Below are 72,089 nucleotides of genomic sequence, written 5' to 3'. Positions count from 1 at the left end.
GAAGCAGAGCAGAGCAGGAAGCATGCCAGAGAGGAAGGGACAGGGACCATATACACTACCCAAGGTCATGTCTCCAAGATCTACACAGACACACCCAGAAGTGTGTTTCTTAATCCCTTGGAAGGATCCCAAGCAAATGAAGTGGAAAAAATTAAAATTAATATTAACATCCCACCCTTTGTCAACTTGATATCCAAGCATATCTCCTTATGCTTAATGTCCAAATACAATAACAACTTTGTAATTCCACCTAACATGACACACTATTCTACATATCCATAAACTAAAATTATAACTAAGAATAAGATTTCATGGATGGTTTATCTATCTCTGCTTCTTATCTATTTTATTATTTTCCTTCACACAAACAGGTAAAAAATTGTTCTAACTAAAATACCTCAATTAGGGGCTGGAGATTTAGCCCAGTGGTTCTACTGCCTGCCTCGCAAGTGCAAGGACCCGAGTTCAATCCCTGGTACCAAAAAATAATAATAATAAAATAAAATACCTCAATTATCCTGATAGCTTTAATACATAAAATCATTTGCATCATATTGTTTAGATTTTTAGCCATATAAAACATATCATATTTTATTGCTATTTGAAAATTTCATACTCAATCTTTTTTAATATTCATTGATAAATTCATGAATTTGTAATATATTCATTTTACTTCTGTATAATATGTTAATTTATTCAATCATCTGTCCATTTTTTTGTTTTATGTAATTTTTTCTTAATATTTAATACTTTGAAAGAGCTCTCAGTAGAGTTTATGGGATTTGAGTAAGATTATTCTAAATCATATGGCTGTGTGTTACTAGTTCCAATTTTAGGCTTTTATATTACTTTCCTACATATTTGCTGACTGTTTTAAAAATATTATGCTGAGATTTATTAGATATTCAATGGGAAAAAGTATATTTCAGATCATAGAATTATTCTCCTTGAAATGATTTCAAAGTCAAATATTCAATACTCTCATTTAACAGTTGAGAAAATTCATGTCCAGAGAGGTGAAGTGACTTGGTAGAGATTACACAGCTGTTCAGCAAGTGTTCCAACTGAATAGTTTAATTTTTAAAATGTAACAGAAGGTTAGCACAAATTTATTCCCAGCAGAGTACAATTTTGTGAGGGACAGTCATCTTGGAAAGAATCCAATGGGCCTGTTTACAGAAACTATCAGTAGAAAGATAGTTTAATATAATTTTACTTTCAATATGACAGCATACACCATGCATGCAGAAACCTCTGTTAAACAAGAAACATTGCAGCATGTAGAGATTCACTGGAGGAAAATACAGTTTATAATTATGTCTTTCTCAGCTATTCTACAAGTATTTTGCTTTTGAACTTTATAAAACCAGGATAATATATAAACTATCTGTAAGATTTGATTTTTGTACACTAATTGAATACTTATATATATTTATATATATTTATACATATATAAGTTTTCAAAGATTAAAATGACAACATTTTTACCTGGATGTTAAAGTAGATCATTGTGGATGGGGAAGGAAGAGAAGGAAAGGGAATGGAAAAAGAAATTAAGATGTGTTATGCACCTGCCAACTTCACATAAGGAATGTAAACATTAAGTACTCCAGATGTACTAAAAAAATTTTTTTTAAAGTAGTATTGGAAAAAACTCTAGAATTTTCCTTAAAAACAAACAAATAAACAAAGCTCTGGTTATCCAAGCTTAATTATTTGGAGAATACAAAGTACAAACTCTTAGCCAAGAAACCAAGAGGATTTAACACTTATTCTCCTTTGGGACAAACCTTGGCAACAGGTAAGCATGGCTTTTGTTCTACGCTTTCTACAAATTGGAGTGATCCAGTGTCTTACAAGGAGTAGACTTGATGTCCTCTAAATACGGCCAAATTGTAAATAAACTGGTAGTTTTCCCATTTTTACAATCCTTTGTCTTATTTTTTGTTGCTGGAAAGTAAGAACTAGTGCCTGGATACAGGCCTGACCAAACCTTTCCAGTAGCAGTATATGTTGTCAAAGATTTGAAAAAAGTAACCTGTTATTCCATGAGGGACTATAAAATAAAACAATACCTCTCCATGGGAGTTGGCAACATATATAAATAGATTATATGTGCTACCTTGGGATAAGACTCTATTTATACTCCATGTGTGCACATGTGAAAAATACCTATATAGTGGTAGATTCATTAAACCACTGAGAATAAAGTTAAAATTGAAAAACAAAAGTCCACCCATGCACTCTAAATTCCTTTATATCAGCAGTTCAAGTAAAATCTGTCTTGTCATTTTTAACAAAAGTACAGTAAATTTTCTTTTTCACTAATCCCCAGCACTCATGTACACAAACTCATAATTAAAAATCAACTAAAGTAACATGTTCTCTTCTTTATGGTATTAGCTATGTCATGATGACTCTATTCTTGCCATAATCTTACCTTAATGCATTCTTTAGTTTCTTCAATATATATCCTTTCTAAATGGATTCAACCAAATTTCAAAAAAGCTCTACAGCTCGAACCACTAATTCCCTCATGAGAACTGTCTATGTTGCTGTTGGTCTTAATTCCCTCAAATTGTCCATGTTGCTATGGTCTTAATGTATCACCAAACATTACAGTTTCATTCTCACATTAGTCATGCCCATGTTTACATTTAACAATAGCCTGCCAATTTGGGGGATTCTTCTAGATTTTCTTCTGCAAACTCACCTTTGATAGTTTACTTTTGTCTAGATTATAGTTTTTTCATTTAATTGTCTTATCTCATATGGACAAGTTACACCAAAGACCTATTGAAATTACAAGTGCAAATGAAACTATATGTCATCAGCTATACAGGAGAAAAAGAAAAATTAAAAATATTTTAATAATATGGATTTTCTACTCTTCCAATCAAAGTATCTGTGCCCTAGAATAAAATATTAATTTTTAAAACCAGCAAAACTTTTAATCATAAACCAAATACTGTTTGTGCTGAGAGGTGAAGAAAGATTAAAATTTGCAAAGGCTATGGAAAGAAGCAATCACTAATGGTGTAAGATTTACTAGAAGATAGTTTAGAATATGAGTCTATAGGTTAATTAATGTTTTCTAAAGAGTAATTTTAATATATGCAATTATTCTCATTTTAAAATAGATTAGAATTTGACACCACAGAAGATTAAATTAAATTAGCACCTAGGCAAGCCTTATAGATTTTTTGTTTTTTTGGTACCAGGTATTGAACTCGGGACCTTGTCCTTGCAAGGCAGGTGGTAGAACCACTGAGCTAAATCCCCAGCCTGAGAATTTTTAACTAAATTGTTTATATCCCCTAGTGTTGATATATTTATCTCCAGACTCTGCAAATTAATCACTCCCCACTTCTTGCTACTCCACCCACAGACAAATGAACATCTAAAGGTACACATCAGACTCAGAGTTGCAGTAAAACACTTTTTAAGTATAACTGTATTGACTCAGGTCTTGTGGTTTATTTTTATTTTGTTGATTTTCAACCTGGAGTGAGTTTGTCACCCTGAAGGCATTTGATAATATCTGGAGATATTTCTCATTGTCAAAATAGGGTAAGGTGTTAAGGGCAAATAACAGGGAGAAAGGACATGAACAAAATATATTATATGCATAGAATCCTCCCAAAGGTGAAACTAGGAAGGAGGGTGGGGCCGGGAGATGAGATTGAATATTACTGAAGTATGTTACCTTCATATATGAAGTATGATTGAAAAATACATTTGAATTTTTAAAATTTATTACTAAAAGTGACATATTTGCATTAATTCCCCCTTATCATACTCAATCTTACTTCAAACACACATATCCCATTGTCCATTGCATTTTTGGAAGCAGTTCTTCATATGTAAGATGGCAATAAAACATACAATTTTATAAAATGTCTGGAAAGGTTAAATTAGATTATGGTATAAAGTGCCTGGCAAACATAAAGAAACCATTCTACATATGAAAAAGGTCAATAATATCACCATCAATTTCATCATAATTATTGTAGTGATTATAATCCCTGGTTACAGACACAAAATTTCATATGATTTTTAAGAAGAAAAATGAGATTACTTAATCAAACAGGATTCATTTTGTTATACTACTTTTTCTGCATCCTGTTCATTGCAACATAATTTTGTTAAAGAAGTAACAGCTATTGCAATAATGAAAATAGATAAAACTTGGTCTTATTTACAACCACTGGAAAACTGCAGAAGCCACCAATTTAGATTTAAGCACTTTATATAAAATCTGAATTGTCCACAGATAATCTTTTCCCAAAGTACTCCTGAGGTTTGTTTAGATCAAGTGAGTGTTTCTCTCTCAGGTGGAATATTTAACCTGAAAGGCCTCTGGCTGTTGAAAATTCTAGATGTGATGAGGACAATGGAATTCTTCAAGAGAAATATTTAAGGTCAAATGACTCATTGGATTTAAATTAAACAATATATTTATCACACTAAGTGTGAATCTAGTACTGTCTGGTTGGCCCTGTTTAACTTCTTTAAAGACAATCTCTTGCTGAGAAAACTTTCTCCATTCACTTGCAATTACTCCCCATTATCCACTCTTTTTTCTCTTACTCTGTTTATTCTCCACTCTTGCTTTTGTTTACAACTTCTCCTAATGTCACATACATTTTTGATCTCTTTGGATTCAGATATTTCCTTTCCTCTACATTGTCCTAATAACAGGTTGATCGTTCAGAAGCAACACCAAAACTAATTAAAAATATTGGTACTATCCTCTGTCCTTGAACACAGCCATTAATAGGCATGTGGAGCCTTATGCATAGATTCTGAACATTAAATTAATTTGTAGGAGAGTTATATTTGCTTTCTTTCAGATGATACTGAAAATGTATAACTTACCAAATTGCCACTTCAGCATCCCATACAAACATTATGAAAAATAAAGAAATAACTTGCCACATAAAGAATTTAAAATATGTAACATGATAAAATAAAACATTTTCATTTCCATACAAAATAAAATGTTTATATTTATTAGATGTTGTCCAAAAGCAAAGCAATCATTATCCCAATAGTAGTAATAATACCAAAAAATCATAATTTGCTCATGTAGCTCATATAAGCTCTCTTGATATATACATAAACATGAGTTAGCTTTTAAAATTTTATAAAGCAGATTAGAATTAAAAAGTAATAAGAATAATATTGAAATTCATATTATTCACATTCAGTCCAATGAACTTTACCAAACAATTGTTACAAATGGCAGAAGGCTGCATCCTTGAGCCCCTTGAAAATGGATAAAGGAACAGGTCGAAGGTTGAACAGTCCCTTTGGATAATCTTGGTAGCAGTAGATCTTCAGATTTTAATCTTGTCATTCAAAAACAAATACAATAAAGAGATAAACCACTGCAAAAATTACAGTAGCATCTCACTTCACGAGGACCATCTTCTCATACTGTTGCGTTGATGAGAAAAGACTTGCTTGGCACAGGGCTCAGGAATTAGAGAGCAGCACTAGTCCATCTTCCTGCTTATGAATATACACATAGTGGAAGTATCTAGCCATCAAAACTGATGCCTTGGAAATTTACATCAGCCCAGATAATACCTAAACGTATTACGCTACTCTCTGCTTCTGGGAATACAGCTGTCTCTATAATGGATACTTCCTCTAGCCCTGGTCCTGGTTCTGACTTATTCTAATGCACTGTTTCACCAAAGATGCTTACAGAGATGCCTCACAGTAAAAACATGAGTTATGTATAAACACAACTTTAGTATCTCATTAGTTGCTCCTTCAATATAAAAAATATCCCCGATATGGAAAGTAATCATGATGCAAAATATGATATAAAATGGCTTTTAAAAATTAACTATATTCACTGCACTTATATACCATTTATTAAATGAATGACACAGGGGTTAGAAATCTGAAAGATCATTGTAATGTCACATAATTACAACAGAATTTATGTTCTGCAAAGAAAATTTGTTTTTCAACTATTAATATATTTAATTTGAATTAAATTTGTTTAGAGTAGAAATGATGCATTTTAAATAAATTATTCTGGATATTAGATTTCTTTATCTATGTATGTTTTTATTTACCTGAGTAATTTAATTATTTGATTCAGTTGTCCAATAATATTTATAACAGCTTCAGTAATGTGGATGTAGATAAAGAATTGGAAAATGATGGCTACCTGAGCAAGAAAAATCAACCTACTATATGTTTCCAAAGATGTGAAAGACTATATGTTATATAAAGAAAATTGAAATGAATAAATTTTTCATAAGCAAGAGAAGTAACATGTTTTATTTAACCAAAACGGCATTAACTATAACTGTGTAAAAACATAAAACATCCTCTTAAAAGGTTTCTCTGCAATTGATATTCATGGGGTTTTTTTCTTGTATTATATTTTGTATTTCAAAATAAAATGAATCACATCACTCACAGTGAAATTCAGCTAAAATTAATGAGATGTACCTTCTTTGAGGTTGAAACTGTTCGTTGCTGCATTGAATTACACACAGTGTTTGTACTGTTTGCTTGCAATATTAAAATCTTAACTGTCTTTGGCTCTCCCAGGGTTCTTGTGATTCATTATGGAATCTTCTGTCTTTTAGCTTCTGTAATCTAAAGAAAAATAATTCAAATGTATTAGACAGATTTCATTTTAGTAATTAAGGAAAACTGTAATATATAAATAATAAGCGCATCTTCAAAAGACTATCACAAAGACTACCTAATTTCATCAAAAGAATTTGAGACAAAAGTTTGCAGTTTCAAAAACAAAATATATTTCTTTTAATTTTGTTAAAATGCAATTGTATGTGGCATTAATCTTATACTATATATATAAATTTAATGAAAATTTTAATTATAATTTTAATGAAATAAAATTATTTAGGGAAAATTTTATTGAAAAATATCATATCTCTAGTCCAGTACTGTCACAGAAAGATCATGCAAATTAGACATTTAATTTTACATTTTCTGTGGGTTTTTTGAACTTAAATATATATGTATAAAAAATGTAATGCTTTAAGTAATTAATTTTCTAGTATGTTTTCCATTTCAAAATATAACATCTTTATAGTATATCCTTATAATATGAAACATAATAAAGAAATATATTTTTATGATAAATCTTCATGATAAAATATTTCCAAGACTTTTAGTAATATGTTGTCAAAGTGTAATATGTGTTTTACCATTATAGCACTTCTCAATTTTTACTACCCATAAATGCTTAATAGTCACATGTGGCCAATAATTACTGCTTTGGACACTGGAACTATAGACTGTAAGGTAAAACAGTGAAATCTGATACTATTTTGAGAATGTCTCTCATCACACTATTATCCTAAGCATGTCTTATTCCGGTAATCCCCAAAGTTTTTGGTACTGGGAACTAGTTTCATGAAAGACAATTTTACCATGGACCATTATGGGGTGGGGGTTGGTTTCAGAATTACTGAAGCACATTACTTTCACTGTGTACTTTATTTCTTGTATTATTACTCCATAATATATCATGAAATAATTATACACCTCCCAAAAATACAGAATCAGTGGGAGTCCAAGGCTTAGTTTCTTGTAATTAGAAGAGATGGAAGATATTAATCCTTGAAATATGTTGCATATGTCCTGTCTGCTTAGCTATAATCTTCCTTTGGTTGCTGTAACTGTAGAAAACTCTGCTTCACAAAGATAGGATGTTAGAAATGGAAGCAGGCTTTTTAATTGCTTTGGGGGCAATCACAGGATATTCTACCTTAATTTTAAACCAGAATGTATAGAGATTTGAACTTGGCTTAAACATACTTTTAAAGCTACTGTCATTTGTGATTTCAACCAGTTAATCTTCTGTTAGCACAGACAGAATCATTTCATGTATCTTATGCACAAATTGGTCACAAATCCATTTCTTCTCTGTTCAGGATTCTTTTGTGGTTGGGAAGTAATGCTTCAACTCTCTTGAAAGCTGAGATAAGTGACCATGCATGAGATGGAAAAAAACAAAGCCCTGGTTCACTCTCTTGCATCTTCTTTGCTAATATTTTAAAGATGTCAAAAATTCCAATATTTGCTTGTCACCTGTATAATTCCAGTTTGGCTTTGAATGCAACCACTTTATCTGCTCTCCTGAAAAACAGTAGTTCTCCTCTGAAGTAACATACTGAGTTCATTGAGCAACTTGAATGTGTAACATAAGTTTTGTAACTTATTCTATGTCTCTGAGATGTGCTGCCAGTGATGACAGATTTTCTAAAAAAATAAAATCTCTGCAGTGGCTCTTATAACTTCAAAACTTGGCCAGTGATCTACTGTTAGAAAGCTAGCTCACTTCTGTATATAGAAGACATATGTACTCTGCATCACTCTCACAGAGCTGTGCAAACTGACTTCATTAAAGTCGTGTACTTTAATGTGGTTGATAATTTTTATCACATCCTGAAAAATGTTGTTAAGTTCAGGTGACATTTTTCTGCTAGCTAGCATTCTTTTATGGAGGTTCACATTCAGAAGTAACCCCTTTGATCTGAACAATGAAACCAGAAAGTCATCCAGTCATGGTTGCTGTTAGATCTATATTGACATAAATTGACCAGTTTTCTTTTCCTGATATGTATTCAAAGACTTGAATAGCTTTGGAGCTGTGATGTTAGTTGGCAACAAAGGTGCACAAAACATGTCCTCATGCACATACTCCTGAAGATATTGTACCAAAACAAGCATTGTGGCCTGATGACATCAGTAGAATTATCAGTCTGGATTACATATTATGAAATTTCATTAACCCTCTATAACTATTGTTTCTTAATATCTTCTGCTATTTCATCAATCCATCTAGTTATGATCATAGCTAAAAGAGTAACACATGTCGCCTTTGGAACTACAACCTCTCTTAAAAGTTCACAACAAATGTCATTAAGGAGCAGGTAGGACCAACTCTTCACCCATAATAAAAGGTTTCTTAGCTTTAGCAATGCAGTTGGCCACTAAGGACAATGGTTCCATGCAGATGCATTTAATAAAGTGGTGGCCTTCAATAACTGTTTCTGTTCTCTGGCCACAGTTTATTTTTTCCTTTGAAGAATTCCAAAGTCTTGCTTTTTTAAGCCAGGGCACTTAGTCTCCATGTGGCAAGGAAGTTTTGAAGATTTAATGGCTTCACTGGATAGTCAGTCACCACATATACAAAGTAGACCTGTAGAATGTGAATCACCTATTACAATGAACTTGTAATTAAAGTAGCAATGTTGGTATTTTCGTTTCAATGCAGGTGTCTTTTTGTTGGAAGTCTTAGAGTCTTCTGCTGTATCATCATTGAGTCTTTCCCCCTTTTCAAAGAAGCCCTCTAGTGATGTTTGTTTTTCACTCATTTTGGCTATTATTAGCTTGTAGGCTTACCAAAACTATGATGGGAACAAGTGCACAGTGTAGGGAAGAGGCATGGATGAAAGTAGTAAATAAAATAATGGTAGGACATGTATGAATGAAAACAAGTGTTGGATTCTGACTTAAAATCTGCCACCAGATGTGGCTTAAATGTCGCTTGCCCTCATTGATAATGTTTTGATATGAATATGAAACAATTGATTTGTTATGGTTTCTGTCAGTCAAACGACTCTGTTAATATTAATCTGTATTTCCAGCTGCTCCCCAGTGGTAGCAACACTACCTTAGCTCTATCTCAGATTATCAGGCATTAGGTCCTCATAAAGTGTGTAAGCCAGATCTCTCACATGCAAAATTCATGGTAGAGTTTATGTTCCTGTAGGAATCAAATGCTGCTGCTGATCTGACAGAGGCAGCCCTCAGCCAGGAATACGAACAATGGATAGTAGGAGCAAATACACAGGAAGCTTCACTGGGTAGCTTGCTGCCCACCTGCTGCTGTTGGACCTGATTCCTAAGATGCCATGGAGTAGTACAGGTCTATGGTCTGGGGCTGGGGATCCCTGTCTTAAGGCAAAAGCTTAGTTTATTGAATGGAGATTATCTTACATTAGCATTTAACATTATAAGTATTTCAGGTATGTCATGTGAATTTTGATGTTTCTCTTTTCATTTTTTTTAGTATATTTTTCAGTATATTGACTTCATATATATTGTTATATAACTTTATTGTTTAATTTCTTATAATTTGTGTATATTTAGTTATTTTTGTCATTTGTTTTTAATTTAATTCCACTGGAGTTAAGGAATATATCTGTTTTCATTGTTTCAGTGTTTTTTATTTTTATTAAATTTGAATCATTTTAATATTATATTATCAATTTATCTAACACTTTAATATGATCTTAATCCTACCCAAAGTATTTTAATAAAAATCCTGAATTTTTCATTTATAGCAGTTTGACTTTGGCTGCTTTTATATCTTTTCTTTCTTATCATGTACTTGCTTTTTTATTTTTTGAACTCTTGAAATTATTCATAATTTTTTTTATGTCCTTGTCTTCTAATTTTACCATTGGGGTCTTTTGTTGTTATGATTGATTTTTTTTCCCTGCTTTTGACCCTAGTTTTCTGCTTCTTGCAAAGTCTGGAAATATTAGAATAATAGGTATGTTGAATAAGTTTGTGGATTAATTTTTTTCTTTTTGAACTATTTTAATTTGCTTTTGGCTTTGCTCCAGATAGCAATTAACTTGTTTAGAGTTAGTCTGATTCCATTTTTTAAAAAGAAACTTCTAACATGATTAGTGTGGGCCTTGAATAGCAGTAAATCTATGGCTAATTTGCTCTCTTTCCTAAGGACTTTGTGAGTTTGTATATGTTTCATAGTTTATTTCTTAACAAATTTCCACAAATTAATAGGCTTAAAATAATAAGAATTTATTGTCTTCCAGTTTTGAAGATTGTAAACAAAATATTAGATGTTATATGGGTCGTGCTCTCTCTCCTAGCTTCTGGTGGTTGATGACAATCCAATCCTTTCAATTCTTTGACTTGCAGCTGCATAATTCCAGTCTCATTCTTAATCATCACCTGGCTGATTTCCCCCTGTGTATTTCTGTCTTTACATGGCTTTTTCCTCTGTGTGTGTCTGGTTTTTGTTCCTTTTCTTGGTTTTGTAAGAACACCATGCCAATTTGGATTAAGGGCACTCTGGATTCTAGCGTGATCTCTTCTAAATTTATAGCTCAAGTACATCTACAAAGTTCCAATTTTCCAAAATGGTCACATTGACAGGTATGGGAAGTTAGGGCCTCTGCATATTTTTGAAGGATATTATTCATTCTATATTATAGTTGTTCCATTATAGTAGGAAGTTTTTGCAGTATAATTGGTAAGATATGAGCAAATTTTGGGCATCTATGAGGTATCCATATTGTTCTAACTATTCCTTTTTGAAATTCTTTGCCTGACACTGGTAATTTTCTCAAACATTTGCATAGACCAATACCCAGCTAAATACTTAAGAAGATCCCTCTACAAATTACTAGAGTGTTCTCTGTGCAGCTTATTCCTCTTTGAACATATGTCACAAGTTCTAGCTGTTTTGGCTTCTAAAAACTTAACCCTTGCCTTTGTAACTCAATAAGAATGTGAAATTCTATCTGCATTCTCATTTTGTGAGATTCAGCCTAGAGTAATTTTCCCAATTATGTAGGCTTGAGCACTTGAAGATATCAATTATATTTTCATTCTATCAGAGATCACTTTCATTTTCTTACAACTGACAATTTCATAAAACTCTGAATTCATTTGGAGGTAAGTGATTCTAACTCTTTAGTGTGGTAGGGTATCCCTGGTGTTCTTCCAGAACCATAGTGAGAATTTTTAATTGCCCTATTTTTACTGAATTTATGCATATCTTTAAGTCATCTGGAAACATCATAAGTAAATATTTTCTGTGCCTTATTATATGACTTTCTTTTATATTCCCTGTAATTATATTTTCAGAAAATATTTCTTCTTAGGCAACTAAATTCCTATTACATGTAATATATGTTATCCTTTGGAGAAATGTTTTAATAACTATTTACACAAATATTAGAATCCAATATTAACATGTGGTGACATTTATTAACTAATCTCAACAAATTTCTTGATCCTGGACTAATATTTAACCTAATAAAATTAAGTAGAAAGTTCCATATCCACCAACATTAAAATGCAGATAACCCCTTATCATTAGGAGATAAAGTAATAAATTTCCTGTTATATGACAATATAACCATAATATTGGCAAATGAATTCAATAGTGTGATTGTCATGTTGAATGGGTGAACAACTGTAATAAAAATAGTGTGTTGAGATAAATCAATGGTGCTAAAATGACCATCTATAAGTATACAGTGATACTGCTGCTATCTACCACATGAATATGCTTGTACTTCCTAACCTGGAAAAAATGTTTGGATCTCATATAAGCATTTGTTGAAATATTTTCTTTTATACTTGTTAAGTACATGGGAATTCCTCTGCAGGACTGGTCATGTCATGACGGCTTAAGGCTGCAGCCATTAACATTGCTACCCCCAGACTAAGCAGTCCCAGGTAGCCTTTAACAGTTCCAGAGTGTTTTCTGGCTAAGTTGACAATCTTATCAAAAGTGATATTTCTATTTTTTTGAAAGTTTCCCATTTTTGTCTTGTGGGTTCTTTGAACGCTTTGATGATCAGGGCACAGGCAGAAGATATCAACTCAATCTCAATCTGAATTTCTGGCTGAAATGGTCAGTTTCAATATAAACCTCAGACTCTTCAGATGTTGCCTTGACAATTTCATGACATGCCTGCTTTGAAGACAGCCAGCCCATTTGGGGCACCATAGTAGATATGCTACTGATCTGACCACCGGTACATTTCAGTTATGTAACTTTGAAATTGCTGGGGTAGAATTTTGGGGATTTGCTATGACTTGTGTTGGATGAAACTGGATTAATGGGGACCAAAGAAAGTTTCATCTTGACATCTTCAAAACTGAAGACCAAGAGTTAAAACTGGTATTCTTCTAAAACTGATTTGACCTTGTAAGTCACTGTGAGAAATGCAGAGGAAAGAATTATTTCCTAAGTAAAATACAGATGTTTGATAGGATACTGACTTTTACTTCACATTACAATGCTAATAAACTTTGATATTTTATTCTCCATATTTCTAAATGAAACAAAAATTGTGCACTGTATTGGCAGAACAATTGAACAATATAGATCTGTTAAAGCAAAAGAAAACTAACATAATATTATAAACAAATTGTGCTGCTCTTTATTGTAAGAATGCCTTGTGGTTTGATCTTGTTTAGAATAGCAATATTCAATAATTTTCACATTGTTTTTAAAGATATCACTTATTTTACTGTTACAATAGAGTGTCAACAGTCAAAGAAATAACAATAAATATGTGCAGATATTGCCATTATAGCCTTTTAAAAAGCAATAAATTTTAGATGACAAAAAGTTGAAAGAATTTTCAGAAATAAAAGTACCATTTTTTGAATTATTTTTTAAAATATACACAACCGAGGCTGGGGATTTAGCTCAGTGGTTCTGCCGCCTGCCTCACAGCATCCCAAGTTTGATCCTGGTACCAAAAAAAAAAAAAAAAAAAAAAAAAAAAAATATATATATATATATATATATATACACACACACACACACACACACATCTGTTTTTATATAAGCAAGATATAAAAGAAGAAATAGATTTCAATGTTCATATTATTGCATAATTAAGCTATATCATTCTCACAGCTTCTTTAGCAATAAGAAAGGTCATTTAATTATTAATTCACTTAAAATTTATGAAAACAGTGAATCATATCCTGGCTTGTTATCTGCTATTAACTGGACATGTACATAAATTTTCTCTTTCCATGTAAAAATTGAATTCCAGAAAGAGATTTATTGGCTCAATCATTTTTCAGAGAGTTTGTCTTCAAATATTGTGCTCAGTATGTAAGATTTGTTAATTTTGTTATTTTTCTGATATTCTCCAAATTTTAAACAACGAAATTTACTGATGTATGTTATTTTACCACTTCCAATGCTGTTTTCCAAAACCTACTTTTAAAAATTCACAGGTCTTTAAATCTGGTGAATTGAGATGGCATTTTTCTTGTTGTAGGCTTATCTTGTTAATTCTAGCTGTTCTGCTTGTTATTTTTAGTTACTCAACCTACTTGCACTGATAATTTATAATAGAATTATCAGAAATATTTTCCCTATATTTCATATTTAAAATTTTCATCATTCTTGTTCTAATATATTGAATTAATATACTCATTTCATGTATTCACATTTCTTATACCATTTAGTGAATAGCTATTATTATACATGAGTGTTATAGATTCCACATAACAGAACTAAGGTCTAATAATATAAGGTCAGGATAATGGTTAGAACATAATTGTGATTACTGTATAATAGTAACCATCTTGTCTTGAAACAGTCATGATTTCTTTCTCCTTCTCCAGGTACCTCTGATAGGCAGGCTGACTAGATATTGATTGAAGGGTCAGCTAATCCAATTAATTCCACCCTTATTTTTCCTTGCTCTCTTTCCTGATGTTCATTTAATGTACTGACATTATTTTCCAGGTCTGTTGCCTAGTACTTTGCCCACGTGTTTTAATTCACCTCTACACCCTGCCTTGCACTCCCCAATCACAAACATGATTTCATATCAGTGAAGTTTCAAAGTCTTTGACTCTGCAGAATGGACCTGACTTGTTGGCTCAGAAACCATTGGAAGGACTTTCAGAGTGTGATGAATCTACTATGCCACCAAGTAGGCTCTTCTTTTGAATGCTAGTGCTTCCCTTCATAATAAAAGTAGGAAGCTTCAATTTTTTCAATAATTAAGCATGCATTTCAAGAAATAGTAGATAATGAACTGTGGATAAGAGGAGAGCCTGATTACTATGGGCAATGTTTCCAAGTGGTCTGGCAAACCATTTCTCATTAGTTAGATAAATTAAATAAAAAATATTTGGTAATGAATTAGATTCATGTGATGGAGGGATGAGTATCCATTTCTACACTCTGTGCACAGTAAGTATGAGAGGAAGGTGATAGAGACAACAATCAATCAGAAAGAAAAAAGCTTTGGTGTGGAGAATAAAAATAACATGATTTTTATAAATTTTAATTCTGATTTAAAAGTAATATGCAAATGGTGAAGGTGAAAATGTTTAGACTTTATAGATGTGATCCAATTGAGTGTCTTAAATGAGGAATTTATCCTAGATTGTCTGGGTAAGCCCAAACTAATAAGAAGAGTCCTTATGAGAGATACACAGTAGAAGATGTGAAAAGGAATCCAAGAGATTAGAGTGAAGGATGGAAGAGATAGTGAAACAGAGAATGTGGTAGAAACTGAAAAAGAAAGATTCTCAGAAGCCTCAGAAGAAACACAGCCTCAACAAACCTTAATTTTGAGGTGATTGTTTCACATCTGTGAGGATAAATTAGGACTGCTTTAAGCTACTAAGTTTGTAATTAATGTACAGTTATAGGAAACAAATACATTACTCCAAATCACGATATTTATCCCTATATCACATCATCATCATTTGCTTGCATGTCTGTGACTTCATTCAATCTGAACTACTGCCTCTGAGAATCCTCCCACATTCACCATTTTCTGGAAATGAAGCAGAATTTATATTACATGGTAGTCCCAAATTTGCCTCTCAATAAATTGAGAACTGATTTTTTTAGGTTTATTTGATAAGATCATCTAAGTATTATTGATAAATTAAGTAAAAGTAAATATAAGAGCAAGAATTTCAAGGGAAAATGTAAATAAGGTAGAATATAACAGTAATAAATTTGGAGTGATTAGAGCAATAATAGCAGATCTGATATAATTATATAAATAATTTTCTCCATAGAAGTCTTTATTTGCTACTTCTGTGATTTCATGCCTTCAGGTGTTTCTGAGAAAAGGGGTATTAAGGGCCAGGGATTTAGCTCAGTGGTTCTGCCACCTGCCTCGCAAGCACAAGGTCCCGAGTTCAATCCCTGATAATTTCTCATTTTTGTCTATGATGGAGATTTCTTCAATTTATCTATTAAATAACTAATCAAACAGTTTATTTTTGGGAAAAGGAGGGCAGAAGTTTTAGTGAACTGATGAAGTCTTTTCTCCTGCTAAAAATGTATTTGACTGATTTAACTGATAAAGGGGTAATTAATTACATTTGTCAACATTTTTCCTTTCCTTTTAGAAAACCTAATCTAACAGACTTTCATTTACATAGCACTTTGGCATCCTGAATGAGAAGTATCATTTAACTATAACTAAAAGAATATTATCTTCTATATCTCAATTCAATTTTATTTTATATACTTGAGTAAATTATGACTTTATGGAGCAAACATGTATTCAGGTCGGCTTTGAAATAAGCAGTTATGAAGACAACCAAGATGTTTAAAGGACCAAATTTAGAAAATTCTTTCTAAATCTGAAAGTGGAGAGACAGAAATAGAGGCAATAAGAGAAAGTAAGATGGAAACACAGTAAGAGATAGAGATATAAAAAATGGAGCTAGAGGTAGACAAGAAGTCAGAGAACGACAGAATCAGGCACATGTTGAATTTTTAACTTTTTTAATGGCTGTACATTTTAATCATTCATTATGTCCACAGAAAATTGGTTCCAGGACCCTCTGTGGTATCAAAATCTGACTAATGCTCAAGTCCCTGATATTAATTGGTACAGTATTTGCATGTAACTTACATATGCTGACATATACTTTATTTTCCTTCTATACGTAAATGTTTGTAGTGCATAATTTAAATCAGCTGTAGATTAGTTGTAATATCTAATCCAATATGAATGTTATGAGATAGTTGTTATATTGTATTCTTTAGGGAATATTGACCAGAAGAGTCTCCATGTTGAGCACAGATGTAATATTTTTTAATATAGGACTCACAGTTGAAACTGCAAATACATAGTTGATTTTTATTTTAAGAAAAATAAAAGATTTGTAGATTTTTGAATTTATTTTACATCAAGAATGTAGTATTGATTGAATAGTAAAATATACTTTTTTATTAGTAAGACACAGACTATATTTGGCATTATAGGAAATAATGAATAAAGTCATCAGAATCGTTCTCTTAATGATGGATTATTGCTATTTCCCTAAAAAAAGTCAGTATCATAGACAGGTAAGAACACAATGTATACTTATATCATAAGTTTTTTCTGGATTCCTATTAGAAAAATAAATAATTTTAAAAGGTGACCTCTTACAAAATGGACTATTATTGTATTTGCCTCAGAGAGGGGTGATGGGAACAGAATCATTAAAGGAAAACATGAAACATTTGACCTGACACTGCAAGGAATGAATCTCCTTTACTTTAATGACTATGGTGCCACATTCACATTCTTTTTCTTTAAATTATTTGTGTCTTTGTGCAAGAACTTTTACTTTTATTATTAATAGAAAAATTATTCTGTGAAATAGCAGAAATTCTGAGCAAAGACTGCAAAATTTAGATCTAGGTCGTCTGAGAAGAAAGGAACATTTCTTAAATGAGTTACTTTAATCTTTCTGTAAAAATTCCCCTCAGAGATGATGCAGATTTGAGCTATACTTCATGCATTTCATGCGTAACATCCTTATATTCCAAGGGGATCTCTCAGACATCATATTAGCAACAAATTGAATTTCCTTCTCCACTCCCATGGTTCCTATTTGTTTAAGAGACATGGAGGAAGACAAGTTTTATTGGCATTTTGTGTAAATCTTATTGTGAAGACTATTCTGTCTATCCTGACTTGCTTCTAAAATTTGTCAAAAATTAATTGTCCAGATTTACATGAGTCCACTTCTGAATTCTCTATTTTGTTCATTGTATCTGTTTGTTTTCTTCTACTTAACTGCCACACAATTTTATTTATTGTAGTTTTATAATAAAACTACATATGCTCTCTATTCCTTAGGCCTTTTTTTTTTTTTTTCAGTACTTTGAATCAAACTCGGGACCTTGCACTTGCCTGGCAGGCATGATGCCACTGAGGTAAATCCTTGAACCTCAAAAAAAAAAAAAGCCCTTTAGGCCTTCTTTAATTTATCGCAATAGTATCTGTTAGTGTATACTTTTTTTTTTTACAACTTTTGTTAGTCTTGTCCCTAGTTTGTATCATTGATGCTGTTATAAATTGATTCATTTTATTTTTTTTGTATTAAATTTTTTATTGGTATATTGTAGGTATACAACACAATTACATTTCTCATTGGGAATTGTACCTTTATATAATGCACCTTGGTTCTTATTTTTTCCCCATTCCTAGCCCTCCCTTCAAGCCCTCCACCCTTCCCTATTTACAAAGATTTTATTTCCATTTTTTCCATTTCTCCTTTCCCTTCTTTCCTTTCCCCTGCCCCTCCCACTACCCGTACCCCTTTGGACCTTTTCTTCCTATTTTGCATTATCGATTTTTCATTCTTATCATTGGTACATTTTAGGTATACAATATAATGACATTCATCATTGGAAATTTGCACCTTTACATAGTCTCTCTTGGTTCTTATTTTTCACCCTTGCCCAGCCCTCCCTTCAACCCCTCCAGTCCTCCCTATTTACAAAGATTTGGTTCCTATTTTTCCATTTTCTCATATTAATCCCATTCCCTTCTATCCTTTCCCCTAGCCCTCACACTTCCTTCCCCTTTGCCCCTTTTCTTCCTATTTCACATTACCTATTATACATTTAGTCCTTATTTACACTTTCAGTTTCTCACACCAGAGAAACTATTCGGTATTTACACATGTGTGTCCTACTTATTTCACTTAAGAGTATTGCCTCAATGTGCATCCACTTAGCTATAAATGTCTCTAATTTCTCATTTTTTATGGCTGAGTAGTACTCCATTTTATGAAAACACCACATTTTCTTTATCCAGTCTCCAGTTGATGGGCATTTGGGCTGTTTCCAAGTTTTAGCTATTACAAACTGTGCTGCTATGAATATGGGTGCACATATATCACTGTGGTATGATTCTTTTAATTCTTTGGGGAAGATCCCCAGCAGTGGAATAGTGGGGTCAAATGGGACTTCCAGTCCTAGTTATTTGAGGTATCTCCATACTGATTTCCACAATGGTTGCAACAGTCTACACTCCCACCAGCAGTGGAGCAGGGTTCCTCTTTCCCCACAGCCCTGCCAGCATTTCTTATTGGTTGATTTAATGATAGCAGCCATTTTTTCTGGAATGAAGTGGAATCTCAGTGTTGTTTTCATTTGCATCTCTCGAATGACCAGTGATGTTGAACATTTTTTCATGTATTTATTTGCTATTTCTACTTCTTTGTCTGAGAAATGTCTGTTCATTTCAGATGCCCATTTTCGGATTGGGTCTTTAATTTTGGAGGTCTGATCTTTTTAAGTTCTTTATAGATTTGAGATAGTAGACCTTTGTCTGAGGAAGAGCAGGTGAAGATTTTTTTCTCACATTGTGGGTTGTCTCTTCACACTGCTGGTGGTTTCTCTTGCTGTGCAGAAGCTTTTTAATAAGAAGAGATCCCACTTGTTGATTGTTTGTGCTAGTTCACAGGCAACTGAGGTTTTGTTCACAAAATCTTTTCCTACACCGATGTCTTCAAGGGTTCTACCTAACCTCTGTTCCAACTGGTTCAGTGTTTCTATTTTAATATTTAGATCTTTAACCCATTTTGATTTTAGTTTAGTGCATGGTGAGAGATATAGGTCTAGTTTTAATCTTTGGGAAGTTGAAGCCCAATTTTTCCAGCACCATTTATTAAAGAGGCTATCTTTCCTCCAGTGAGGGTGTTTGGCTCCTTTGTCGAAGATGAGATGGCTGAGTGCATCTGGCATTGTTTCTGCATCTTCTAATCTGTTCCACTGGTCCTCAGGTCTGTTTCTTTGCCAGTACCATGCTGTTTTTATCACAGTAGCTTTGTAGTAGAGTTGCAGGTTGGGGATTGTGATACCCCCGGCCATGTCTCGGTTACCTAGAATTGCTTTTACTATTCTGGGTCTCTTCTTGCTCCAAATGAATTTTTGGATTGTTTTCTCAAGGTCTATGAAGTATGCTGCTGGGATCTCAATTAGAATTGCATTAAATCTATATAGCAGTTTTGGAAGTATGACCATTTCCACTATATCAATCCTTCCTACCCAGGAGCAGGGGATGTCTGTCCATTTTCTGATATCATCTTCAATCTCTCTTTTCAGAGTACCGTAGTTTTCAGAGAAGAGGTCTTTGATTTCTTTGGTTAGGATGATTCCTAGGTATTTCAATTTTTTGGATGCTATTGTGAAAGGAATTATTTGCCCTATTTGTCTCTCAGTGAGCCTGTCATTCATGTAGAGGAAAGCTATTGATTTTTGTGTGTTGACCTTGTAACCAGCTACTTGACTGAATTTGGTTATTAAGTCTAGAAGCCTTTTGGTGGAGTTCTTGGGGACTTCTATATAGAGTATCGTGTCATCTGCAAATAATGACAATTTGACTTCTTCATTACCTATCTTTATTCCTTTTATTTCTTTCTCTTGTCTAATTGCTGTGGCTAATGTTTCCAGAATTATATTGAACAAGAGTGGTGATAGTGGACATCCTTGTCTTGTTCCTGATTTTAGTGTGAAGGATTTCAGTTTTTGACCATTTAGTATGATATTAGCTGTTGGTTTTTCATAGATGGCTTCTATCAGTTTGAGGTAGAGACCATCTATTCCAATTTTTTGTAGGGTTTTTATCATAAATGCATGTTGGATTTTGTCAAATGCTTTTTCTGTGTCTATGGAGATAATCATATGGTTTTTGTCCTTGGCTCTATTGATATAGTGTATTACATTAATTGATTTTCGTATATTGAACCATCCCTGCATCCCTGGGATGAATCCCACTTGATCAGGGTGTATGATCTTCTTGATGATCTTCTGCATTCTGTTTCTCATTATTTTATTAAGGATCTTTGCATCTATGTTCATTAGTGAGATTGGCCTATAGTTCTCTTTTTCAGTTGGGTCTTTCTCTGCTTTGGGGATCAAGGTGATGCTTGCTTCCAGGAATGAATTTGGGAGTATTGCTTCCCTTTCAATTTCATTGAAGAGTTTCAACAGTAGTGGCAGCAGTTCCTCTCTAAATGTCTTGTAGAATTCAGCAGTGAAGCCATCAGGGCCTGGGATTTTCTTAGTTGATAAGTTTTTAATTACATTTTCAATTTCATTGCTTGACATTGGGTTGTTCAGAATTTTTAGGTCTTCTTTGTTCAACTTTGGTAATTCATATGTATCTAGGAATCTATCCATTTCTTCTGTGTTGTCCAACTTATTGGCGTATAGGTTCTGGAAGTAGGTATTGATGATCCTCTGGATTTCTGCTGGGTCTGTTGTCATTTCACCCTTTTCATTCCTAATTGCATGGTGTTGGGCCTTTTCTTTCCTTTTGCTGACAAGGTTGGCTAAAGGTTTGTCAATTTTGTTGATTCTTTTGAAGAACCAACTCTTGACTTCATTGATTTTTTGTATCATTCTCTTAGTCTCCATTGCATTGATTTCTCCTCTGATCTTTATAATTTCCTCCCTTGTATGAGTTTTGGGGTTGTCCTGCTCTTCTTTTTCTAGGAGCTTGAAGTTCAGCATCAGGTTGTTTAATTGGGCTCGTTCTGTTTTCCTAATATGCATATTCACTGCTATGAATTTCCCTCCTAAGACTGCTTTCATTGTGTCCCGTAGATTCTGATATGTTGTATTGTCATTGTCATTTAATTGAAGGAACTGTCTGATTTCTCCTTTAATTTCTTCTGTGACCCATTGGTTTTTCAGAAGTGTGTTGCTCAATTTCCATGTGTTTATGAAATTTTTTGAGTTTCTTTTGCTATGGTTCTCCAATTTCATCACACTATGGTCTGATAATATACAGGGGATAACTTCAATTCCTTTGCACTTACTTAAACATGTCCTATGTGTGAGTATGTGGTCTATTTTGGAGAATGACCCATGTGCAGCTGAGAAGAATGTGTATTCTGATTTTGTGGGGTGGAAGACTCTGTATACATCTGTTAAGTTCATTTGTTCAAGAGTTCGATTGAGTTCTAGTATTTCATTACTTATTTTTAGTCCAGTTGATCTATCTATTTGTGACAGTGGGGTGTTGAGGTCCCCCACTACAGTTGTATTAGTGCATATATGACTTTTCATGTCCATTAGTATTTGTTTTATATAGTTGGGTGCACTAGTGTTTGGTGCATAGATATTTATGATTGTCATCTCTTCCTCTTGGATTCTTCCCTTTACAAGGATGTAGTGTCCTTCTTCATCTCTCTTAATCAGTGTTGGTTTGAAATCTACTTGATCTGCAAAGAGGATAGCTACTCCTGCTTTTGGGGGGGTTCCTGTCGCATGCAGTATTTTTTTCCATCCTTTAACTTTCAGTCTATGAGTTTCCTTTTGAATGAAGTGTGTTTCTTGTATGCAGTGTATTGTTGGATTTTGCTTCTTGACCCATTGTGCCAGTCTATTTCTTTTGATTGGTGAATTGAGACCATTAACATTGGTGGTTATAACTGAAATATTTTGACTTGTCATTGCCATGACTTTTTCTTTTTGTTGGGTTCTCCCCCTTTACATTTAATTTCTTGTCATGCCAGATGGGTTCATTCTGTTTTGCTTCCTGGGGTTGTGATCCTCAATGTCTGTTCCTAGGATATTGTGTAAAATTCTTTGTAGTGCTGGTTTGGTATTCATGAAGTTCCTAAGGTGCTCTTTGTCATGAAAGTATCTTATTTCTCCACCCATATTGAAAGATAGTTTTGCAGGGTACATCAATCTGGGTTGGAGGTTGTTTTCTTTTAGGGCTTGGAATATGTCACTCCAAGCTGTTCTTGCCTTGATGGTTTGTGTTGAGAAGTCTGCTGTGATTCTGATGGGCTTTCCTTTGTATGTGATTTGTGTCTTTTCTCTGACTGCTTGGAGAATTTTGTTCTTCTGTTGTGTTTCTGGAATCTTAACAATTATATGCCTATGTGTAGATTTTTTTTGATCAAAGCTATTTGGAGTCCTATATGCCTCACTTATCTGTATGTCAAGCTCTTTTCCCCTGCTTGGGAAGTTTTCTGCCATTATTTCTGTGAAGAGATTTTTTTATGTCATCTGCACTCTCTCCTGTTTCTTCATTGAGCCCAATCAGTCTTATGTTATTCTTTTTTGCATCATCTAGCAGCTACTGGATTGCTTTCTCATGTTCCCTTTTAATTTTGAAGCAATTTTTCTTTTCCTGGTCACTAATTGCAATCTTATCTTCTATGTCTAAATTCTGTCCTCACATTGGCTCATTGTGCTGTGTAAACTTTCAGTGGAGTTTTTCATGTCCTGGAAATGTATTTGCATCTGTTTTATGGATTCCATTTGTTTCTTATGTTGGGATTCCATCATGTTCCTCAGCTCCTCTCTAGATTTATTAATCATGTCTTGCACTAGGGACACAATTTCTCCTATTATCTGAGAAATTATTTCTGATTTCATTTTTCCCAGATCCCCTTTTGTTGCCAGTTCACTGGGTCCGGGTGGTTGAGTATCAGAGTGTTCCATCTCATTTCCCTTTGGGGTTGCTGTAGGTGATCTGGAAGTCTGGTTTTGAGACTTATTTTCGTGTTTTCTCATGTCGACTGGGGAAGGGGGCTGTTAGCACCTGCACAGATTACCTCCTCTGAGCTGGGTGAGGTGGGACAGGGGCCAGGAGCAGCGGTAGGGATGGTGACCCAAAACCCCTTTCCTGTGGGCTGGGAGCAGCCATAGGGATGGTGGCCGGGAAACCCCTTCCTCTGGACCAGGAGCCGTGAGATGGTGGCTCAGAAGCCCCTCCCTCTGGGCCGGCAGTGGTGGGAGGGATGGCGGCCTGGAAGCCCCTTCCTCTGGGCCAGGAGCAGCGGGACAGAAGGTGGCCCAAAAGCCCTTTCCTCTGGGCTGGAAGCAGCGGGAGGGATGGTGACCAGGAAGCCCCTTCCTCTGGACCAGGAGCAGTGGGACGACAGCTCAGAAGCCCCTACCTCTGGGCCAGGAACAGTGGGACTCAGTACCTTGGTCTGGTGTAGTGTGGAATCAGGTGGCTGCCTGTCTGCAGCAGGGTGATTCGGTGTCTTCCGCGGGACTCAGGACCTCGGTAGGGCATGGGCAGACCTGCCTATCTGGAGCGGGGTGATCAGGAGCCTTCCGCGCGACTCAGGACCTCAGTAGGGCGTGCACAGACCTGCCTGTCTGCAGCGGGCTGATTCGGGTGTTCCGCGCGACTGGGGACCTCGGTAGGGTGTGCGATTCGTTTTATTTCAATTATCAATTAGTTGTTCCTAGTATATAGGAATATAACTGATGTGAATTCAGGGACCTTTACTGACTAAGGATCATAAGGAGTTTAGGGATTTATTAATTCATTAATTTTATTAACTATTGTTTATGTTCAATCATAATTTATATAATTCCATTTATCTATGAATAAAGCCAGTATTACTTCTTTGTTTTCAATATAAATTCATTTTCTTTCTTATTTAAAACTAAATCTACAACTAACAATATACTTAATAATAAAGATCAAAGTATTTCCATCTAAAATAAGAAAATGATGATTGTGACTCTCACTATTTTAATATCATATTAGAGGGTCTGTTAATAATTTTAAGAAGTTCTATTGTATCACTATTATCCTGAGATTTTTTTTAATTAATATTTACCTTTGAAAGGTTTTTTGGAATTTATATGATCATGCAATATATTTGGAAAATTTGTTAATATGGTGAAAAACAATAATTTACATTTAATTTATTAGATATAATGATTGAATATGATGTATTGTTCTTATTATGTCACTTGATGTTATTAACTAACATTTTGTTTTGATCTTTTGATGCTACATTGGTATATAGATATATAAATTTCTTTTAATGAATTTGTCTAAATAAAAAAAGAAACAGCTTTATTTCTTGAGATTTTATTAATATTTTTTTCTTATCTATGTTGTGTACTAGAACACTCAGCTAAATTTTATCTCAACTAAAAAGTGAAAGCCACGTGTGGTGGCATACACATATCACCCCTGCACTCAGGAGGTTGAGGCAGGAAGATTGCTGTGAGTTCAAAGTTATCCTGTGTTAGTTCAAGGCCAGCTTGAACTACAAGAGTTACTTTGCCTGAAAAACAAACAAACAAAACAAACTAAACCAAAAATATAGTACAATAAAAAGTAAATAGTTCAAAGATTCTTTCCTCTGTAAAATACAGGATGATGGAAAGGTCATCTTGTCCACATCATTCACACAATGAAAGAGGCAATCTGAGTGTTATTTGTTCCATCTGTGCAGTAATTCCAATCAGTTTAACCAAAGAATAAATTTAATATACATAGAGGATCATTTCTCAATTCACATGTAACTATTTAATAATTGCTCTCTATGTATTCAGGGAAACGTGAACCCATTTAGAAATTTTGGAAAGTTTACTGTAGCCAATGAACAGACCACTTTCCTAAACCATGGCTGAGCATCAGCAAAAACAAGATAATGGAATATTTTCACCCTTTCCTTTCAAGTATGTTTCTACCAGATAGGAGTTAGGTGAAACAATAGCCTTTATGAGATAGTGTCTCAATAAAACAACTGGTTCTTTCTTCTTTAGTTATTTTTAAATGCAAAATTAATTGATGTAAACTACTTAGAAAGGATAATATTTGATGAGACAGAGATGTTAACTTACTCTGGTTTGATCATTACATGTAGTGTACACATGTTTAACTATAATACTGTAGCATATAAGTAAGTACCATATTATATGATAACTAAAAACTTCATTCTTGAATTCAACATAACTTGGGAAAAAGGCGTTATTGCTAGATCTATAGTATAGAGAAAATATAGTATATTTATTAATGTCAAAGTCACAATCTCATGTATTCCTAAAATCTTTAATCATGTAATGTAGTGATTAATTTAGTTCACCTTTTACCAATGAGCAAGGTAAAGCACATCTGAGTTTTATCATGTACATTAAGTTACATGGCTAATAACTTGCTAGAGCAGGTTTGAAATCCAACATCAGACTCCAGAGTTTAAGCTTTTGATATTGACATATTTTTTCAAATTTTGCAAAATAATCAATGCTATTTAGAAAATCTGGTACCAGATTATGTGTTCCTCATTGTGAAGATTAAAAAATTAGAAAGATATATTCTTCTAAAAGACACCATTATGTTATTAATTTCCTTGTTTTTTTACGAAGGTCTCACTTTTTCTTCATTGTAACATCAGTTCCTGAGTAATTTATACTAACTTCCATTGAAGTTAATATTATGTATGTAATAGCAACAGTATATCAAAATCATCAACTATTATGAGATAATGGTGAAAGTCCAGATTAAAATGAAATATTGAGTGTACAGAGCTGTCACAAATAAGAGACATGTTTCATTATTAAGCCTGTTGAATTATTCTAAATTGGAAGACTACCTAGTAATTCACTTCTAAATCAGTTGATCACAAGAGCTTACTTGAGCTGACTCAAAGTCAACATTATATTATTGAAATAATTTAAACTCTTTTTCCATAATAATCATTTTGCATGCAAGATAATGCAATAAATATCCAGGGGTTTGCATTTTTTTAGTATACAACAGCAGCATTATCTTGTGAACAAATATGGATCAGAAGCACTTGAACTTTTATGTAAAGATCAAACCAGCAACATATTTCAATATATCCATTATTTTCTTCTTCAAAATGTTCATTATGTTAAAAATGTATATAGTAAACTCTTCTCTATGTTAATGTTATTTATATCTTAAATTTAATCAAATCATCTAAAAACGGAAAATGGCATTAAAGACTAAATGAATTGTGCAAGTCTAAGAAACAGATAATATGAATAAAATATTTCATAATAGAAATGAAACATTTCCCAAAAATCAAGTTTGGAAAGAAAGTGAAGACACAGGGGGAACAAATCCATAATGACTCATATTAAATAAGAAAGCCTTTCATTACTTCCTCCCATCTTTAATGCAAATATTATTTCCAAAATCAGATAGATAGATTTATTAACTCACACTAATCAAACCATGGTATGAATGTGATATTCACATCTAGCTTCTGTTCTTAAAACAAATGGAAGAAATAAGATCATCTAGAGCTGGGGATGTAGCTCAGTGGTGCCTTGCCTGTCTGGCAAGTGGCAGAGTTCAATCCTTGGTCCTGGGAAAACAAAAACAAACAAACAAACAAACAAACAAAGCAAATGGAAGAAAATATAACTAAGAGAGTTAGTGGTCTAAATTTTTTTATTTTATTTTAACCCATCCTCCCCTCTCCTTACACTCCCTCCCCTCCCTATGTACAAAAGCTTTTTTTCTCATTTTTTCCTTCTATTTTCACTTTTTTTTCTTGTCCCTTCCTTCCTTTCTCCCTCTCTCCTCCCCTGTTCCCCTTCCCAATCGAACACTTCCTTCCCATTTCCCAACATCTATTACACATTTCAGTCCTTATTTCCACTTTTGGTTTCCTCACATCGGAGAAACAATGTGGTATTTAAACATGAGTGTCTGATTTATTTCACTTAGGAGTATGGTCTCAAGGTTCACCCATTTAGCTATAAATGTCTGAAGCTCATCTTTTTTATGGCAGAGTAATGTGTATATATATATATATATCATATATTATATATATCTTAGATATACATATATATCTTAGATATATTTTATATATGATATATATATATTATATATATCTTCTTTATCCACTTGTCAATGGCATTTGGGCTGTTTCCAAGATTTAGCTGTTATAAACATGGGTGTGTATATATCACTGTGGTATGATGCTTTTAATTCTTTCAGGGAGATACCAAGAAGAGGTATAACTGGGTCAAATGGAGCCTTTAGTTTTAGTTTTTTGAGGAGTCTGCACACTGTTTTCCACAGTGGTTGCACCAGTCTATGCTCCCACCAACATTGGAGAAGGGTTTCTTTTAATCCACAGCCCTTCCAGCACTTGCTATTGGTTAATTTCTTGATATCAGCCATTCTTTTTTGGAGTGAGATAGAATCTCAGCATTGTTTTAATTTGCATTTCATGAATGAACAGTGATGTTGAACATTTTTTCATATGTTTATTTGCTGTTTCTAATTCTTCATCTGAGAAATATCTTTTCATTTCAGATGTCCATTTTTGCATTGGGTCTTTAAGTTTGGAGGGTCTAATTTTTTTGAGTTCTTTATTTTAAAGCAATTTGAGTGTTAAAAAGCTAAAAATGTATAGATTGGGGACAAAAAGGTAAAAAATAGATCTGAAGATCATTGTATGGATAATATACAAGTCATTGTTTTCCCTTAAGTCTACAAGAATAAACCATTGTGGGTTGCTGTGTTGTCCAATAAAACTTCTCAACTCAATTTCATTTATTTGAAAATATCTCCTAATAATATAGATTCTTATAAACAATATAATAATTTTGATAACAATTTTGAATAACTTCTCTAATTTCCTTACAATTGTAAGCTTCCATCATTTGGAAGGGGAAGAGGTGAAATAAGAATGTGACTTAGAAGCTCCTTGCTTCTGTATTAGGTACTCTGTTTCTGTAAAATGTACTTATATATGATGATTTTACAGAGTTAAGTCAAATAATAACTGCTTCATCTTCTTTTGTGTATAATTAATGTATATTTGTTTCAAAATTGAATTTTCTTTAAGTAGATGGATTTCTAATATTATGGGTTTAGTTTTTGTGTTTTTTGGTTACAAAAACCTGAATTTATTACTTTCCTTATCCTATTTTGGGGTCTGCAACTTCATCCTAGGTATTGTACCTGTCCAAAATAATTTACAAATTCTTTAGGAATTGTTTGCTCAAATGGACAGATAAAAGGAAATTTTAAAAAGTTCTCATACCCAATGCAACATACATCAGTTCCTGTTTTACAAGTTCTCTAGGTCTTTAATTATTGCCGGTATAATATCATAATATCAGGGGTGTGTGTGTGTGTGTGTGTGTGTGTGTGTGTGTGTGTGTGTAGTGTTGAGAAAGTAAAAGGTAAGGTTAAAATTGTTTAGATCAACAAAGAGGAACCAAGCTTCAGGTAACCACATTGATTTTCCCCTTTTCTGTAGTTTATTCATTAATAACATCTACTTTAATTGATTAGTTCTTTTCAAAAGGGTGGTTAGCTATAGGAAGTTTGTGTTTTAAACATATGTTTTTATAAATATCCTCAAATCTCTAATTTGAAGTGAATCACATTGCTAAACCCCGACTTCTCTCGATTTATAAGAGGGGAGTCTATCTACAAAGTAAGCCATACTATTCCAACTTAAATAATATATTACTTAAAGTACCACTTTACTATCTTGTTCATGAAAATAATGGGCATTATTGGCTTGAATTAGTTTATTTTATTATAAAAAGACCACATCAACAAATGTTTCTTGAGCATCCCTTATTGTGCAAAGTACTTTTCTGGGCAAATAGCATTACATAGATTAAAAAGTGTAGATTTATCTATTGCTATGTGTACCTTAATATTATTTTCAAATGATCACATCTGTGTCTCTATAATAGTTTTTCATTTTTTGTTTTCACATTTCTTATGTGCAAGCTTGAATGTTTGGGAGTTCAGTTTTTTAAAAATTTTTATTAGTACAGGTTTGCAGTATGTGAGTATTACACTCATTGTGGGGAACTGGTATATATACATAACACATCTTAAATCTTTTTTCAACACTTTCCCCTTCTCTTTGTCTCCCCAATCCTCTCATCTCTTCAGTTTGAAGAAGTTACCCAGAAAAGGTATAGGTAGATTTCTTTGTTTTTATCTCTATTATCTATTTTATCTCCAGCCCTATGTTAATGAATCTCACAAGAGGACCCAGAGAGCATGCTAACTAGGCCTGGGGGAATACAAAAAAGTAAAGGAAGTCATTCTTGTCCTCAAGGTATGTACACATAATCTGTTACTTGCTATTTTTTTAAACGAGAATTAGGAACATTTAATTAGAAGTGACTTATTATTTATTTGAACTAGGTGCCTTTGGGACCAATATCTTCATTTTACAGATGATAAAAGACTCCTTCACATTTTTCATGATAGCTTTATTAAGATTTTCACATATCATACATTTCACCATTTAAAAAGTAAAATTAACTATTTAATATATTCACAGAATTGTGGAAACTAGACAGAAGTGATGACAGAAAAAAAGAAGTGTGATTAATGGCTAAATGGGAGATTTCTAGACATCAAACTTGTGACCTAAAATGTAGATCTGTGCTCAACTTCCACTGTCATGTTGCCTACTAATGCTGAACTTAGAAGAAAGTATATTCACTGAACTCCCGGCAACCTCACAATGCCCAGATAGCCCCATTTGCAGTGCACACTAAGACACACATGTACACACACACACACACACACACACACACACAGAGAATTACTTATTCTTCACTAACTCAAATCAATTCAAGGAAAACTAATTGAAGTTTATGTGATTAATATAAATGTTATTGTCAAAAAAAGCACAGCCTGAAGTACTTGAGGAAGAGTATAAGTTTCCTTTCACAGATAGATTTCAACAGTCATCTGGCAGCTTTATAGGTGTTTGCATGGCATTTACTTTAAATTTAATAAATATGAAACTTTTTGAAAGAAGTTTTTCTATCATGTTTGGGAGCCTAGTGGGTGAGAGAGTTTGATCTGAATAGCTAGAGTAGCTGGCTGTTATGAGTATTTCCATACTGAGTTAACTTACTGCCATCATCTGCTTCCTAAAGTTATTTATAGTCATCAGCTGTCAAGGGGAGGTTTTTACATTTAACAATAGGAAACTCGTATCTGGACACCAGATTTTCTGCAGTTTTTATAGGCATCTCTCATATCATTTTAGAAAGGAGAAGGATCAATTCAGTTTTACTTATAAAATTGTTTCAGAATATTTATTATGAATTTATTTATTTATGTGTGTTTATGTGTGTGCTTCTGTATGCCTATATATGTGTATACACACGTGTATGCCTAGAATTTTAGTTTTAGGTGACTGTTTAGCACATAATTTCTTATTTTTTTAGTCATGGGGAATAGTTACAAAAACTTTAATAAAAGAAAAGATCTTACTATATATGAGTGACTGTATAAAAGAATATTCTATTTATTGATAGTTTTTTTATTCTTGAACAATTAGTTAATTAGCAATTGTGAATTTCCCACAAATTGAAAGTTAAATCGGTAATACCAATATAACAATTTTGAATTATTTTCAATAGAGAACTCGATGTTTTCATTGAATAGGTCTTAATACCATTGTAAATCCTATTATTTTTCACCACACTAGCAAATAGTTAGCATATTAAGTTATACTCTAAGTTATTTTTTCTATGTACAGCAATTAAAGAAAACACTGTGACATTGAGTTGTGAGCTGGGCCTGGGTGTATTTCCTTGTTCTCCCTTTCCATATTGACCTTCCTTACATTTTGTGCCTCAGCAAAATGCTAAATAATTACACAGTATTGATCTTCAATCTCACTCTTAAATAATCAATGTCACAAATGTTAAAACTAAAAGAATTACTCTGGCTACTTCTAGATTCTTTTCAATCATTTCTTATTTTTTAGAAGTTTGAAATTATAGGAACATAAGCTCTAAGTAAGTGAACTTTTATTACTCCAGATGCATTGTAAACAGAACATTTGCAAAATGTGATTCATTTGTAGAAAAGAAGGGACAAGAAATATGGTACTCTAAATGTACATCTAAAGATTACAACATGGATAAAACAAATTCAATGTAAATTGATGTGATAGATGTGTATTATTTAAATTATAGTATTTTTGTGACTTCCACAGGAGTAAAAAAGAAGTTTAAAATTTTTCTTGGTACTATATTAACTAAAAATTACCAAATATTTGTTGAAGGGTGTTATGAAACCTTCATCACATAATGATAAATAGAATGACTTCACAGTCAAATGGATATGAGTTCAAATTCTTAATTCAATACTCACTGGTTGTATAACACTGAAAATATTAATTAAGTTCTGTAACTATTTTCTCATGAAAATTTGGGAAATAACAGTACTGTTGATATAAGGTTGATTTGAAAGTGTTTAGAAGAGTGCCTGGTGCATTATCAACACCCAAAGCATTCTATTATCTGCAAAAATTTTTTCTTTGTGTCTTAATTATGGTAATTTCAGAGGAAATTATTAAAAAGTTCCATGAAAGAATTCTAACCTTGAAAATTTTGCAGTGTAATCAAAGAGGTAAAAAATATGTATAGGATGCCATCTATCTTCCTTACAAAAATATACGTAATAAAACAATAAGTACTTACTATCTGTCTGTCTGAATATCTAGACTAACATAGTCTCCATTATTTTTGGCCCAGGAGTTTAGTATTTGTAACTGGTAAGAAACTTAGTCCCTAGATTGGACTTGTTAGGCAAGTCCTCAACAAACAAAAACAGTAGAGACGTGTGATTCTTTTATAGTCTTTCCTACATATAGTGCTTTAATTCTGTGTTACTGTGACAACAAGAAATGTTAATCAATATCACACAGTGAATGTGCTAGTCAGATTTCCTCTGCTGTGACAAAATACCTAAGAAAAACAACTTAAGAGGTAAGATTTATTGTCAGGTGGTTCCATTGCTTTAGGTCTGTCTGAGGCAAGACAGAATATCATAGTGGACGGTTATGGTGGCACAAAGCTGCTCACCTCATGACAGCCAGGAAGCAGAGGGAGAGGGAGCCAGAGAGGAAGAGGCAAAGGATCAGATATCGTTCCCAAGGTCACACCCCCTGATCCATTTCCTTCTGCTAATTTCTACCTTCTGTATCCAGCACTTCCCCAAAATGCCATCAAATTATGATCTCATCAGTGTGTTAACTCACTTTCTGAAGTTAAAGCCCTCATTATCAAATCATTTATCTAGGCCACACATTTGAATATTGTTGCTACATTGGGGATCTAGCCCTCAGTACATGAGTTTTGGGGGTATACTTCATATTAAAGACATAATAGTGAACATTAATTCAAAATATCCTTCATGTATAAGTTGATCATCAAGTAACTTTCCATCTGTCATCCTTTGGCAAAATTTGAGATTATAGTATAATTACTTGATTTGAATGCTCAAAAAATCAGGGACGAGGTATCATCTTTAAAAGTCATATTTAAAGTGTATAGAATCCATAAGAATTCTTCCAAATAAAAAAAATCATGAATCTGTAAGATGCACCCCCATTTCCTTTCTTGGCTTCACTACAAGGCTACTACCTCAAATCCTCAGGAATTACCAAACATTTTTAAAACTAGGGATGTTAGATTTCAATACTCTATTCAAAAATACCCAAGCTTGCATTGAGTCCCATTCTGTGTGACAAATTTAAAATAATTTACATTTTGTTTGAAAGTAGTTAAAATTAAGATTTTGCTATTGTAAAGCCTAGATAACAGAAAACACAAAGAGCCCTGGAATTTAAAGTGGATACATTATGTATTGTGTAAGTTATGATGTTCTAGATAGAGTGTAAATTATTTCCAAGCCAGAGGTAGGTGAAGTAGACAAGGAAGGCTCAAATATAGATAATGAAGTTACAGTATTTGAACATAAATTCTATTATTTCAACAAATTAATGATGCAGGCATTGACAGATATTCCCATTTGATAATAAAGGAAGTCAGTGTCAGAGAGTTTGGCTCTTATACAACATAACTGGCTGATTCTAAAGATGAACACAGATAATTCTAATTAAAGTCTACAGTTCCTTTGTACTCATTAAAATCTACCATACAATGCTAAGAGCACAATTTCAGTATGACCGATAGAAAAAGTGGGGATATAGAACAGTAACATACCCATGCATTTTTGTAAACTGTAGGCTTAACAATTTGCATTTGAAAATGATTATCTGACTCTTTCAAAAGCATGCACAGTGGTTCATCAGTTTATGAGCTTAATTTAGTACACAATTTTGGAGCAGATTGCTGGGTTCGTATTCATGTAGAGAAGATGGCCGTGGTCCTGTCTCATTCAATGCATAGTTTGCAAAAGAAAACAAAATGTTGCAAAATGCTAATCAAATTGTTTTCAAACAGAAGCGTTCATGGCTCAAACTATTACTGTATTCACTTGTGTACTAATTTACCCACTATTCATTTTGCTATTTAAATTGTTTAATTCTCAAAGCAGTAGACACCGTTTCCCTCACTCATTGAGATGTCTTCCAGAAAATAATCACTTTGCTAACTTTTACTTATATCATTGATGCCATCCCATTCAACCAGTACCTGAACATTTGAGGGTTATTGGCATCCTTGTACGGCACTGTTATTTTTTTCTCTATAAATAAATTTAAAATATATGATGGAAACTAAATTGTCTTAGAAATAAAGTTGATCTGGGTCAGCATCTCAGTTAAAACATTTACTATGTGTGTAATTTAGAATAAAGACTTGTCAAGCTCAGACAACATGAGTCCAAAGTGTATATTGTGGTTCTGCTTATGTAATCATTCACAATATATAGTTAGCACTATTATTTGTACTACTGAATGGATTCAGTATATTGTGTGGGTTTCTAACACTCTTTTTTTGTTTGTTTGTTACCGGCGATCCAACTCGGGACCTTGCGCTTGTGAGGCAGGTGACAGAACCACTGAGCTATATCCCCGGCTGGGTGCCTAGCACTCTTGACTCTACAAGGGCAGAATCTCTGTTGATAGCTTCACTGCAATTAGTTAGAAACTCCTGCGTGTTCCTTTTCAGATTACTAGTTCTGTGGGTAACTCGATTCTGGTTCCCACATTCCTCATGGCCTTATGGCCTCATATTACATACTGATCTATCTCTAATAACTATGCATAACATGATTGCTCTCTGCTGCCCATCAGTTTATACTAAGATGTGAAATTAAAATTTCTCAGCTATGGCAAGTTATTCAACATATAAAAGTCTTATTTTCTTTTCTTCATGCAGGAAACAATTATTAATTCAATACCTTGTTTTAAATGAAAGATCACTCAAATATCCCAATATCTGATACATATTGAGTATATAAAATATACTAGAATTATAATTATTTTATTGTTCTTTTCAATTAATATTATATTAGCAATATTATTATTTTCCTAAACTAAGTTCAAGCCCCACACATATTTTTGTTTCCTTCACTTTGATATGACTTAGCTACCATCAGAGAAAACCCTGAGCAAACCCTTAGCCCTTTATTCTAGTTTACAACTATCTTCTTCTTAGTCATTTGCCAAACTTCCAGAATTTCATAAATTCTAATTTATCTTAATAAAGCAAAGCATCTTGCATATTTGGCAGTGCCCTATAATATTGATGATAACGTAGTGATGTATAATATGATGCCAGGGCAGAGAAAAAATTTGTTACACCTAGAGTAATCTGAATTTATTAAAAATAAATTTAAAATTTAAATCCCATGTTATATTGTACACTGAAATTTGCCATCTTGTAAGTTTAAATTATATAAAAGGGTTGTAATATTCTGCCCTTGAATTCTGACATGTTCACTTTCATGTATTCTTAAATTTTCTCTTGTTTTGTAGCTGACTGTACTCAGTCCCTGAGGTTTCCAGAGAAGACTCATTCTGAGGAACTATAACTAAGGAGCCATACATATGGTTCTTTGATCAGGCTGACAGTAAAATATCTAGTATTTTAGCATTTCTCCCAGAACTGCTAATTTTTTTTAACCGAAGTATATATCTTTTAATCCTTTTAAAGATTTTCTTGCCAGAGTGCTTGATTCAGAGCATTAATAATCTGGTGTCAGGTGTTTTCCCAAATTTTTGCTTTACTGACAAAGAATTTGAAATTAATTGCTGGAGAAGGATTTTCTATTCATCCTGGAGGACATATTTTATGACTGTATTTTTTATTATTTAGTAGGATTATCAACCTTTGAGTGCATTTATAGAATGAAACAATAACAAAATTTAAAAGCAAAGGTATTGAAAATGATGAAAGCAAATATGCTAGGCACACCCATAGGCCTTGTCTTTGAAGTTGATTGAATAAAAGCTTATTGAACCAAATCAATGTGATTCAAAAATCAAGAAATTATTCTTCTACATCAATAATCAATCAAGATCACCTATTTAGGGATTTAATAAACACATACTGTAGCTTCTAAACCTTACAATGTATATTGCCTACAGAGAGTCTGGTTCTGTATAAACCTACAGTGATCCAGCTGCACAGTGCAATTGTACTTATGCCAATTAAATCACACTAGTTTGAAGTGACATGATAATGATTATGAAGATAAACTTACCTAATACAAAAAATGTTATATCTTTGCCCCCTACTTCCATGATCACAAAACATCATTTTAGGGGAATGTAGCCAAGCGAATTAAATTATAAATTATGTTTACAATATTGTCACATGGATGGCATAAGTTCAGCTGAGACACAAAGCATCTTCTGTGAATTCACAAGGTTACCCCCAAATATTATAATTTTAAACACTAGTAAGATTACAGAAGCATATTCATATATATATATATTTCTGTTTACATAAAATATCTATACTACTTATTTCATACATAGCACAAGTTTTCCCATTACCAACTGAATTTTGTTCTGTAAAATATGTTTATTAAAATCCAACCTCCAGTGCCTCAGAATGTGACTTTATTGGAATAAGGACTTTACAAGGGAAACAAGTTAAAGTAAGATCATTAGAATGGGCCCTAATTTAATATGACTGATGTCTTCATGAAAGAAAAAATTTCAAGGGACAGAGATTATCGTATATAGAAAGATTTTGAAGAGTCATGGACAATGTCATGTGAAGACAGAAGGAGAGATTAGAATTATGTTGCCACAAACCAAACAACATCTAAGATTGCCAGAAATAATCATAATAATCAAGATAATGAAAATATTCATTACTGAAGGACATTTCCTCACTTTACTGTGTAAACCCCCCTTCCCATACTTTACTCCTTCCACGGGCTTCTAATGATCTGCTTGCCAACACTATATGTGGGTTTGTTTGTACTTTTTAGTACTCTATGTAAATGAATCAAGTACTCATACATAAATATATATGAACTAATCTAATTATATACTTCATATATATATATAGTTAACTACATCTCTTAAATTTGTAAAAAATCTTGACAAAGTTTCATACAGGTGGAAGAACACATTTTGGCAAAAGTGGTTAGTGATTAGATGACAGACTTTCAACCCAGGCTGACTTTTTAATTAAGTCTTCACTGTGCCATAGTTTAGAAATATGAGTTAAAATAGAGTATATTACTTAAGATTCACTAAGTTCCAGTAAAAATGAATAATTAATCCTTCTAAAAAATTATTGCAAGGATTTTTTTAATTTAAAATATAATGAATATACATTTTGGTAAGTGGAAGTATGCCAACTATATTTTTAAATAGAATTTATTTTCCAGAACAATTATTCTTTTTGTTTACAACAAAATTAAACAGACACTTGTGTTTTTCTTCACAAATAAGAGAAAAAAATGCATACTTACATAGTTGTCTATATATATTCAATTCCTTTACCCAATTCCTTGATCATGTTGCCTCCTGGCTCAGTACCACTTTCTCCATCACTTATGCCCTCATAATTTTGGTGATTAAATCTTCATATAGATGGTACTTCTATAACATTATCTTCTTGTTACTCTCCCTTTTTAAAAAAATCTCAGCCATTGATTTACTACAATTATAATTTTTTATAGGCAGAATAAACTAGATTTTACTATGGCAAGGAAACAAAATCTCAGTGGCTTATCACAAGTTCATTTCAAGTTCTACTAAAATCCCCCCCATTTAAGATTCTCCAGGGAAGCTCTCTCCATGTAGTGGCTCAACATTTCAGACCATTTCATCTTGTTTCAAGTCCTTTTCAACACAACACTTAAGATTTTGATGCATCAAGGAAAAAGAGCATAGAGAGATATTTATAATTGCATTTGCCAAAAGTGGTAATATGCGCTCCACTCACTGATCACAAATCACCTCTGAGAAGACACTTTATTATTTTAATTTCTTGGTCAAAACAATGAGATAAATTCAATTCTTAGACTTTTATGCATCTACCCTTACACAACAGAACATAGTATGTGGGTATTATTTCAAATTGATTGTTACAAACTTCTTACAGGATCTTGGTGCCAAATACCAATCTTACCACATTTTAATTGCTCAATAATTCTCAACTGTACTAAACAATATATTCAGACATCTCCTTTCTCAAATCTCCAGTTCATTGTACCAATTCTCATTCTCAAGGATAAAATGTCCCATTCTCCAGGACAACAATCCTTCTTTCTGTAAAATATAACCCACATAATAAAACTATGTAAAAGGGCTGGTGAAGTTTTTCACCAAACAAAATTTATTAAAAATATGCCATCAGCCAGGAATTTAGCTCAGTGGTTCGGCAACCTGCCTTGCAAGCACAAGGTCCCAAGTTCGACCCCCCATTACAAAAAAAAAAATGCCATCAGTACCCAGCACAACATCTATGCTACTATATCCCTACTTAACCACATCATCAGATTCTCTTTCAAGTTTCCCTCATCTCCCTTATCTGTAAATATTGTCTGTGTGGTTTTTGTGCTCCCCCTATGCTCACTGTTTTGATGATTGTATCTGCTGTAATGGTTTCAAATAAGGTACATATACAGAACCATTAAAGGTTTACATTTCTTTTCTGAACCTTTTTCCTGATTTCCAAAGTTATGAATGTAACTAATTATCTACTCCTCTTGAACTTCTAATTGGCATTGTAAATCTAATATATCCAAAATTAAACTCCTGATGTCTGGCTCATAAGTCTACCCTGAAACATTTCTCTACATCTCAGCACAGAGAACCTATATCTTTCTATTTCTTCAGGACCAAAGGACTTTGGTGTCCTTGATGGATTACTTTTTTTTAACACATCACATTCAATCTAAAGAGATCATCCAAACTTGATACTCTAACACAATCCAGAATCTGATCCTTTATGACCATTTTTCCACCAAATCCCTAAAGTTTAATTATCTTTCAACTCTATCACTGTTGAAAATTCTTAATTTTATGGTTTCAAAATTATTGCCCTATATTCCAAATCTTTAGAAAGGAAAGCAATCCATATAAAAACAAATAAGATATTACTAAAAATTTTCCAGTATCATGTTTCTTTTGCAGAGCAATAGTTAAAGCTCTTACAGTGGCCAAGAAGGCCTTACACAACCAATATCCAAATATTAAGTTCATTTCTAACCATGCTCCAAGGGCTCTGGCCTTTATCTTATTTCTTAAATATACTAAGAATTTTTTTCCTATATTACTTTATGGAAGCCATAGACTCCCTCACTTTTTTACTTTCTTCAGAGCTTTCTTCTAACATTACTATCTTGGAGTATGATTGTATTCCAGTGCTTAAATATTTTTCTAACAAACTCCATATCCCACGATAATCCCATGTGCCCATTAATCTTGACGGAAAATTTGATTGGATAAAGAGACACCCAGAGAAATGATTAGACTGTAAGGACACTAATATCACCAATGGATGAACTTATTGATGAGTTGATAGATTAAGGAGCTGTTAGGAGATACAGCCTAGTTGGAGGAAGTAGGTCACTGGAAACATGCCTTTCTTTACATTGTGTATCTTTTTTCAGACTCTTCTTCTTTACTCTAAACTTTTCCTTCATTTTGTGCTTCTTGGCAGCCATGAGATAAGTAGCTTTGCTCTGCCACAACTTTCTACCTTGATGTTCTTCCTAACCTCAGGCCCTCAGGAATGGCATCTGTCAACCATGGACTGAAACCTCTGAAACTGTGAGCCAAAATATATCTTTCCTCATTTACTCTGTTTTTCTTAGGTATTTGTGATAGCCATGGAAAACTGACTAAACACATCTCTCTTCCTGGGCTGGACCACACTCTTTTCCCACTGCTCTGTAAATTTATCCATACAACTTGTCTTACTTTCCTTTACACTGGGACATAATTCCTGACACCAACAAACTAAAGGAGGAAAAATTAATTTTAGCTCACAGTTTTTAGACATTTCATTTCATAATTAGCAGAGCAGAAGAGAAACTGCTCATATCTGCTGGGAAGCAGAGAGTGAAGGGAGGAGCTGTTGAGGGAGCTAAACCCCTCCAGACCACACCCCCAGTGACTGTCCTCTTCAATCCAGACCCCATCTCCTAACAGCAAGTCATCTATAAACCCCCATAATTGAATGATTGTCCATAAGATCCCTCCTATAATTGCATGAGGCTTTACAGGGACATTTAGACATTCAGATATAAACCATAACAGAAGTTTTGCTGCTATATTTCATTTATTAATTTGTTTCAATATCTGCCTTAGAATGTCAGAGGTAGAATACTGGAAAAGCAGATAAGACATTAAACCTAACTACCACTTAGGGAATTTAGGTAAATAAGGTTCTCGGATTAGAAGGTGATATGATGTAGGAAATAGGTCTATGGAAAAACTTCATTTCTGTAATGGTGTTTTGGATCAATATCTGTCTACTGGAATGCATTTTTTAAAGTTATAAATCATATACAAAAGTTGGAAAAGAAAACAGCATGAAAACCATTGCTGCAGTTTACTCACAGAATTTGTTTTATACTGTTTCCTCTATGTTGTAGTATTTATTTAGGCACAGGAAATTTGCGGAAAAGTTTTCCAACATTGTATAAAGAATATGAGTTTAGGGAAAAGAAAATGACAGTTTCTGTATCTGACTTTATTAACAATTCTGAAAGTAGACTTTCATCTGAATTATTTTTATAAATTACTACTGGGAAAAGTATTTGCTATTGTGTGTGATTGGCAAGCAATCACATCCCTAGGTACTGTACAAATAAGCAGAGTTGAAAATAAAACAGAGCTGATATGAATGAAATGTATCAACAGTTATGCTCAGCATAAACAGCCTTCACTCATGCAGTGCACCCTGGCCCATTATTTCTAGAGGAGACTCACATTCCTCCACACCTGGCTTTCCTAATGATAATAAGCCAGATTCTCCTCAGCAGGACTGTGGTTTGTTAAGCAAGTAGAAATAATATAGTAGTACATTTATCTTGGGGGTCCTAAAAGTATCCCAGTGTGCTTTTATTCTTTCATCACTACTTGGTATCACTGCAATGAATTTCTTTCTCTTAGAAGAAAATCAATTCTTAGGTTGTCCATATTTGTGAGGTATAAAAGGAAAAACCACCAAAGTTAGTGTTTTCCTCAATAGAAAATTTAAATTCTAATTAAAGTACAAAACATATCACAAAGATCATGGTGAGAGAAGAAATCATATCCTACCCTAAAATATCACATCTCAAAGATTCTCAGAAATATGAGGAGAATTCTATGACATTTATAACTTCTTGCAAATGTAGTCAGCCTTTCTGAGTCAATTATCCTTATTATTGTTATAACAGACATTTATTAGAGGAACTAAATGGTTATATTTTCTGGGAAAAAATTTCAAGGGAAAATACCCAAGGGTGGACATTTGTTTCTCCCAAAGACAATGATGAGAATTGAAGTTCAGAAGAAGAAAATATGTATTTTTCCTAATAAAAATGTTTTAAAGAGATTATTAGAATAGTAATTGTTTTACTACTAGCAGCCTTATTAAATTATAATCTAATTATAAATACTCATCTTAGTCTTGATTGAGACTTACAGTATAAGAGGAAAAACAGACTTGTGCACTGGACTTAGAGGCTCGAGTTTGAGTCCCTGCTTGATCACTGAACTCGTTTTAAATAGAATACTTAATAAATCTGAGACTCAGTTTCTCTATGTCTTTTAAAGGTAAAGTATGTTAAATTTTGAGCTACTAACAAATGAATACAATTTACTTAATGCTGGGTTTTATGTTCATAGAAGCAAACACTAAGAAATAGTATTAATGAATGTTAGTAATAACATTCATTTGAAGTTTCTAGAATTATTGAGACAAAAGTAATGAATTACTGACTTGGGATTTTTGTATTAATATTTACAGAATAAATAACACTTCAGTAGATAAGAGGGAACACAATAGTAGGTAGAGTGAAAGTTCTCTATAGGAAGCACATATTTATGGGTCATTATTCTAGATCTATGGGCTCAATTTCCTATGTCCCCCAGTTCCCCAGCTTTTTGCTCAATAAATACAATAACAACTTTTCCCAAATGTTCGTTATTCACCATATTTGTAAGGTTATATTTACAATTATTTGCCTAAAAGCATAGTCTCAAATACAAAATAAAAAAGAGATACAAAACAATATTATTGGAAGTTGAAAATATGAATTAAAGAGACAGATGCAAAAACTCATAATTGAAAGTCTCATTTCAGCTTCAGCTGACATATTACACCATAAAGCTGCACAATGGCTCCAACAAACAAAAGTGAACATGAACTTGCAAAAGATAAGTCACATCTAAGATAATACAATATACTTGGAAAAACATACACTGAGGTATTTTTATTGATAGATAGGAATAGTACCCTAGATGGTAAAGTATTCTTATAGAGCCTTTAGAGAAATTATATTGATGTAATTATTTCTTTTATTTTTCACAGTTGACTAGTCAGAAATTGGACTAGCAAAAATTCTCTATCCAATATTTTTTAACGTTTGCATTTTTATTAGTTCATGTTTGTATTACATTCATTGTGGGGTGTTAGTACATGTACATATCATTATTTCCTCTTTCCCTTCTTACCTCTATCCAGTATTCTTAATGTGGGGCCATTCACTCCACACTACAATTTTCTACTAAAAAAATAAAAAGAAAAATAACTTGGGAGTGCTTAATATGAATTTCGTGGTTAGATTTTTTAATAGTTTTCCAGAATAGTGAAATATTTGACAATTATGACTTATTTTGAATTATTATTATAATTCTGTTCAAATTTTCAGTAAGAAATCATTCAAAGAAAAACCACACAATGAAATGTATCATTGCATTTTTAGACACCTGAATAAATTGGAGGAATGGAGGCTGTTTTTCTCAAAGCTGAGAATAACAATACTCCAGAAGTAATTATGTATCACACTGCTAAAGATAGAATTTATCCCCAAAGCTTCTTCTTTGATTCTTGTTTGATTCTTTACAATACCTGATTGACTCTAAAAAAGAAAGGCCACCTATGCCACCAAAGGTGTAAACTGGTTTTGATGAGTTACCTTTGACATTTGCTTATTTTAAAAATTTTATCAAATAAGATAATCTTTAAGATACTTCCTAGCCCTTAAATTCCAAGATTGTAGAATTTTTTAATCCTGAGCATTGGAACAGTTCAGTATCAAGGACAAATATCCCTTGAGGTGTCTGATGTGCCAGTGAGATCAACTGTCTCCATGCTGATGACTACAGATGTGGGAGATGATGTCCATCTGGAAGTTCAGCAGGCTCTCTCCCCAGCAGATCCTTATCTAAATGTATTTTTGTTTGCATTTCTCTATAGGCTCCCTTAGTAAACCTTGAATATCAAGGTCAAGAAAAGGCTTACTTGATCACAGACCCATCACATTCTTCTGCCATCAACCAAGACAAAGATATTGCTAGAAAATGAGCAATGAGCAGGCTTGACATTCAGTCTGAGGTTGTCCTAGGCTTCTTTTTTAGGGAAGATTCTATTCTGTTTCTTCCTGTCAGTTCTTTTATCCCATTGCACTTATTACTTTGGATATGCAACCAGATGTCATGAGAAGTGTTAGAGTATATCAAGACCCTGCCTACATAGATTCTGACAAATCAGGGACCTAGCAGACCTTCGGTTCACAATAACAATACAATATTTATATGGATAGGTACATGTCAGGAATCTTGGAGAAGCATAATTTTTCATACATAGATTTATATGTATATATATTAAATATATTATCCTAATTCAAACCAATATGTTCTCTTGCCACTTAACATTTTTAGCAGCTGTATATTCTCTTAAAATACAAGTCAGATATAAACCTACTAATTAAAACTGGGCTGCACATCTTTAACCTGACTTCTGCCAGAACATGGTGCTTCCATCATTACATCGCACCAAGTTCTTCCTAGTATACCAGTACTCTAAACTTCTTTCTGCATCCAAAACTTTCAAAATGTATATCTAACTACATAGTCTTAAAAACCTTCTAGTGATTTAAGAATGCCAAAGTCTTAATGTGAAATATTCCAGTGTTCCTCACAAAAAAATGGACCTGAAATCTAGTGCATCAGAATCATTGGAGATGTTTGATAAACTTTTCAAAATTTGAACCAGGAACTGGTGGTAATTTTAATCTCTCAGGGAGATACTAAAGGCTGCATTTTTGGAAACCATCTCCTATGACTCAAGTTGCACATCAAATTTTAAAAATTAAAGGATCAATGATATGGTCTTTTGAGGTAACATTTATTTTGATTCCAGTGGCCTTATAGAAAAATATAAATATATTGGCAACTGACATGTAGAAATAATTTCATTTAATTTGAATTATAGCAATTGCTGGAACTTTGTTTTCCTCAGGCAAACCACTGGATCTTCAGTTATTTAATCTACAAATGCCAATCATAATACTTACCTAATTCCTAAAAGTATAAAAATGGTAAATACTTATAAATATTAATCTGCTTAAAAACTATAAATTGACAAAGATCTGTAATTTTTTGCTGAAAAAGTAATGAACTGGGCAACAAATCAATATCGACAATACAAACATTTTAAAGTTTAATCAAAGTTTCAACATCCATTTGCTTTTGCCTCTGATCTTCAAACTTTCACAGGCTTCACAATCTTCTATTTTGGTGCTGCCTTTGTGGGAGCCTTAGCAGCAGACACTGCAGTCTTTTGAGATGCTTGCTTAGCCTTTTTTGCTTCCTTGGCAGCCCTGTTAGCTTGCTCTCTTTGGGACTTTCTAAATTCTGGTTCCTGATTCCTCTTGGCCATTATATCCGCGAGATGTACCAATGATGGTCCTCTGGAATTTGACTGCTCATCGTGTTTTCTTTTGAATTTCTTCCGACTGTCCCTTTTTGTGCTTTCTTCTGTACAGGACAGTCCAATTTATCTGTCAAGGATTCCTTTTGGAAAGGAATGCAGATTCACATTTTGCATTAAGAAACTGGAAAACCTTCGCGTCGGTCCAGGCATAGCGCCTCCCATGTCCTGCGTAGATCTTGTACCTGCTAAAACTGCACAGCTCGACCTTCATGGGAGTGGGCGGCAATTAAGAGGAAGGACGATGAAGAGGAGAGGATTATGCAAGATATAAGAATTCTAAATAAGCCAATACCAGTCAGTGAAATTAAAGATGTAATTCAAGACCTACCAACAAAGAAAAGTCTTGGCCCTGATGGATTCACTGCTGAATTCTACGAGAAATTTAGAGAAGACCTAATGCTGCTACTTCTCAAACTCTTTAATGAAATTGAAAGGGAAGCAACACTCCCAAATTCATTCCTGGAAGCAAGCAATACCTTGATTTCAAAACCAGAGAAGGGTCCAAACGAAAAAAGAGAACTGTAGGCCTATCTCCCTAATGAACATAGATGTAAAAATCCTCAATAAGATCCTGGCAAACAGAATGAAACAAATAATCAAGATTATAAATCTAGACCAAGTAGGATTCATCACAGGGACTGAGGAACGTTTCAACATACATATATCAATAAATGGAATACACTACATTAACAGATCTGAGGACAAAAACCAAATGATCATCTCAATAGATGCACAAAAAGCAACTGACATAATCTTCAAACTTCTTAGGACATTATTTGCCCTAACTTGTCTATCAATCCACAATCAATTCACAGTTCTCAATCCAGTTTTCAATCATTCATACATACAGTACATTTTTCTTTTCAGCATATTACTTGCTGTACCTGGAAGCATTACCATCTATAAAATATTATTTTTGCTCAGAATATGCTATAATTGATAAAACATACTCTCTACAAAAGTTAATATCACACTCCATTTCTAATTATTTTCTGGATCTAGGCTCTTCTATATGGAGTTAAGATATCACCTCACTATTTCTGTAGATTATTTTATTGATTTTAACATCTTCAGAGGTAAAGATAATTTGGATGTCTATCAATTAGTGGTGGCTAAATGGGCTCATGTATGTGGGGAGTCTTTCACTTAAGTCATTGAGATGATTTAGGGATGTATGTTATAGAGAGTGGTAATGTGTTTACACAGAATTTAGATTATAGATACCAACACCAATCAGAATTGGGCACAATGTATTGCAGCAACCTTTCATCTAAGCTCAAATTATAAAACCCTGACAGATACTCAATGGTACTTGTGATCAAAGGACACACAAAGGATATTTCACTTGATTATACTACAAGTAGTTAGCTTGCTTCCCTAAGGACTTCAGTCTGTTAGTACATGAACTTCAAGTGCATGTTTGAAGAGCCATGTCATGCAAGGAAACTTGATCTTCAAAGAACCTCGGTTACCTGCAAAGGACTCTTCTTATGCCAGATATACTAAAGATATCATAGGGTAAATGAGTAAAGGAGAATTAGCAAGCACACTTTTTGCTGTTTTCTCATATGAGGCTAATTCAACAAAAATAATCACTAAAGAAAGGAGAAACCAATGATCAACATAGTATAAAAATATTAGCAATTAGGTTTTTATTTAATAGTACAGGAAGAGTTAAATGAATGAGGTATTGGGCCAATCCAAGAGGAATATTATTCTTCTATAAAATGGTTCAAGGAGTTATGGAAATTACAAATTTCTAAGAATTAAAGGACTAAAGATTAAAATAGGAAACTTTATGGAAACTTGGAAAATTTGTGACAAGGAGATGCTTTAACCAGATTTGTAACCAAGCATATGTACTTCTGTAAAAGACAATAATGTATATGTTTAAATTTTCCATTTGCTTATATAAAATTATATATAAAAATTCATATAACTAGCCATGTAGAAAATATTATATACTTTAAAAAACATTGAATAAACGAGTTCATGTTCTCACAAAATTTTAATACTGTCACATTAAGAAAATGATCCAAAACACAAATATCTCTTAAATTATAAGACAACATTGAATATGAAAGCTGCTTCTCAAACATTTAAAAGTGAATCAGGCTGTCCTTTGGCTTCTTTATAAACAAACAGGAAACTCGAGTAAAAATACAGCAAATTGTTGATAGCAATCAGTATCACAACAAAGCCAGATGAGATTTCTGTAGCTTCCAGGTGTCTTCATAACAGAAATAAATGACTCCTTAAAAAATAAAGCAAAAGAAATTAGGGAGAAGACAAATGACTTCACAGTTTAGACTATGTATTTGCTATTCTACATGCCTAGTTAGAAAAACTCAAACACATTATCTAAGTTTTTAACATAATTTTACAAAGTGATATTGAAGATCATATTGCTAACAGAAAATAATATTTTAGTATACTATAATATATATACACACACACATATATACATATATTTACGGTTATATTTCTGTAATACATTTTCTATTTCTTTCCTTATTTTTTTTCTCATTTTGAAAACAGCATACTGCAAGAATGACATTACAGTTACCGTTAAAGCAGTTTTCAAGCTTGAAACAGTTTATCTTTCCCCAGCAATCTATTATCTTGAGGGAGTAACCAGATGAAACAACCAGAGATAATGCTATACTTCAGTAAAGTATCTAAGTTTATTCTATTATTTTTAGAGTATGTGCTCAAGGTAATCTAGATCTTATATGAATAAAGACTATGGAGAGGCCTATCTTCCCCAAGAGAAGTATTTTCCCTCAAATACACACAGAAAGCATAAGTTATTATTTAGTGATTACTTATAAAGTATATTTTAACTCTAATCTTTATATATTGTAAAGGTACAGGAAGTTTAAGTTTTTTAATAACTTTTTTAACGGTTATGAATTCAATTTTAACAACAGTAGAAGGTATACCCTTCAAAAATGACAGTTTAAGGACTTCAAAACAAACTTAAAAGACATTGATTCCAGAATTGATGCCTAGGTTCTTCAGAGTTTCAAGAACAAAGTGTTTCAGTGAAGCCTGTTTGTTAATTAATGGATTACAAATCAAATCACCAAGTTTCTCAGAACCCAATATTCTAAGTATCAAAAGGGTAATTTAAAGACTGAGCTGGGAATAATAATAAATGAAATCAATGTATTTAATTTCACACTCCACTAGTGTTTCAAAACTTTTGAGTAAAGACATACACAAAGAGGCTTAAAGAGGAAACATAAACATTTTAATACAAATTACATTCATTCCGTAAGAAAAGTATGAAACTAAGAAAAGCTCTAAAATGGGAAAAAAATAAACATTGTGTGAAACTAGGCAGCTGTTCTATTTTCAAAGTTAACAGACCTTCTCAGGTGTGATGACTGTTAATAATACATATGTTACAGATACACGTTTTATTCCCTTTTAGGAGAATTAAGATCTGAAAATAATAATACCTCAATAATACATATAACTTCTTTTTACATACATATGTTCTAGTGACAAGGGAGGAAGAGGAATTTATTTTTAAGGACAGACAAGACCTTCATTGATCACTACTGCTACAAAAAGTGTAAGTTTACTACTGTAAGAAATGAAGTAGAAAATATATTTTATTAGAAAGAATACTAATAGGCAGAGTAGATTAGAAGTCTTAGTTCTATAACTTTTAAAGGTGCACAGATAAATGAGAGGGATTAGCTTTGCTGTAAGTACATAGGATGGTAACAATATAAGGGGTGATCCAAAAAATACGCTTGTTGAAATTTTTAAAATGTGTTACAGTAAAAGATATATTGCCATTACTTCCCCCTCAAAATACTCCTTTTCCCTTTGAATGGTTTTATCTCATCAATTCTTGCCACTTTCTAAAGCAATTCTAGTTCTCTCATGAGTGTCCTTACTATGTATGATCAAAAATATGGTGAATACTGCTGCGAGTGCCACCCAAGGCTGGCTTGTGTAAACATTAAGGTATGTCCTCATTCACCTTATTCACTGGATCTGACACAATCTATGAGATATACAGAAAAATATTACACACAACCGTAAAATATACATTGCCTCAGAGCCATGTAAAAAAGGTAAAGAGCACATAAAGGCTGTAATTGCTTCCCTTGTTGAACTCCTAAATTTTTATTACATAGAGAACATTCTCTAACCAAATTAAACTCAGAAAGAGTATCTTCCCACAAACATACAGCAGAAAACTTTAAAATTGTTTTTTAAAAGAAACTCATGAATCAAAGAAGTATAACACATAATAGAAAATGCCATGAATCGAATGATTGTGAAAATACTTAGAGGAAGTCAAGAAATGTATAACCTTAAGCGTTTGAGAAAACAAAGGTCCAAATATAAGAGATTATCTTATAAAAATCAGAATGAACAAAAATAGTACTTTCCCACTCATAATTAGAAGGGAAGAAATGATCAAGATATCACTAGAAATCAATGAAACAACATATGACAGTGGATCATAAAAAGCAATCTTTGAATCTAAAATGAATAAACACCTGAAAAGAGTGATCAAGTAAAGTATTAGATAGATATTACAAAAGATATCAGGTATATATCATTAGGTCAATTTAAAACAGGATTAGATACACTTGCTAGTGCAGTTCTTCCAGTTCTGCACAAAGCAAATACTCAACAAACATTTGGATCAGCGAGTACAATTATCTTCTTACATGCATTTTACTAAAACTAAGCTCAGTATGTTTGCTGCATATGGATTTGGCAAAGCAATTCCTGAGACCCCAGGCAATCTTCATGGTTTTCAATGACATTAGTTCCAGCTCCTGACATGTTACGGGCCTTTGTGTGTCTTTAATCTTTTCCAGCAACATATGAAGATGAACAAACAAGTAGCAGAGAACCAGGGCTTTTAATTGAGACTCTAGAGACTCCCCCAACCTGGTCAAGGTCAGAAATTGGACTGCACTCCAGAGTTCACAATCCTTTCTGCTGGGAAAGAGAGGGGTGAGCCTTAGTGCACCTGGCATGTGCACGAGGCACTAAGATTCATCCGTAATACAAGGGCTTTCCTCCTTCCCACTCCCAACCCCTCAATGGGCAGAGGAGCTCAGATGCAGAGAGGAGTAGACCAGAGGTCTTCCCTACTTCCAACACCTGTATTTTAGGGACAACAAAGCCTGGGTTGAGATCTGACCTGCTCTAGGATTCTTCTTGTCCGGGATATTTTCCCTCCAGGAAACCATGGCATTTATGCCTATCACAAGTTGTGGATCTTTGGCCTTGGAGAACAACAGCGTGAAAGTGGGTGAGGTCAAATTCCCCACTTCTCTCTCCACCTGCCTGCTTGTCTACTGCATGTCTCATTCAGTCTCTCTCCATGGTTTACTCAGTGCTCTGGGTCAGCTGTTGGGGCTTACCCTTAGGGGGATCCAGGTAAAGAGGCAGCTCCTGGGGTAACATGGCACTCAGCCTCAGGGAGCAGCTGCTTCCCCTGCAGGGTATACAGCAGCTGAAGGAAGTTCTGGTGCCTGGAAAGAGGAAGGAAATGTGAAGGGAGGGAATCTCAGGTAGACAGCCTGAGTCTTAAGCTATGCTCTCAGCCTCACCTTTGCAATTTATCTTGCTCCTGTACTGCCTGCTGTTTCAGAGTTTCAAGTTTTTGATACAGCCGCTGAAGCTCCTGCTGAGTTCCAGTCTGACGCTCCCTTATCTCTGCAGAAACCTTTGCCAGACTCTGCAGATGCTTTTCCTATAGAGTAAGAGTGCAGGTGGGATTCATCAAATGCTGACATCTTAAAGCCACTCTCCCCCAACTCCTTCAAGTTAGACCTTGCTGGGGATTCAGATTCACTGATGGAAAGGGGTACCTGATCAAATCAAGTAGGAACAGAGGTCTAGAGAAAAGGAAAGACCCACCTGTTGTAGCTGCCACTGCTTTTGGGCTACTTTGAATTTCTCCATGGCCACCTGTTTCTGCAGTTAGCAGGGGAGAGGGACAGGGAGAAAGTTAGTTTATTTTTCCATTTTATTTTTTTGAGATAGCAAGGTGGTCTAACCCAGCCTACCTATCTTTTCCTTTTTCCCTCTCTCAAGTTTCCTAGGTGTACCTTGGCCTGGAGCTGCTCAATGGCCTCCTGGAGCTGCACATGCTTCCTTTGGGCCTCTTCCACTTGGGGTAGGGCCTCAGTCAGGGCACTTCTTATAGCCTCCACATGTTCCTGGTAAGTGGCCTTAAGCTCTTTCCATTGCTCCTTGGCTGCAATTGCCTTTTGCCCTAAAATGAAGCATGAGAAATGAAAGCATGAGTGAGGTTGCCCTGCAGCTGTCTCCCTGAAACACTAGGCCTCAGTCTTCCCAACAGTCACACAGAAGACCTAACTCACATCCTCCTTCCTTGCCCATTTAGGCCAGCCCCATTCTCAATCCCCTGCCCACTCACGGCTTGTGTCTTCAGAAGCCAAGGGGTCCAGTCCCTGGGCAGTTTCCTCTTGAGCCAGGAAATTCTGTAAAAAGTCTACTACTTGAAGCTGGCTGCAGAGTAGCTTGTCTTTCTTCCGAGAGTTCTATTCAAAGGAAAGGAAGAGACAGGGATATTCTTACCTCCTTGTACTACTGGCCAGTAAGATTGCCTTTTACTTTGTTCTTCATTACTGTTGTCTTCCATCTCCAGAAGAGATCCCAAGACCACCCCTCACTTTTGAAGAGCCAGCTCCCATCTGGTACATACCCTAACAAATTCAGCCAGGATCTCAGCTGGCAGTTCTACTTCTTCCTGTAGGCCTATAGGTTCTACAACATTTGCCACCTCAGCCAGGACCCTGGAGGGGCAAGGAAACAAAGGAGACTGGAGATTTCTGGGAGGTACATTCACAAAAGATGAGTGTATCAATGCTAAGAGTATCACCCTGAGCAAACCTACACAAAGGCCTGAGAAGCTTACAACCTGGGACTCAGACTAGTTTGTGCATGTGACATACGGTCATTAAACAGCACGAGGAAAATCAGCTGAGAAGGAATAATGAAAGGGCTTTGATTTTAACAGGGAATGTCTCACTGAATAAACTATAAATCAAGATCTGAAAGCAGGCAGGGAGATGTTCTTGGCAAGAGAAAAATAAGGGCAAAACACTGTTGAACCCTGGAAGCCTTCCTGGCAGGAAGCACTAGTCTTTGGGCAGGGTCTTAAAATACCTAAGGAAGGCAGAGGGCAGAATGCCTTGGTCTTGGGTCTCCAGGTTTTTCCTTGTTAGAGACCAGAGCAATCTACAACGGGGCAAGTATGGGAATAACATACTCCACTTGAAAAGGTTTTGTAGAGAGAGAACAGACTGAAATTTCAAAAGGCCCTTCTACGATGTCTCCTGGGAGTGGAAGGAGGATGGCGTGGTGATGTGGACCGACAGGGAGGGAACGGTCCCCTTCCAGGACACACGTCTAGAGAGAGTGCCGTGACTGGGAGGTGGTGAGGACTAGTCCCTAGGAGGCTACTCCGGGAGCGAGACAAGAGTCACCTGAGAAACAAAGACTGCGGTCAGAAGCCATTCACGATGGGGTCGAAAGCACAACAATTACACGTTGGGGAACTGCAAAAGCCGCCCGCGGCCGGCTCCCAGCTGCCAAATGGTCGCGAACACTTACCGTCGGGCTACAGCCTCAACTTCGGTCTCTGCTGCCTCCATCTCGGCGCCGCACTCGGGTACTTTCGGTTTTGGATTCACCCTAGCCTTCGCGCCAGGGCAGCCGATTGGCTGCTGGTTCGGTGGGCGGGAATTAAGAACACTCTGCACTCTCATTTGTGGTTACAGATTCACCTTCCGCGCTTTGACACAGGCGCAATTGGAGGAGGGTGTGGCGGGCGCACATTGATTTTGCGCGACAACTCCAAGGCGGTGCTGTGAACCCGAAGCGAGACGTGACCTTTGTGCGGCTCAGGCGGCTGCTGGTTTTTTCTCATTACCTGAGTAAAAAGGAAAAGAGGGCTCTGAGTTCTAATTTCAGAGGAAATAGCATTCACACTTCATTTACAATATTTACTACTACCGCAGTAGAAAGTAAGCCGCGGCTTTCAGGGTGGGAAAGAATACTGATCTTGGAAATATAAGAGGCACATTGGTGTTGAAGATTTTTAAAAGATGCTATCTAGGGAGAGAGAACCCAAGCAGAGCCCAACGTAATATCTCGGGTGACAGGATAAAGCTGGAATCCTGGGGCGGCAATGCTGAGCGTAGGGAAAGGAAACTGCTGATCAGAGAGAAAACTCGGAGTTCGGCAGGTTTTTATTTGTTTGGGGTTTTTTTGTTAATATTCAGCTAAGACCCTTAGCCTCATGTCTGAGAAAATTTCCCAAAACAGAAACTTAATCCCTGGGCATTGGGTATAGTACTCTGAGGAGTCTTGCAGTGGTACTGACAATAATTAGCCCTGGACTGATTGATGACTGTTTTAGGGTCACCTAACATCTTTAAAACAAGATTCTCCCCCACAAAAAAATTAAATTAAAGAAATAGAAAAACAAGACCCAAAAGGATCAAACTTAACAAGTCACTTGTGACAGACCAAATTCATGGAGAGAAAAAAATCACGACTAAAAACACAATTTTCGGTGGCTTTCAATTAAATACAAAGGTTGCTTAAATGAAAAAACTCAGAAAAATGAGTTGCTGATGAGAACTGAAATAAATATTAGAATCTACAGACAAGGACATTAAAACAGTTGTTATAACTATATTCCACAGGTTGAAAAAGATAAGCAGCAATATAATGAGAAAGATCATGGGTGGTTATAAGGATAAGGAGAAAGGGGCCACTCCTATTGTCAGTGGGATCTGTAAAATGGTATACATCAACTTTGGAAAACAATTTGGCAGTTTTTCAAATGTTATAGAGTTACCATGTTAAACACAATTTCATTCCTAGGTGTATATCCAAAACCAATGAAAACATAACATCAGGTGTCCATGGCACCATTATTCAGGAGATCTAAAAGCAGAACAAACCCACCACAAGCTGGTTAACTAAAAAGTGTACATTCCTTCAATGGAGTACTATTCAGCAATAACAAAGAAAGGGATACTAATATAAAATAGGGATAAACACTGAAACTATTTCACTAAGTGAAAGAAACCAGACACAAAAGAACACATAACTATATGAAATTTCTACAATGGGCAAATTTGTAGAAACATTATTAATTTACTGCTATTATTATATAATTCATTAAACTATCACTAGTCAAAGGCAGGAGGAGGAGGTTGGGAAAGACACTGGTAGAATATGAAGAGAGACTATGAATGGATGTGGGTTTTCTTTTAAAGAGTATAAAGTAAAATGTTCTAAAATGAAGTTGTGGAGAAAATAGAATAATTTTATACAAAAACAATTTTATGCTTTTAACGTGTCAAAAAAAGCTCTTAAAAATTATCAGAGTTGTAAAACATTAAGATTTAAATTTTTAGTGATGAAAACTACAATGTCATAGATGAAATTAGATGACATTAAAAGCAGATTAAGAATTGTAGCATAAGATAATGAAATTGAAAGGAGAGACCTAGAAAATATCCTAAACAGGTCACAGAATATTAAAAAAAAAAAGATCAAGACAACAGTAAATTTTGAGAAAACTTCTAACAGTTTTATAGAGTTGTAAATTGGGTTCCTAAATGACGTGCAATGGGAGAAAAACAAAATAAATAGTAATCACCAAAATATTGAAATTTGATGAAAATTATAAATTCACAAATCTAAGAATTTCCACTAGCAGAAGAAACACGAATGAAACTATATTAAATATATTATGGAATACAAAAATTACATAGGTCAAAATTACAAAGAAAAAAGTCTTAAAAGCATCTAGAGGAAAAGGACACACTACAGGAAAAGAATGATTACAGGAAATTTCTTCTTAGAAATAATGCAATAATAAGTCAGTGAAACAACATCTTTGAAGCACTGTTAAAAGAAGAAAGCAAGTTAATCTGAATTTCTATGTTCAGTTAACATCTTTCAGAAATGAAACTTGACACTTTTACTGAAAAAATTCAGATTCATGTTATAAGAAATATAAAAGAACCATTTCAAGAAGAAAAAATGACATTAGATTGGAATATGAATGTATGCAAAAGAAGGAAATGTTCCAGAAATATATATTTTTCTTAATATTTAAATCTTTATGAAAAAGAAAATGGACTATATAAATAAAATAATAATAATGTGATAGATTTTAATGGATGTGAAAAATAAAATATAGCAAAAGCCCCAGAGCTAGTATGTTACAAAGCTAATTCTGACACAATTATATCTGACACCAAACACTACGCTTTGTCTTATGTGTACATTAGAGTCAGACCTGAGAGAGTTTTAGTAATAAAACTCAGCCTTTGTTTTTTCATGTCATCAGCATCTTATTCTACTTGATGTCAATAAATCTTTGATTTGTTCTACTTACATACTATAGTACTGCTTCATCCAAGAAATTAGGTCTTATACTTTTTTCTGACACTTAAAAAAATTATTAATGAGGATTTCAGGTACTAGAACAGTTCAGAGAAGACATATCTTAGTACAAATAGATTGCTTACATACCCTTCTATCACAGTACTACAATCACCAGCATTTTTAACATTTCACATCATCAACCATATTTTCTATGCATGTTTTGTATGGTAGATGGAAGGGTTGTGGTGTGCATTTCAGAGATTCAAAGTCCAACTTTAGCTAAGCAAGGTGTATATCATCAGAGAAGATGAGTTGCCACCTGAAGATGCTTCTCATCACATTTCTTAGAGGACAACTCATAGAAATGGAAAAAACAAACCTCTAAAATAAGATAGGTCCAAATCCAATCTCAGTTTAGCTACCTAACCACATTTGTGATCTTAGATGTTGTACTTAGTGAAGAATTCAATTTTATAATTAAAGATAAAGATGAATATGCTTCCTCTCAAAAAATATAAAAGATAATTTTTGAAAAATGTTTCAACTAAATGACACATAGTGGACTTATTAACATTGTACTTTCTGTTTTCACCAACCCCTTTTGCAGTCATGTTTAAATAAATGCCGGCATATGAATAACTGCAGAAATGATTTCAGAATAATCTGTCATGCCTTTACTTATTAAAGGATTAAATGAATAAAACAAAGAATACCAGTCTGAACTAGGACTGGAAGTCCCATTTGACCCAGCTATTCCCCTGCTGGGTATCTTCCACAAAGAATTAAAAGAATCATACCACAGTGATATATGTGCACCCATGTTCATTGCAGCACAATTTGGAATAGCTAAAACTTGGAAACAGCCCAATTTCCCATCAACTGGAGACTGGATAAAGAAAATGTGTTTTTTTTGTTTTTTTTGGTTTTTTTTTTAATAAAATGGAGCACTACTCAGCCATAAACAATGAGAAACTAGAAACATTCATAGCTAAATGGATGTACATTGAGGCGATTGTAAATACCAAATATTTTCTCTAGTGTGAGAAACTGAAAGTGTAAATAAGGACTAAAAGGTATAATAGATAATGTGAAGAAAAGGGGCAAAGGGGAAGGGGAAGAGGGAGGCGTAGGGGAAAGGAAGGAAGGGAATGGAATTAATATGAGAAAATGAAAAAATTGAAACAAAGTTTGTAAATAGGGAAGGATGGAGGGGTTGAAGGGAGGGCAGGGGGATGGGGAAAAAATAAGAACCAAGAGAAATTATGTAAAGGTGCAAATTTCCAATGATTAATGTCATTATGTTGTATACCTAAAATGTACCAATAAAATTAATTTTTAAAAATCTTAAAAAAAAACAAAGAATACACTTCTTTTTTCAGTAAACCTGTCTCTTCCAACTGCATTAATGTTTAGTATCATGTGTAATCTTTACTTTTCAGAGTTCCCTGTCATTCATCAATGTCAACGTGATCAATAAACTTCAAATTCTAATTTTTTTTTCAGCAAAACAATAAATACCACACCAGATGCTTAACTTTTAGCACAGAAAGCTATTACTGCTCTTCCATGAACTATGATTCAGAGAGTCAATGTTAGCATGATGTAGCTACATCTGTGCTTTGCTGGAATTTTCACATCAAGATATTATGTTTTGTTTTAAGACGGAATGTCATGTTTAGCATCTAAATTGCAGATAATAAGGCAATTCTTGCCTTGGCTTGCTAGTTCCAGATGGATAGATTCTGACTTGCATTGCATACTGTTCAATTCTCTATTTAGTTTTTCATTCCTTTAACAATGCTCAGCATCCATGCAATTTGGACACGGACCATCTGAACTAAATTGCAAAGCCCTCATGAGAAAGGATGCCTCACTAGAGGCAAATGCCCATGAAGACGTACTGAATCTTTTCTAATCACAATCTCACCCTCCAGCATATTACTCTTTGTTTTCTGATAGTAATGAGCCAAAACACCATGATGAAAGCCTGTAAGCAAATGGGATTATTTTTAAGACTTAAGCTAATTTTTATGTATCTGTTACACTTATAATCATGTTTAAGTTGTTCTTATTGCTTCAGTCTAACTTTCCAGGGACATTATTTTACATATATACGTCTTTCCCTTTCATTGCAGTAAGAATTATATGTTGCTCTTCATAGTTCAAACATTAAGTTGTAAGCATTAAGTTAATTAGATTTTACCCATTCAGTAGCCATCAAGTTTCACTCACAATGTGTATTCCATGGATGTCACAACTGGGTGTTTTGGAAAAGAACAAAAACATAACATAGGGCATCTCCCTCTGAGTTTATTCCTACCCATATGCTTTGTAATATTGCAATATTGCTCTAAAAGTCATCAATCCTTTCGGAAATAATGGTTATGTGAAACATAAATTATGAGTGATCACGTAAGTTAATTATTCCATTAAACAAATGCATTAAAAATTAAAAAGGCAGTTATTTGTGGGCCTTTCTGCTTTATATGTGTCCTTATATTACCCTAAATGTTGTATGTCCAACTCCAATGTGATGTGGACAGTTTCAAGGTAAAACTAAAAAAAATGGTGAGTATAAAATTGATTGCATTATTTCACTGTCAGCAAGTAACATGTTATTGTGAAATTAGTGATATACTACTACTTTTGTAAATTCTTTTGCGAGTTTTAAATATCTACAAATTAAATTTTTATTAAGATGTGTAAAGATACTTATTTCCCATATTAAAATTTTAAATCAAAGTTACATCAAAAAATCTCTTATTGAAATTTGTCTATGTTGTTCCATTATTTTAATTACATTATGTTGGGTTGCTAGTAAGATTAAGCATCACTCCTTAATTCTACTAATGATTTGTATTTTTCTAAGAGCCAATTACAATATCTATCTGAATATATGCCTTCTTGAGGGAACAGTCTAAGCATGTTACTTTAGAGACTATTAAGAGAATCTGAAGGACATAGTGCAACCTCTGCAAAATGCCTCATCAAAACTTTCGGAATTTTAAAAATGTGATTTGGTTTTCTTTTTTTCTTTTTTTTTTGGTACTGGGTATTAAACTCAGGACCTTGCACTTGCCAGGCAGGTTTGGCACCACTGAGCTACATCCCAGCCCAGTTTTCTACTATTAAATTACAAGTGTTCTTCATGTATACTGAACAGAAGACCCTTGTCACATGTATGTTCTGCAACAATTTCTCTTGATCTGTCTCTAATATTTTTATATTCTTAATCCAACCTTCCAAAGAACAAAATTTAAAAAACAGCTGCTTTTCAATATATTATAAAGTTTTATTTGATGATTTTTAGCTTTATATATCTCATCCTGGAAATATTCCCTAAATGAAGGATACAAAGATTTTTCTCAAATATTTTTACTCAAAAGTTTGTGCTTTCCTCTCCTAAATTTATAACTGTGATCTATTTCACATACACTTTTGAGTGTAGTGTGAGGTAAAGGTTGAAGTTCATATTGCTTTTAATACTATTACCTAATTTTGCAGCACTATTTGTTAAAATTTTGATCTTTTTCAAGTCCTTTGGCATTTTAGACAAAATTAAAAATGACTGTATATGAGTCTATTTTTGAACTTTCAATTCTGTTTTGTCTAGATGTTGAGGTTTATACCAATATTACAGTCTTAATTACTGTAGTTTTATATTAATATTTATGAGTTGGTATATAACCTTGAAACTTTTATTTTCAAAATGTGAATGGCTAATTTTGGTCCTTCACATTTCCATTTAAATTTTGTAATTGAATTATCACTTTCTACCACAGACTTTCTCAAATTAGGACTTGGGTTGCATTAAATCTATCAAGAAAGTTCTAAACATGATTATTATTTGAAACTTTGAGTTCCTGAAAATAACCCTCCAATTAAAAATGTTCTCTTTGACATTTTACAATTTGTTATAGCAGTTCTAGTCATTAATATGTCGATTTCTTTCTTAGTTTGTTTTAATAATTCATTTCCTTCGAGGATTTCCTCTATTTCTTACAGACTGTCAAAATTATTACCATGGAGTTTTTTTTTGTAATTTAAAAATGATCATCTTTTCATACTTGTTGGATCTGTGCTGATGTCTATTTTTTTCCTGGTAATTAATCTCTGTCTCTCTCTTTATCTTTCTTCCTCATTCTCTCCCTATATTTCTGTCACATAATTAGTTAGCATTTTGTTTTTGTTTTTGTTTTATCTGGTACTGGGGATCAAACTCAGGACCTTGCACTTGGGAGGCAGGTGCTGCACCACTTGAGCTAAATTCAGGGCTCCAATTAGTTAGAGTTTTATAAATTTGTCAATATTTTTCATAAAAAATTTAGCCTCATTGTTTTATTTCCTACAGATATTTTTCTCTCAATATCACCAGTTTTTTCTTTAATTTTAATTTATTCTCCTTCTTTCTCCTTCTCCTCCTTCCCCTCCTTCTCCTTCTTCTTCATTTATTATTATTATTTTAATCAACACATTTCCTGGATTGTTTTGTAAATGTAAAATAAAACTCCTTGGCTAGTGATATTGTTCAATCTACTACATTTTTAAATAATTCTCTGTCATATCAACTTATCAGCTGTTTAAAGTAGAATGAAGCCCCCAACTATATTCTATATTTGTGGATTTTTCTATTTCTTCCATCTGCTCTATCAGTTTTTTCCTCTTTTCGTACTTTGAAATCCTTTTAATTTTTGGTGCATATACATTTAGCATTGCTATACCTTCTTAATAAATGGATTATTTTATTATAGTGTAATGTCCATCTTTGTTGCTGGTCATTTTCATTACTCCTGGTCTACTTTTACAACAATAATGTAGGCACAGTTGTAATTTTTATTAATGTATGCAGGATGTTTTAATAATAGTATTTAATGTCAATTTTTAATTTTCAGCTACATAATTTAATTTAATTTATATAAGTTCTATTTCTTTTCAGAAATTTTCTACATTCACATTTCAAGAGAATTTGCACAATTTCTAAAGCATTTTAGTAACACTTTAAAATCTTGATCAGAAAACTACAGTATCCAATTTATTTCCATATTGGCATTTGTTGAGTGATTTTTCTCATTCAATTGTGGTTTTCCTAATTCTTGGTTTAGTCATTTTTATTGTATTCTAGACATTTCAAATTATGGTTAAACAATTTTTTCCAATCTGTGTCTTTTATTTTAACAATTACTTACTCTGTGAAGTATAATGCATGAGTTCTAATGTACCTCTGTGAAATTTACTTCTCACAAAGTTTAGTTTCTGAACACTTGCAATGTTAATCTGGTTTCGGTTTTGGTTAGGAGTGGAACTCCAGCTCAGTCCAAGTTGGTGCCATCTGTGAGGGTCATGGGGTAATCTTTTGATGTGAGGGAAGAAACCATAGGTCTTTAGTCTCATAGGCCACTTAGTAGAAGGCAGGGAGCAGGGAAACACAAGGATTTATTACTTTTGCAGCTGTGTGCTGATTAAACCACTCTTCAGGCTGTGGTTCTATGGTTCGGGGGATAGAATAGCAAGTGCTTTGTTTTTGCACCTTATGGGAAATCGCTTTGCTCATCTGATTTGAATTATGGAACAACACCCCAGAGGAATGAGAATTTACTGTTGCCATTGTTTTTAGTACAACCATCAAGAGGATGCTTTTTTAAAGTGCTTTTACTGGTGATCTTTTACCTTCTCAGGTCTTTGGCCTGAAGGGAGGATTTTTTTTTTTCTTTGTTTGTATTTGTTTTTTCTTTTTCTTTGATTGTATATCTATTGGTTATTCTCTCTTGCAGGTTTCCTCAGCACCTGGGATGCATGAAGGATGAAAAGGAAACCCAAGGAACTCACCACATCATATTTTCTCAAGTCCTATATTCGGTAGCCTATCTGTCTTTGTTTCAGCTTGCAGAGTTCTTGTATTGTTATTTGTTAAATAATTTCCAGATTTTAAAATTGCACACATTTCTGAAACCTAATCTGTTAATATTACACCTGTGGTTATAACATTTGTAAGTCTGACTCACAGTGGGTACACTAGGTCCCACAACTCATCCTATAGTCATTTTCCCAGTTTCAGAAAGCATAAATGCAATAGATATAATCACTACTTTGCAGAGTCCCCACATTGTTTCCTTAAGCTATGGTGAGAGAAGTAGGATGGTGGTAAAGGCCAAAGAGAAGCCACTTGAGTTGCACTTAACCAGAAAAGTACTAAATTGAATACAGTATTAGATGCCTGGAGGGAACTGCAGAAATTAATGACACCATCAAGGACATGAAAGGTGGAGGGGTGGTGATTCCCACCACTTTCCCATTTAACTCCCTATCTGACCTGAGGAGATCTCAGATGGATTTTGGGAAATGGTGGTGGATTAACATAAGCTTAATCAATTGGTGGCTCCAATTACAGGTGGTATACTAAATGTGGTTTTCTTGCTTAAACAGATTAACGTATCAGTTTGTACCTGCTATGCAGCTAGTGATTTCGCAAATGCATTTTTCTCTATACCTATCCATAAGTTCTACCAGATGAAATTTGTGTTCAACTGGAAAGGCCAACTTTAATATCCTACCACAACGGCATATCAATTCTCCAACACTGTGTCATTACTTAGTTCACAAAGATCTTCATTGTCTTTCTCTCCCACAGGATATCATACTGGTCCATTATATTGATGACACCATACTGATTGAGCAAAATGAGCAAGAGAAAGCAACCACTCTGGACATGTTGGCAAAGCATTTCTATATCAGAGAATGAGAAATAAATCCAACTAAATTTCAAGGGTCTTCTAGTGAAATTTCTAGGAACTCAGTAATGTAGGGAAAGGAGAGATATTCCTTCTAAGGTGAAGTATAAGTTGTTTCATTGGTGAAAATATGAACTAGTACAACTATTGTGAAAAAAACTGTTGAAATTTCTCAGAAAACTAAAAATTCAAATTCCATTCAACCCAACTGCTCCCATTCTTGGTATTTCCTCAAATTAAAGACATGATATTACAGTGATCTATGCATAGCCATGTTCACAATAGCAGAACTCATAATAGCAAATCTTGGAAACAGCCTATATGTCCATCAACAGATGAATGGATAAAGACAATGTGGCATAGACCAGAGGACCCCCTTCCATCTGTGAGTGCGTGCAGATCCTGGTAAGTGTCTGTGTGTCCCAGATGGGTGCAGCTGCAGGTGAGTCCCTCCCAAGCCCAGAGGCTCCTGCTCCTCCTCTACTTCTTTGTCTGAGAAATGTCTGTTCATTTCAGATGCCCATTTTTGGATTGGGTCTTTAAATTTGGGAGGTCTGATTTTTTAAAGTTCTTTGTAGAATTTAGACAGACTTTTCTCCGAGGAGCAGCAGGTGAAAATATTTTTCCCACATTGTGGGTTGTCTCTTCACCCTGTTAGTGGTTTCTCTTGCTGTGCAGAAGCTTTTCAATAAGAAGAGATTCAACTTGTTGATTGTTTGTGCTACTTCTCGGGCAACTGAGGTTTTGTTCATGAAATCTTTTCCGATACCATTGTCTTCAAGAGTTCTACCTAACCTCTGTTCCAGCTAGATCAGTGTTTCTGTTTTAATATTTAGATCTTTAATCCATTTTGATTTTTGTTTAGTGCATGGTGAGAGATAGAGATCTGGTTTTAATCATCGGCAAGTTGAAAACAAATTTTTCCAGCACCATTTATTAAAGAGGCTATCTTTCCTCCAGTTAGGGTATTTGGCTCCTTTGTCAAAGATGAGGTGGCTGAGTGTGTCTGGAGTTCTTTCTGTGTCTTCTAATCTGTTCCATTTGTCTGCAAGAATTTTTCTTTGCCAGTACCATGCTGTTTTTATCACAGTAGCTTTGTAGTACAGTTTCAAGTTGGGAATTGTGATATCCCCTACCTTGTCTTTATTTCTTAGTATGGCTTTTGCAATGGTCAGTTTCTTCTTGTTCCAAATGAATTTTTGGATTGTTTTCTCCAAGTCTGTGAAGTATGCTGCTGGGATTGCAATTGGGATTACATTGAATTTCTATAGCAGTTTTGGAAGTATGGCCATTTTCACTATGTTGATTCTTCCTACCCAGGAGCAAGGGATATCTTTCCATTTTCTGATATCCTCTTCAATCTCTTTTTTCAGAGTGCTATAATTTTCAGAGTAGAGGCCTTTGACTTGTTTTGTCAGGTTGATTCCTAGGTATTTCAATTTTTTTGATGCTATTGTGAAAAGAATTGATTGCCCCATTTCTCTCTCAGTGAGTCTTTTTTTGTGTGTGTACAGAAAAGCTATTGATTTTTGTGTGTTGACCTTGTATCCAGCAACTTTACTGAATTTGGTTATTAAGGTGGAGTTCTTGAGGTCCTTTATAGAGAGTATCATGTCATCTGCAAATAATGACAATTTGAATTCTTCATTTTCTATCTTTATTCCTTGTATTTCTTTCAATTGTCCAATTGCTGTGGCTAATGTTTTCCAAAATATATTGAACAGGAGTGGTGATAATGGACATCTTTGTCTTGTTCCTGACTTTAGTGTGAAGGATTTCAGTTTTTGACCATTTAGTATTATATTGGCTATTGGTTTTTCCTAGATGGGTTTTATTAGATTGAGGTAGAGACAATCTATTCCAATTTTTTTAGAGTTTTTATCATAATTGCATGTTGGATTTTGTCAAATGCTTTTTCTGCATCTATGGAGATAATCATATGGTTTTTGCCCTTGGCTCTATTAATGTAGTATATTACATTGATTGATTTGTGTATGTTGAACCATCCCTGCATCCCTAGAATGAATCCCACTTGGTCAGGTGTATGATCTTCTTGATGATCTTCTGCATTCTATTTGCCAGTACCTTATTAAAGATTTTTCCATCTATGTTCACTGGTGAGATTGCCCTATAGTTCTCTTTTTCGGGTGGCTCTTTCTCTGCTTTGGGAATCAAGGTGATGCTTGCTTCCAGGAATGAATTTGGGAATATTGGTTTCCTTTCAATTTCATTGAAGAATTTAACCAGCAGTGGCAGCAGTTCCTCTCTAAATGTCTTATAGAATTCAGCAGTGAAAACCCAGGCTTTTCTTACTTCATTAGTTTTTAATTACATTTTTGCTTTCATTGATTGATATTTTGTTGTTTAGAATTTTTAGGTCTTCTTCATTCAAATTTGGTAATTCACTTGTATCTAGGAATCTGTCTATTTCTTCTGTATTTTCCATTTTATTGGCATATAGGTTCTGGAAGTAAATATTGATGATCATCTGGATTTCTGTTGAGTCTTGTAATTTCACCCTTTTCATTCCTAGTTGCATGGATTTGGGCCTTTTCTTTCCTTTTTCTGACAAGGTTGGCTAAGGGTTTGTCAATTTTGTTGATTCTTTTGAAGAACCAACTCTTGGCTTCATTGACTTTTTTGTATCATTCTTTAGTCTCCATTGCATTGATTTCTTTTATCAGGAGGCACAACAATGATTTTATTGAACTTAAAGCTAAGATTCCACCTTAGTCATTTTGGGCTCCTCATACCTCTTAATGAACAAGTTTAAACAGACTACTAAAGCAAAATTGAACTACTACTCCATAATGGAAGTAAGAAAGAATATATTTGGAGTGCATGAGGTCCCCTAGTTTCTCTCTTAGAATTATCATGTTCTATTATTAAGGTCAATCAGAAACTACAACCTAATGCAGATAGGATGACAAATCTCTCAAAACCTTCAAGAATGAAAATATGCATAACCAGATAAAGAAACGAGACCTGCTCAAGTGCTTATTGAAGGCAAATGGAATACAGAATCTGCAGTAGAAGAAAGTAGTTATAAATATCATCTATGAACATGTGATGAGTTATAGAAATGATAATTTTAGTTATAAGTATTTTCTTTGTTAGTATGCTTGTGCATATGTACATGTACAGTATATTAGGCAGATATCATTATTTTCTTTCCTTGTAAAGTAATATTAACTTCACATCAGTAATTAATTATTGTTAAATCTACCTTGCAATATTTAACTTATGGAATGTCAGGAAAAGAGTTAACATCACCCAATGTAAAATTCTGTCTTTTATTCTGGGGATAGAATCAGTGCATTTCCTTTTGTATGCATAGAGTTGTATGATTTTTAAGTGTAATTATGAACTTGTTATTATATTTGTAGATTAAGTATGGCTTAAAGAGATGTGTCTGCTTAAATTGACAAAGGGTAGATAGTGACCATTAATCATAATATGTCAATTTGAATGGATTGAGAAATGCCTAGTGGAGCAGTAAATCACGGTTCTGGTTATGTATGTTCATGATTGATATGTAGACCAGAAAACAGGGGGATGACCCACCTCAACCAAGGGTGGCACCAGTGAATGAATAGGTTTGTAGTCTGGATGGCATAAAACAGAAGGAAATAGAAGAAAGTTTGCCTTTTTGGAAGAGCTCCATCCCTTGCTACTGTCATCTTTGGACATCAGTCTCATGCTTCTCATGAGTCTCCAGTTTCTTCAGTCTTCCAATGGTGCACTGCAGTGGAAACCCTCAGTGAACATCCAAACTTTTGACCCTGGGCTGCTGCTGCACCCTTTATCTCTATTATTCTGTGGCTTCCATCTTCTTCACTGAGCAGCTGCTGGCTCCTTGTCTTCTCCCTATGCACATGGCTATTGTGGACTCTCCCACATGTGACTCCAATACCTAATAAATCCTGCCTAATAAAAATAAAACCTACCTAATAATATGTGTATACACAATTGCACACATATTTCTATTGATTCTGTTCCTCCAGAAAACCCTAATAAATACAGCTTCCAACATCCAAATCTGATCATATATTTTCATTGCTTTATTAAATGGATATTTTGATTATCAAATATATCCAACTCCTTATAATGTGGAGTGCATGTGAATAAAATAGATCTGAAAGTTACAGTATGTTTGATATTTGAGAGCAGTCCTTATTGAATATGAATTTGGTTTAAATCTTATTCCTCCTATTTCTTCTTCCTCACTTCCAATTTTTCCTAACCCTTCCTTCTACGTCCACCCCACATGCAACCTTTTTCTATGGCACTTAGCCTTGCTCAGATTCTTTACCTTTTGGCTGAAATACTACCCCAGTTTCCAAAGCTAAACATTGATGTAGAAAATTTTATTTACTCCTCTGTTCTCTATATCACTCTGTATATCATTTCTTATAATAATTTTTATTACATTGTTATGAGCAATATTATATAGAAGTACTCAATGTTCCATAGGCTGGCTAGATTTAGAGCATCTTTTCTAAGAGTTTTTAAATTGTAGCAAAAACATATACAGTAACATGAAATGTATCTCTTAACAAATGTTTGAGGGAATTATACCATTGTTAACTACAGATTCATAGTTTTACAGCATAGCTCTAGATTTTTTTGTCTTTCATAAATGAAGTGCTATATTCATCAAATGGAAACTTCCCATTTCCTTCTTCCAACCCCTTGAAATTACCATTCTGTTTTCTTCTTTAAAAAGCTTAAGATGATTAAAATATATCATGTAAATGGAGTCAAGCACTATTTGTTTTTCTGTGACGGGTTTACTTCATTTAGCAAGATGTCATCAAGATTCATCTGTGTTGTAGCACGATAGGAGTCCCTTTTTTTTTTTTTAATGTGAAACTAAAGTCTGTCCTTCTGAAATCCTCTAGAAAAGCCAGAAATCTGGACTCATATTTTATTCCCCAAATAAATAATAAAGTAAAATGAGGAATATATGTGGGCATTTCTCTTACTAAAACATTTTAAAATAAATCAATATGTAATCCCTTTCAACCAATGTAATTTTATGTCTATTACATCTGTATTGTAGTTGGAAGTGAGAGAGCAAGTCAGATTCTTTTTGGTCTTATTTATAGGTTTCATGATGAGTAAGAACTCAGTTAAAACAAAAGCAAAATGAACAAAAATTAAAAGCAAAATTATTGAAATCTAAAGAACAGAAAAGGACCAAGCAAACTTTGTTTGTATGTAAGGAATGTGAGGCAGGGCACAGAATTTCTAGTGATGTCTTTGATGATCTTAGTACATTATTACGTTGAATTAAAAGAACTTTGGCTTTATTGTTGTGACAAGGTAATACCAAGTTATGAAAAGATAATTGGTTCCATAATGAAGAGATTGGAAGATGGACTGGGATCCACCTTCACCCAGTGGCCTGATTTTGGATGACTAGATATAACTCTGCCAGCTGAAATGCCTTCAAGAGTAAAAGGAAGGAAAGTTTAATGAACTTTAGAGCATGTTAAACTGCAGATCTGATAATATTACTACTCTTTGTGTTTTTCTAGTATTATGGCATTTTCTCTCTAAAATTTCAGAAGGGAACCTAGTGAGCACAATGAGAAATACATTCTGAGATTATCTTGGAGTGGCTATAGAATTTAAACTAGACAGCACATGATTGTATACTGAGAAGTTTATCCTCTTAAAGAAATTATTCCCATTAAGTCAGTCCAAAGTTCAGGAAAACCAGTGATTGGTCCTTCAATAATATCATAATCAATCATCATCTGTAAAAAATAAAATAACACAAAACCGCAGGTAATGAATTAAGTATGCTGGAAATTATAATAAGCAAATTTCAGACATTTTCACAAAAACACTGATGAAGACATCATTTTGGTAGCTCTTCTTTTATTTCCATCCTATTGTCTACAGCTTCTATTGAAAGAATAGAGTCAAATAAAAAAAACAAGATTTTTTTCATTCTAACTCAACCTCTAGTTTTTTCATGATCTCATACCCCATGCAGTTTATGATAATTGCCTCCTTTACAGAATATAATGAAGATTAATGAGGTGAATGTTTTAACTTACCTGCCCATTATAATTTTCCCACATTTACAGTTGTTGGACTTGTTTATAGAAAAGCTGTAGCTGTAAGACTCATCAAGTGGAAATAATATTGTATATGGAACAGACGGAATATTGTGTAGCTGGGAAACTTTTTACTAAATAAAAACTGAACATGTCCCTGATATGTGATAAAAATTTACCACCTTTATTCCTTTTACAAAGGATGAAACACGTACTTCAAATACGGGAGCAAAGTACCTTGAATTAGGATTCATTCAGTACACATCTATTCTCCAAAGCTCCCAACTAGAGTCAGTATAACAGAATATATGGTTAAGTGGAAAAAACATTTTACTATATAAGCAATGTAATGGGGAAAAGAACCAAATTTCTAAATCTCAAGTGACATGTTGTTAATATGTTGTTAGCTGTGGTCTCATACCTGACCACCTGTGTATTTTAAATCAGAAATGAAAATCATAATATTTTGTCAGAGTAAAGCACACAGATTATATATGCTCTTTTGCAGGTAGTTTGGAGAGCCAGAATTCTCATACTGAAGATGTTTCAGTGTGTTAAGGTGAATAGCTTCTCTGTGTGCTATGGCTTAAATGTCACTGTCCCTTCAAACTAGTATGTTGAATATGAATACCTGATGTACAGAGAGATACTACCTTTGGGAGATGATTAGAACAAGAGCATAGACTTCACGAAGTGTTAGTGTGCCTATAGAAAAGGTCTGGGGGAGCTTATTCACTCTTTTCCCCAGGTAAGGACAGAGGCAAAAAAGTTCTCCATGATCCTCAAAATTGGCCCTCACCAGACATCTAATCTGCCAGCACCTTAGGCTGGATTTCTTAACCTCCAGAACTATAAGAAATATTTTTGTCTTGTGTATATGCTGCTTAGTCTACAGTAATTTGTTATAACATCCCAAATGAAGTAATGTGCAGTTTTTAGGATTTGTGTCACATTGCACCTCACATAATTTCAATAGTGATATTAGGACCATCTTTTATGAATACTAATTCAGTAATTAAGTAAATATGCATCTGAATCCAAATTCTGCCACCATACTTTCATTTGTTGAAGCTCTCTGACCCTCATTATTCATATAAGTTCTGTACTATAAGATTCTATATAGATAAGTACAAGAGAGTTTTGACTTCCTGACTAGATTTGAGTTCTTTCATAATTGTATGAAATTCATTTGCTGAGTTTCTTCCAACTTCCATATCTATGGCATAAACTACACTCTGAATATTCAATATTTGCTTCTTACTGTGTTAAAAAAGGAAAAGAAATAAAAAGAAAATTAAATAGCTGTGGACATGGCAACCAGACTAAAATGATATACTATTTTTTACAGCATCTCTTGCAGTGTGCTGACCACTGAGATGAAAATGGAAATTCTTTATAAATATTACTATGAAGTGTTCTTAAAAGGAAAGAGGAGCCAAACTTTTTACCTGTTGATGAGAATGTTGATGTGATAGCTAGGCTCCATCAGCCATCCTGGCCCATGTAGAGACTTTGTTCATTGAATAACAGGAAAGAAAAGGACCATAACTTTTTATATTTTTATGTTCCTTTTCACAATTTAAATTTCTCATTTATTTTCTCTTGCAGAATAATTAACTTCTATTTTGTCTATGATATTACTTTCTAAATCTTTCTATTAACAACTAACCTTAATTCAAACCACTGAAAACATGTTAGACACATATTAATAATACTGATAAATCTTTATAGAAAAAACTGATTCCAGTTTTATGCATTTAAAAAATTTATCTGAGTAGTATATTGTGAATGTATATATGTCCTGTCATTTTCTGTCAAAAACAAAAGTATTTCCTATAGTAATAAATATTTAAGCTAGCATTTTATAAGATTTACTTAATTCCAGTTTTAAATTAACAAACTATTATTTGAAGGCTTTAGAGAAATGGAAAAAATAAAATGATGAAAAATAGTAAAATAAATATAAAAATTATCCTAAAAATAGTAAAAGTTAAGTTCTAATTTGGTAATACACTAATAGCAATAGTAAAAGAGAGATTATACTTCAGTCCGTTCTAATTTTATTTACAAAATAACCAAGATTAATATTATTTTGTTGGTATTTTCCATGTCACAATATATTCTTCAAAAATTAATTTAGTGTTCAACCAACAAATATTTATTCAGAGTCTACTACTTGCTAGGCACAAGCTTGGTGCTCTCTCTATAAAAGTGAGGAGCAGAGATAATCCCTGCCATCAAACAGTTTATGATTAACAGATTTTAGGTAAGTAAACAGATAAATGCATATCCATGTACAAATAATGGAGAGGCCAAGCAGGGGCTATGAAAATAACTGCCAGAGTAACCTGATTTATAACAGTTAGCCACCAGAGGTTTCTTCATGGTACTATTTAATCTCAGTTTACAAGATAAGAAGATGCCAGGAGAATAATGAGAAGGAGATACATTTGAAGACCAGCGTATAGGATATATGAAACTCTGAAGACTGAAAATATCACAGTGTGATAGAACCTTACATGGGAAGAATATGAATATGGCCAAAGATAGAAGATAGGTCAGACAGAGGTAATCGGCCTTTGAAAGGCTGGATTCTTTTTCTTTCATAGACCACCTGTAATCAATAAAAGATTTTAATCAATAAGGAGCATTTTTTCTCTTAAAATTTGTCTAAGATAAAATTAGTTCCCATTAGTTCCCTACTTACTCTTTGAAGAATGAATTAGACATGACCAAGGGTGCCACCCTAATAGCATGGCTCACAGAATTAATGATTATGGAGGCTGAGAAGTCCAAAACCTGAAGTGTGAGCCAGCAGACCCAAGAGATCTGCTATTCACTTGAAGATTGAAACCAGTGTGACAGGCTGGTTGTGTTTTATTCAAGGCTTCAACTGTTTGGATGGGATCTCCCCTCAAATTATGAAAGACAATCTATTTACTCAAAGATCACCAGTTTAAATGCTAATATCATTTGAAAGCATTCTCTAAATGGAGACAAAGAATTAACCATCATGGGTGCTTTGTCCAAATACTTACAAGAAATAAAGTGGAAAAATATGGATAAATACAAAGCTGATTCCCAAAAGATGAGTAAAAATTTGCTAGTATGACAAAATATGTATAGATGATAGAATGAGAAAGCACCTAATTTGAGAGGCAGAAATTTCTAGACATAGGGACAAGCAGGGATCCTTGCAGCTCCTGGGATTGTGCTAGAAGCTTCTGGATAATGGCAGCTTTCTATTTTAAGAGTGTGCCATGTAACCATTGTGTGGTTAATATTTTATTTTGGAATTAGTCAAACCCATTTTGAATCACTAGACTTGAGGGTCTATATTCAAAATTGACTGTATGTGACAAATAGGAGGCAGTATTCCATCTTTTATTACCTTGGAATTAATCTCCCAAGATTTATTAAACCAGAGTTTCAAATCTCAAAATTGATCACCATAATACATAAAATGTTACTAACAATTTCATCAATTTATGTGAAGTCACAGTTGAAGAAGAGGCCTATGTAATCATTTTAGTACATTTCTCTTCATTTCCTTAGATATAACTCCCTTTGAAATCAAACACTTGTACAAATGCTGATTATTTGCATGACATGAGAATGAGGCACTTTTCTTGACTATTTCTTTTCATTTTTCTATTTCTCTCATTTTTACACAAAACACCTTAATCTTTCCTCAGGGGGTTAAGCTGTTATGTAGTGAATAAGACAGGCTTTCAAACTTCAAAGCACTTATACATGTTTTTAGTGATTTTATGAAAACTCTAACAAGTTTCCTTAATGCACAATTCACTTTTAATAAAACATCAACAACAAAAAATATAATGACTTAATAAAACAAAAAAGGGAAAATTCCGAATCCCAAGACACCCACATAGAGGTATCAGCTTCTTGCCATGATGGAAAAGA

The 72,089-nt window shown here is 33.8% G+C and overlaps 1 protein-coding gene and 1 pseudogene across 1 annotated transcript; both read right to left on the bottom strand.

Moving 5' to 3' along the window:
- Positions 1-44,618: 44,618 nt before the first annotated feature.
- LOC106010551 (large ribosomal subunit protein eL24 pseudogene) lies at positions 44,619-45,291 on the bottom strand (annotated as a pseudogene).
- A 1,648-nt stretch (positions 45,292-46,939) lies between these two features.
- On the bottom strand, positions 46,940-52,728 carry Zwint (ZW10 interacting kinetochore protein). The gene is made up of 8 exons (XM_004858309.4): positions 52,574-52,728; positions 51,663-51,753; positions 51,375-51,498; positions 51,043-51,209; positions 50,852-50,908; positions 50,542-50,684; positions 50,353-50,463; positions 46,940-47,204 (listed from the first exon to the last, which is right to left on the bottom strand). The coding sequence occupies exons 1-7, from the start codon at positions 52,726-52,728 to the stop codon at positions 50,355-50,357; spliced, it is 846 nt and encodes a 281-aa protein (XP_004858366.2). The 3' UTR covers positions 46,940-47,204; positions 50,353-50,354.
- Positions 52,729-72,089: the final 19,361 nt, after the last annotated feature.

Source organism: Heterocephalus glaber, unplaced genomic scaffold (genome assembly GCF_053883595.1).
Source record: "Heterocephalus glaber isolate CG9 unplaced genomic scaffold, H.glaber_assembly_v1.0 deba00001497, whole genome shotgun sequence".
In the NCBI taxonomy this organism is placed as follows: domain Eukaryota; kingdom Metazoa; phylum Chordata; class Mammalia; order Rodentia; family Bathyergidae; genus Heterocephalus; species Heterocephalus glaber.
Note: the sequence above shows the minus strand (reverse complement) of the source record. Positions and strands in the feature narration are given on the sequence as shown.

Coding starts and splice junctions, on each gene's coding strand:
- Zwint (XM_004858309.4), bottom strand. CDS start 52,728: ATGAGAGTGCAGAGTGTTCTTAATTCCCGCCCACCGAACCAGCAGCCA. Junction 51,754..52,573: donor GTTGAGGCTGTAGCCCGACG/GTAAGTGTTCGC, acceptor TTGCCCCTCCAG/GGTCCTGGCTGAGGTGGCAA. Junction 50,685..50,851: donor AGCAGTGGCAGCTACAACAG/GTGGGTCTTTCC, acceptor CTTACTCTATAG/GAAAAGCATCTGCAGAGTCT.